Source organism: Ranitomeya imitator, chromosome 4 (assembly GCF_032444005.1).
Source record: "Ranitomeya imitator isolate aRanImi1 chromosome 4, aRanImi1.pri, whole genome shotgun sequence".
Classification (NCBI taxonomy): Eukaryota; Metazoa; Chordata; class Amphibia; order Anura; family Dendrobatidae; genus Ranitomeya; species Ranitomeya imitator.
Window position 1 is genome coordinate 35,406,187 of NC_091285.1, and position 72,089 is coordinate 35,478,275.

The 72,089-nt window shown below is 43.3% G+C and overlaps 1 protein-coding gene across 1 annotated transcript; it reads left to right on the plus strand.

Moving 5' to 3' along the window:
- The first annotated feature begins 4,104 nt into the window (after positions 1-4,104).
- On the plus strand, positions 4,105-58,318 carry LOC138674437 (LON peptidase N-terminal domain and RING finger protein 1-like). Its single transcript, XM_069762279.1, has 11 exons — positions 4,105-4,642; positions 9,229-9,347; positions 17,302-17,424; positions 18,130-18,288; positions 29,776-29,842; positions 33,449-33,551; positions 37,543-37,657; positions 37,745-37,866; positions 43,259-43,417; positions 44,625-44,937; positions 57,986-58,318. Exons 1-11 carry the CDS (start codon positions 4,339-4,341, stop codon positions 58,139-58,141), a joined length of 1,740 nt encoding a protein of 579 aa, XP_069618380.1. The 5' UTR covers positions 4,105-4,338; the 3' UTR covers positions 58,142-58,318.
- Positions 58,319-72,089: the final 13,771 nt, after the last annotated feature.

A 72,089-nucleotide genomic window follows, 5' to 3' on the forward strand; every position in this document is an offset into this window, starting at 1 on the left:
CGTTCCAAAACGGCGCTCCTTCCCTTCCGAGCTCTGCCGTGCGCCCAAACAGTGGTTTACCCCCACATATGGCACATCAGCGTACTCAGGATAAATTGGACAACAACTATTGTGGTCCAATTTCTCCTGTTACCCTTGTGAAAATAAAAACTTGGGGGCTACAATATCTTTTTTGTGGAAAAAAATATTTTTTATTTTCACGACTCTGCATTCTAAACTTCTGTGAAGCACTTGGGCATTCAAAGTTATCACCACACATCTAGATAAGTTCCTTGGGGGGTCTAGTTTCCAAAATGGGGTCACTTGTGGAGGGTTTCTACTGTTTAGGTACATCAGGGGCTCTGCAAACGCAACATAACGCCAGCAGACCATTCTATCAAAGTCTGCATTCCAAAACGGCGCTCCTTCCTTCCGAGCTCTGCCGTGCGCCCAAACAGTGGTTTACCCCATATGGGGTACCAGCATACTCAGGACAAATTGGACAACAACTTTTGGGGTCTGATTTCTCTTGTTACCCTTGTGAAAATAAAAACTTGGGGGCTAAAAAATCTTTTTTGTGGAAAAAAAAATATTTTTTATTTTCACGAGTCTGCATTCTAAACTTCTGTGAAGCACTTGGGCATTCAAAGTTCTCACCACACATCTAGATACGTTCCATGGGGGGTCTAGTTTCCAAAATGGTGTCACTTGTGGGAGGTTTCTACTGTGTAGGCACATCAGGGGCTCTCCAAACGCGACATGGCGTCCGATCTCAATTCCAGCCAATTCTACATTGAAAAGGTCAAACGGCGCTCCTTCTCTTGCAAGCTCTGCGGTGCGCCCAAACAGTGGTTTACCCCCACATATGGGGTATTGGTGTGTTCAGGAGAAATTGCATAACAAAATGTATGGTTACATTTCTGTTTTTACACATGTGAAAATAAAAAAAATGGTTCTGAATTAAAATGTTTGCAAAAAAAAGGTAAATGTTCATTTTTTTCCTTCCACATTGCTTCAGTTCCTGTGAAGCACGTAAAGGGTTAATAAACTTCTTGAATGTGGTTTTGAGCACCTTGAGGGGTGCAGTTTTTAGAATGGTGTGACACTTGATTATTTTCTATCATATAGACCCCTCAAAATGACTTAAAATGTGATGTGGTCCCTAAATAAAAATGGTGTTGTAAAAATGAGAAATTGCTGGTCAACTTTTAACCCTTATAACTCCCTAACAAAAAAAAATGTTGTTTCCAAAATTGTGCTGATGTAAAGTAGACATGTGGGAAATGTTATTTATTAACTATTTTTCGTGACATATCTCTCTGGTTTAAAGACATAAAAATACAAAGTTTGAAAATTGCAAAATTTAAAATTTTTTCGCCATATTCCCATTTTTTTCCATAAATAATCGCAAGTAATATCGAAGAAATGTTACCACTAACATGAAGTACAATATGTCACGAAAAAACATTCTCAGAATCAGCGGGATCCGTTGAAGCGTTCCAGAGTTATAACCTCATAAAGTGACAGTGGTCAGAATTGTAAAAATTGGCTTGGTCATTAAGTACCAAATTGGCTCTGTCACTAAGGGGGTTAAAAAACACAGCATTCTGTTGGTGTGCCATTTTTCCCCTCGGGATTCTCATGATAAAATAAAAAGTGAGAAAAACAGAAAAAAATGCTTGTTTAAAAAAAACAAAACAAAAAAAACCCCATGAAAATATATTTTTTAAATACCACAAAAAAGTCCCTAAAGTGGACGTCCTACAAAAAAACTTTTTGTTTTTTTGCGGGACGAGTTGTGTTTTTGAACGACACCATTGATTTTACTATATAGTGGGAAAAAAATTCCATGTGCTGTGAAATTGCAAAACAAGTGCAACTCCACAATTGTTTTTTTCTATTTTTTCTTTTTTGTCATATTCACTAAATGATAAAACCGACCAGCCACTGTGATTCTCCAGGACATTACGAGTTCTCAGATACCAAACATGTATAGGTTCTTTTTTTGTTAACCGTTAAAAAAAAAAAATTCCTAAATTTGTAAATAAAAACCCTATACGTCATAGGTTGTGAAGGGGTTAACGCCTCATTCACACATCTGGTTTTTCCATGTACAAGAAATCCGGACCAATTATTCCAATCAGAGTTTGATCAGAGTAATCCGATCATCTCCTACATGGAGCGATTAAAAAAAAGAAAAAATTCCCCCCCCCCTTCTCCATTCTGACAGTTCGTGAAAACGGACCGCGCTCTGGTGTTATCTGACTGCGGTCCGATTTTTTCCGGACCCATTGACTTTCATTGACAATTTTCATCCTACCCTCGGATCAAAATCGCACATGTCTGGTATTTTCGGCGGACCACTCACTCGAAGGAAAAAAAATATTGGACTTGTGCCCAGCCCCATAGAATATCATAGGTACGAATGCTGTACATGAGAACCACAGATACCACTCACACGCAAAAATTGGAAGTGTGAATGAGACCTAAAATTTGCTTTTATGCCGTTTAACCTTGTATTCACACTAAGTGTTTTGCTTCTTGAAATTTGGAGTGAAAACTCCACGTTTTTAAAGGGAACCTGTCACCCCCAAAATCGAAGGTGAGCTAAGCCCATCAGCATCAGGGGCTTATCTACAGCATTCTGGAATGCTGTAGATAAGCCCCCGATGTATCCTGAAAGATGAGAAAAAGAGGTTAGATTATGTCGTACCGGGACCGCCCCTGGGTGAGTATAATATAACCTCTTTGGCTACGTTCACATTTGCGTTGTTGGGCGCAGCGTCGGCGACGCGACGCAACCAACAACGCATGTGCACAACGCTGCGTTTTGCGACGCATGCGTTGTCATAAGAAAGCACAGAGCAGGAATTTTGGCGCAGGGAAAAAGCTACAAGTAGCGTCCTCTGAGCCCTGTCTGCGCGTCTATATGACGCATGCGTCATAAAACGCAGTACAACGCATACCGGCGCATGTCCATGCGCCCCCCATGTTAAAGATAGGGGCGCATGCGTCGGTATGCGTCAACGACGCTGCGCCCAACAGCGCAAATGTGAACGTAGCCTTTTTCTCATCTTTCAGGATACATCGGGGGCTTATCTACAGCCTTCCAGAATGCTGTAGATAAGCCCCTGATGCTGGTGGGCTTAGCTCACCTTCGATTTTGGGGGTGACAGGTTCCCTTTCAGGAGTATTTTTTTTGGGGGGGATTATGGACAGTTTTTGCTTCAAAAAAACTTCTCACAACACCTCAGTGTGACCATATACTAAGGCCACGTTCACGCTTTGACTATTTGGTGAGTTTTTTACCTCAGTATTTGTAAGCCAAAAACCAATAATGGGTAAAAAAATACAGAAGTGGCGACGTGCTTCTGTTATACTTTTCCTCAGATTGTTCCACTGCTAATTTTGATTTACAGATACTGGAGGTAAAAAAAAAACCTCAAGAAACACTCAACGTGTGAATGTGCAACTTTTTAGGCCTCAGACATCAGTGAAAAGTCGTCGGAGTACGGCCGGCCGCGCGACTCGTGACTCGAAACCAGCCTCGTATTATCCAGCTCATATCAGACACCGACATGGTGCTCCATACTCCGACGTCTGAATGATGCTTTACCCATGACCTGAAAAATTATGTTTTTTACTTCGTTTTTTTGCCGCCATCTTGTTACGTAGCAAAACAATTTTATTGTTCCGTGTTTTCTTTTCTTTTTTTGTGGGCTGAGTTGTTTTTTTTTATTTGTAGCAGGTCTTTTTTTTTAATGGAAAACAGCTTTTCTTTCACATTTTTATTTTTTTATTATGAAGTTTACCGTGTGGGATAACGTTATAGCACGGTACAAAGTGGTCGCTAAGGGGTTAAAAGCGACATTTTCATTGTAAGGCAGGCGTTACACTAAAAGCCCCCCTGTACAAGGCCAGTCACGGATTATAAGAGTGGGACCCCCTTGGTCACAGAGACCGTCCCCCGTGTGTTTTTCCTGTCACGTCACGCACGGAGCTCCCCGCACCCGCCTCCTCCCGGTTATGTGACACATTATGAAACACAGACTGCGGGCTGTTTCACAACAAGGGCAGGAGTCCCCGCCGCAGCCAATGGGAGCGCGCCCGGCGCGTCATGTGACCGCCCGCTTTATGTAATGCTGCTGGTGGCACTCGCTGCTTTGTGCTATGTCTTCGGTGCCCGGTGCCCGGCGGGGACATCAGGAGGGGGCATCAGGCAGGGGCCAGGGCATTTCTCACTCTCCTGCAAAGTGCAGGCTGTGACTTTTCCTGTGTGTGACGATCAGCTGCTCCTGCATGGCGTGCCAGGACTGAGCACTGGCAAGCACTCCCCCAGATGCTGAGGGATACAGGTGCATGATGGAGCTCCTGAGTTGCCCATCCTGCCAGCACACCTTATGGGAACCTGTCACTTTAGCCTGTGGACACACTTTTTGCAAAAAATGCCTTAAAGGGGTTAACAGATGCCAACTTTGCACTCTAAGGGTAAGGATCAGCGGTGCCCAGGAGCTCAGATGCAACACGCTGCTCGCCAGCCTGCTGGAGCGGTGCCTGAACATGGAGGCCAAGGTGGAGAGGATCACAAGGGACCTGGAGGGGCTGATCGCCAGGCAGCAGTATGAGGACGCGGGGGCGACGGCCTGCCGAGGAGTCGTCATGGGTAAGGGTTAAATGAAAGACCCCTCTTATAGGGGTATGATTCTGATTTTATCACATCCTCCCTACCTATCAGGCTACTTTCACACTAGCGTCGGCCCGACGTACCGACACATCCTGTGACAACGCAGCACAACGGGGGCATCGGATTCATTATTACAACGCATCCGCTGCCCCATTGTGAGTTGCGGGGAGGAGGGGGCGGAGTTCCGGCCGCGCATGCGCGGTCGGAAATGGCGGACACGACGCACAAAAAAACGTTACATGTAACGTTTTTTTTTTTGTTCCGACGGTCCGCCACAACACGACATAACCGTCGCTTGACCGTTGCGACGTGTGGCAATGCGTCGCTAATGTTAGTCTATGGGGGAAAAAAGACAACTTTGCAGGATGCGTTTTTTTTCACCAAAACGACGCATTGCGACGTTGCGTCGTACGACGCTAGTGTGAAAGTAGCCTTACTTATTTATCCGGAGCTATTTTAATTTTTTTGTCCCCTCCCTTTCCAAAAGCTTTTACACTATTTATTTATTATTATTACTATTATTATTATTATTAATAATTAATTTAAAAAAATGTTGAATTTTTGAATGTCATCATTTATTTTTTTTTGTCCAATGGAAAATGCAAAGAAAATTTCAGGTACGGTAAAAAGAAAAAAAAAAATCCTTTTTTTTGTTTTTTATCGTAAAAATGGCCTTGTAGCGTGATCCTCCAGGTAAGGGCTCATTCACACAGCCGGTTTTCACGTACGTTTGCTCTCTGTGGTTTAAATGAATAGCACTCGTACCTATGATATTCTATATGGAGTGTGCGATTTTTATTTTTTACCTCTAAGCCGAGTGGTCTGCAGAAAAAAAATCAGAAACAAGTCCGATTTTGATCCAAGGGATCAGATCAAAATCCACAATGGAACTTTGTGGGTCGGTGAAAACATTGGACTGCACTGGGATGACGTCTGAGGGCGGCCCAATTTTCACAGACTGTCAGAATGGAGAGGATAGGGAAACTGTTTTTTTTTCTTTTCTTTTTCTCCAACTCTGAGAAAAATTGATGGTGCTGTGATCAAAGTCTGATCAGAATAATCGGAGAAGTTGGTCGTGTGAACCTGAGTACAATTACTGTGATCCAAACTTGTACAGGGTTTTTTATTATCTCTTGTTATGTGAGGGGCGAGAAAAAAATCTGAAATTTGTAAACAAGAAAAAAAACATCTTGGGTTGAGCCTGAAACTTTTTCTTTCCTATATGGCATTTTGATATGTTTTTTTTTTTTTTTTTGCATTTTTTTTGAGAGGTACGAGAAGCGCATATTGAACCTCACACTATATATATATATATATATATATATATAGATATATATATATATATCTATATATATATATATATAAAGAAAGGAACATTGACACTTTTTTTTAATACTTGTGAGACAAAAGCAATATGTACTTTTCTCACGATGGCTTCCCTTTCAAGAGAACCTGTCACTTGACATAAATATGTCATTTTTATACTCGTTATAAATGCTGCTGTTCTACTGAATCCGGCGTTGTTTTTCTTTTGTTCCTGTGCCGCCCAATTCCTTAGATATGGTCCTTTCTTCCCTGTATATTCTTATCTTTTAGCCAAGTGGGCGTGTTCCTCAATTCTTGATGACCATGAACTTGAGGGCCATATCCACTTGGCTAAAAATACAGGAATTTCTATACAGTGAAGAGGAGGCCGAATCTCAGGAACGGAGAGGCGTAGCAACAAGAGATAACGAGCGCCGGATTTTGGAGAACAGCGCAATTTATGCCAGATTTAAAAGAATATATATTTATGGCAAGTGGCAGATCCTCAAAATCACTCAACCTGTCAGGACATTTTTACTTGTGTGCGTATTATGTGCAGTTTTCATCAGAGATTGTGTGAAACTGATTGCAGGACCATGTCAGTAGTCTGTGGCCACCGGACGGGAGCCCCGAGAAACGCCTCCTACCTACTAGTCATCAGTCGGCTTAGGCTACTTTCACACTGGCGTTTTTTGCCAGACGTCGCAATGCGTCGTTTATGGCAAAAAACGCATCCTGCAAAGTTGTTTGCAGGATGCGTTTTTGCCCCATAGATTAACATTAGCAACGCATAACATTAGTGACGGTTGCGCCGTGTAGTGGCGGACCGCTGGGAGCAAAAAACGTTACATGTTACATGTAACGTTTTTTGCTCCTGACGGACCGCTTTTTCCGACCGCGCATGCGTGGCCTGAACTCCGCCCCCATCTCCCCGCATCTCACAATGGGGCAGCGGATGCGCCGGAGAAATGCATCCGCTGCACCCATTGTGCAGTGCGCCAAACGCTAGCGTCGGAATCTCTGCCCGACGCATTGCGATGGGGAGATTCCGACGCTGGTGTGAAAGTAGCCTTAGCTCATCGTCACAAGTGTCACGCCTCAACGATGACATCTCCTACTTACCAGCGTCCTCCTCTTTTCATTAGCCGGCTTGGCGCATCGTCAGAAGTGTCACGCCTCAACAGTGACGTCGCGCCAGACTGACTAATCATACGACGAGCTGAGGTGGTTCTCAGGGCGCAGATTACTGCCGTGGTCTTCCGTATCATTTTGCCCTGGTCTTATCTGGTTTTGTTAGATAAAATAGCATGGGTTGACGATTTACGGTACTAAATTAGTAGGTGAAATGTGGGACACTAATGGTGGCCATACACATCCAGCAGCTATTCCTCCTTACCTCCCCGTGTACATGTACGCTCGTCTTGGCCAAGCGTACATGTATTTTCAGTGAAGAAAAGGGGGGGGGGGAAAAACTTCTAGACACAACGTGCCCAATCTATCTTCCCATATCAAGTCCCTTGCATAGATGGTTGACCGATTCGGCAGAAATAGCCGACTTAGGACAGGTATCGGCTAATGAGTATGGACAGCTTTCTTGGAAACAACAATTAGGTGTCGAAAGTTTACAGGTCTGGAGGCCTCTGTACGCCAATGGATGGCGTGTCATTGACACCTTTTTTTCTGTCGAAAATGACGGCATCCATGATAAAGGCTCTGACGTAAGCCTCGTTTGCTCATATGTTATCTCTCCAGCCTTTCACTTCAGGAGCCATGTTGTGTAAGAATCTGCGCTGTTACCAGGAACACAAGGAAGTAAACAGAATGTAGTGTTTCCTTCATAGACAGATATGAAGATCGGGTGACAGGATTTTATGTAACAGACTGTGACGTGGTATAATAAGGGATTATGTAAGTGAAGCTTAAAGGGGATGTCAGACAACAACATATATATATATATATATATAGCTCCTGCAAAAATGAAGAGACCACCACATCAAAACCCTGTCATGGACAGCCCAATCTCCAGACCTGAACCCCATTGACAACCTCTGGAATGTAATCAAGAGGATGATGGATAATCCGTCACAAGCCAGCAAACAACGAAGGACTGCTTACATTTTTGCGCCAGGAGCAGTGTGAAAGACTGGTGGAAAGCATGACAAGACGCATGAAAGCTGGGATTAAAAATCATGGTTATTCCACAAAATATGGATTTCTGAACTCTTCCTGAGTTAGGCCGGAGTCACACTACAGCGAGATACGGCCGAGTCTCGCAGGTTAAAAACAAGCTCTGGCACCGGCACTCCGGAGCGGAGCGTGCGGCTCCATGTATTGCTATATGGCTGCACGCTCCTCTCCAGAGTGCCGCTGCCAGAGCTTGGTTTTAACCTGCGAGACTCGGCCGTATCTCGCTGTGTGTGATCCCGGCCTTAAAGGGAGCCTGTCACACCCCAACCTGGAGTTTTTAACTAAAAGAGCCACCTTGTGCGGCACTAATGCTGCATTCTGTCAAGGTGGCTCTTTTAGTTGGGGTCCCTGCCAACGCTTAAATATTTATTTTTATAATTTGCCCCTCATACCTGTAGTTTGTCCGGGGGGCATGTCTTTTCCCCTCTGGCACAAACGCCTCCCAGCCATCACTCAGGCCCTCCGCTTCCTTCATTAAGGTCCCCAGAAAAAAACAGACATGTCTTCATATGTTTAGTGCTTACACACGGTCTGTGTTAAAATATGGACGTGTGCATAGCAAGTATCGAATATAGTGGATTCATGTGGCATCTGTGAAAAAACGGATACCACACATTTATTTTTCCTGCTGTGAATGCCGCTGTTCTCCTGAATCCGGCGTTGTTTTTCTTTTGGTTCTGCACCTTTCCGTTCCTGAGATCTGGCCCCGATTACTTTGTATATAAATCTTGTCTTTTTAGCCAAAGGGGTGTGGGCCTCAGTCAGCCGTTCACAAAGCAAAGTTGATGACCACGCCTACTTGTCTAACAAGACCCAACTTTTTAAACAGGGAAGAAGGGGCTATATCTCAGGATCAGAGAGGGAGAGGAACAAAAAAAACAAAAAAACAACAACACCGGATTCAGTAGAACAGGGGCATCTTGGAAAAAATATATATTTATCCCAAGTGACAGGTCCTCTTTTTAAAGGGTCAGTTGCATAGATAAGGAAGGAATTTATGGCAAAGAGTCATTGCTTATATCATTATATAAATGTCTTGACAAGCTCTATTATTTGGAAAATGTATTTTTCAGCTCCTGACGATGTTCCCTTGCGGATACTGCGCTCCCAGGTGTATTTGGGCTTAAAGCAATTTCCAGAATCTTTGCGGGAAGCGGAGGTGATCTGTGATCTGCAGCCACAAAACCCCGAGGTCTGTATACATCGGCTGTACCATATTGCGATATGCTCGGCAATTCAGGGGCGTTTCACTGATGCTGGAAGTTGGAAATGCACCGGGCGCTAAAATATGAAGGGGATGGCCGACCGGGGCACTTAAAAGTGGGTAAGGGCAGTCTCACACGTCCAGATAATTCCGGTACCGGAAAAATCGGTACTGGAATTGTCCGTGTGCCCGTGCGTTTCTGTGGCACATCAGTGTGGCACACGTGCGGCACACGTGTGCCGCCCGTGTGCCCACTGGGTACCACACTCACCGTGCTGGGTACCACACGCACCAGCATCTGGTGCTGAAGCCGCCATTCATATCTTCCCTGCAGCAGCGTTTGCTGTAGAGAAGATATGAATATTCCTTTTTTTTTAAGTTTCTCGTGTTTAAAATAAAGCTCCATGTCCCCACCCCCGTCCCACCCCCTGTGCGCCCCACCGCTGTTCTTAAAATACTCACCCGGCTCCCTCGCTGGCTGGCGCTGCTTCCTTTGCTGGCCGCACCCTCTACTGTATGCGTGGTCACGTGGGGCCGCTCATTTACAGTAATGAATATGCGGCTCCACCCCTATGGGAGCTTTATTTTAAACACGAGAAACTTAAAAAAAGGAATATTCATATCTTCTCTACAGCAAACGCTGCTGCAGGGAAGATATGAATGGGGCTTCAGCACCAGTGGGGGGACAGCGCTTACTGTAGCGCTGTCTCCTGCACGGCACACGGACTGCACACGGACAATGTCCGTGTGCGGTACGTGTTTTACACGGACCCATTGACTTTAATGGGTCCGTATAATCCGTGCGCTCCCACGAACACTGACATCTGCACAGATGCATTGATTTTAATGTGTCTACGTGTGTCAGTGTCTCCGGTACGTGAGGAAACTGTCACCTCACGTACCGGAGCCACTGACGTGTGAAACCGGCCTATGAAGAAGTTATCACCTCTCCATGGCAGAGGTAATAACTTCTAGATCAGTGGGGGTCCAATCTCTGGGACCCCCACCGATCTCTAGAAGAGGGGGCACACTTTCCCCAATCAGGATGGAGCGCAATGCGTATACTCGACCGCTGCTCCATTCATTCTCCATGGGACTGACACTATAGCGCTCCTGTGGATAGGTGATAACTTCTTCACACCTTTCTAAAGAGGCTCTTTTACTGGATTTTTTTTTTTTTAATTTTAATTTAAACTTAGTACCTCATCGAATTTCCGCTCCTGCACTGATTCTGGAACAGTTTTTCTTTTTCTTCTGTGCCCCTCCATTCCAAAGTTATGGCCCCCAGAAATAAAGATATACTACAGGCGTTTGCGTTCTCTCTTCTAATGCTGACCAATCTAAACATGGCCACGACCACACACGAGTTCTGTGGTACACCCCCAATAGGTCGCTGGCTGCCTATTGGTTGCTATGACAGCAGGGGTCTCTTAAAGATCCCCATGCTTGTCATTACGGAGCTCCTTTGAAATCCAGCCTGTGGTCGGGCTTCAAAGGAAACTGTGGCTTTTGCTATATACAGCATTGCTCAGAGAGTTTCAAGTCCCCTAAGGGGACTAATAAGAATAGTGAAAAGTAATAAAGTTCCAATCACACCACCTTTTTCCTTATTAAAGGAGTTGTCCACTACTAGGACAACCCCTTCTCGATCTTAAAGTGTGGCCCCAATTAAATAAAAAAACCAGTACTCGCCTCCCATGCCGGCGCCGTTCCAGGGGTGTCCCCGGACTCTCGTGCAATTGCGTGACACGTGGTTCCCGGCGCCCAATCAGCACTGGCGTCACTGTCCCCGCCTTCTATCAAATTGAACATGAAGAGGAAGCCAGGGCTGCAGTTGATCTGACTTCCTCTTCATGTTCAGTTTGATAGAAGGAGTTGTAGTGCGCTTGTGAGATCGCTGTACCAGCGACTTTGTAAACATGTCTGACCACAGCTCCGTACACCATCTCTCAACTCACACAGCAAACACAGGAATCTTGTCTTGACCCCTCCTGATCATAAATGTATCGCCTATTATCATCTGTCCTGTGAGGGTGCATTTATACTATGGCCACTTACAGTCATGGCTGAAAGTGTTGGCAGCCTTGAAGTTGTTGCAGAAAATGAAGTATGTCTCCCAGAAAATGATTACAATTACACACGTTTTGTTATACACTTGTGTATTTCCTTTGTGTGTATTGGAACAGCACAAAAAACAAAGACAATAAGGTAAATTGGACAAAATTTCACTCAAAACCACAAAAATGGTCCGGGCAAAATTGTTTGAGGTCATTTTCCTACTGGAAGACCTGTGACCTAGGATTTAAACACAGCTTTCTAACACTGGGCACTACATTGTGACCCACAATCCTTTGGTAATCTTCAAATTTTATAATGCATTGCACCCAGGCAGCAAAACACCCCTAAACATTTTTGAACCTCCAACATATTTGACTGTAGGTATAGTGTTCTTTTTTGTGGACCCCATTCCATTTTCGGTAAACGGTAGAATGATGTGCTTTACCAAAAAGCTCTATCTTGGTCTCATCTGCCCACTAGACGTTTTACTTGAAGGATTTTGGCTTAGGAAAGAACCTTTTAGGGACTGCGGGTCAGGATCTCTAGTCTGCAAAGGAACTGACCGTTTTTAGTTTGTTACCTTTTTTCCCGAGTGAGCTGCTCCTCTAGCATAACAACTATTTTGGTTCTCAAGTCCTCAGACCATTATCTTCACCTCTCTCTGTTCTCCTTGCTTAGTGTGGCACACGCAATGCAAAGATTGAGTCAACTTCTCCCATTTTTATTTGGATCCATGTGTGATTTTTATATTGCCCACATCTGTTACTTGCCACAGGTGAGTTTGACTGAGCATCACATGTTTGAAACAAAGTTGTGTACCCACAATTTTGGAAAGGTGTCAACAATTTTGTCCAGCCCATTTGGGGGGTTTTGTGTGAATTGTCTAATTTGCCTTTTTTTTCTCAGTTTTTTTGTGTTGTTTCAATACACACAAAGGAAATAGACATGTTAATAACAAAACATTTGTAATTTCAGTCATTTTTCTGGGAGAAATACTTCATTTTTTTGGAACAATTTCAAAAGTGCCCACACTTTCAGCCAAGACTGTATATGTGAACACACTGCCAGTCACCCAATGAACAAGAAAAACGCTTGTTTGTCAGGTGAAGTTATTTCTAAGCTTGGGTACAGCACTCAGACCAAAAATATTGTGAATGAGCGCAGAAAGAGATGCTCTTTGCAGTTTTTTTGTGCCCCACCTAAATTGACGGCTACCTAAGTGAGGACGCCTCTCAATCCTTCTAATAGGGTATACGAAAATGGGTTTTGTTTGGCCCAATGCAGACATCTGTGATTTCCAGAGCCGCTGCAGTCCCTTGATCTGAACTGAACAACCTTGGACTAAGGAGACCTGTGGCTAGTATGAATATTATGGTCCTTTCTCAGACTACGTTTCACACATGCTTGAATTAAAATAACTTACCAAGGTGTTATGAATCTTTTGTGGCAATATGATACCTCGCTCAGCCATATGCCTCTGCATGACTTGGGTGTTGTCCTCAGCTTACAGTCTGGCTACTTTCCATATATTGCTTAAAGAAGCAGTCCTCCCATCAAAATTTGTATCCTCCTAATATATTGCAGTCATCATATTATATAGCACTGTGTACTTACAATTGCTCATTTAGCCCTTCTACCCAGCTAATTCTTCTCTTTTCCATTAGGTCTATGACATCACGTGATTAAAAACTGACTAGCTGACTCCTTCTAAGTTCTGTGTAGAGGTAGGAGGTCAATTTTCTCTGCACAAGTCATGAGTCACTGCAAACGTTCATGGCGGGGGGGAGGAGCGGAGCAACTGGGTCCGAAGTTGACGTGGGGAATAAGGGCAGGAACAAGAGACTTCCTGTCTCTACATAGAGCAGAGAAAAGAGAAGAACTAGCTGGGTAGAAAGGCAAAATGAGCAATTGTAAGTACACAGTGCGACATAACATGACTGCAATCTATTAAGAGGATAAAAACTTTGACAGAAGTGCTATTTTAATACCATTACACATTAACATTTTGACCCCATTGTATCATTTGCGTTTTTTTTTAAGCTTCTTTTCTTTCTTTTTTTTTGTCTTGTAGCTTTTTTCCTTTTTTTTTTGCTCCAAATTCTTCAAAATGGTGCAGACGGTTTGTGTTTTTCGCAAAATGAAAACTGCAACTTTTGGTGCTAAAAAGACACACAAAAAAGTGTAGTCCACTAAAATGTTACTCAATTTGCGCAAAAATTTTGAGTACATTTGTGGAAAAATGTTGCGACCTTTCAAAAAGTTGCAATTGATTGATCAAAGTCCTGCCCACAATGATGAACATTTAAAAAAAAAAAAAAAAAAAAAGCAAAAAAAAAACCCCTCATCAATTCGACCTTAAAAAAAAAAGTTGTAAATTAATTAAAAGAATAGTAATGTCTTATAGATGACCTGTCAACTCTCCGATACATCCGTTTCGTAAGTGGACCCAATAAATGACTAAGTCTGAAGCATCTTATCATGTGCGGTTCCTCTTTCCATAATTCATTTCTTTGGTCCAGAAGTTTAGCATATATGTCAGGAAAATCTTCCAAGCTGCACAGTAAATGCCTACTGAGGGTCCATTAGTCAGAGGCAAAAAGGTGTCCTCCTTGCCCTGGAAGAAGCATTTAAAAAACAAAAATAAATAATGGGTAACCCATTCCTGCTGTTTTTTTCTTTTTTGTTTTTTCATCTCCTTCAGCCAAAAACCATAACTTTTTTTTTTTATTATTATTTTTCTGTGCACATACAGTGTCATGTAAAAGTTTGGGCACTGTAGGTCTATGACATCACATGATTAAAAACTGACTAGCTGACTCCTTCTAAGCTCTATGTAGAAACAGGAGGTCAATTTTCTGTGCACAAGTCATGAGTCACTGCAAAGGTCCGTAGCAGTGGGAGAAGCTGAGCAGCTGGGTCAGAATTACTGTTACTGTGAACAGTTAAGCAAGTTGAAGATGAAATGTTCTCTAAAATGCGTAAACACATTTCCTTTGCACGTTAGGCTTAAAATATAGTACAGACCAAAAGTTTGGCCACACCTCATTTAAAGATTTTTCTCTACTTTTATGACTTTGAAAATTGTACATTCACACTAAAGGCATCAAAACTATGAATTAACACTTGTGGAATTATATACTTAACAAAAAAGTTTGAAACAACTGAAAATATGTCTTATATTCTAGGTTCTTCAAAGTAGCCACCTTTTGCTTTGATGACTTCTTTGCACACTCTTTCTTTTTACATTTTAAAGATTGCAAAAAGGAAAATGGGTTCGGGCACCCTAGGAGATTTGTGTAGTCGGATAACTTTGACCAACTTTTCAGACGTTAATTAGCCTCTTAACGTTATCGATAGTTCACTATCGTCAGGAAGGTTAGGAAAGGCCAGGTGATTCAAATTTCCCTGCTTTTTAAAAACCCTGCCTCCTCTAACCTAGTGCCCAAAACAGCAGCCATGGGTTCTTCTAAGCAGCTGCATAGCAGTATGAAAATGGTGAAAGCCTACAAAGCAGGAGAAGACTATCAGAAGATAGCAAAGCGTTTTTTAAGTTGCCCTTTCCTCTGTTCAAAATTTAATAAAGAAACAGTGGAGGTCAAGATAAGGTCTGGAAGACCAAGCAAAAATTCAGTGAGAGCTGCTCGTAGGACTGCTAGAGAGGCAAATCAGAACCCCCGCTTGACAGCAAAAGACCTTCAGAAAGATTTAGCAGACTCTTGAGTTGTGGTACATTGTTCTACTGTTCAGAGACTCCTGCACAAATATGGCCTTCATGGAAGGGTCATCAGAAGAAAACCTCTCCTGCGTCCTCATCATAAAATTCAGCTTTAAAAGTATACAAAAGAATATCTAAACAATCCTGATGCATTTTGGAAGCAAGTGCGGAGAACCAATGAGTTTAAAATAGAACTATTTGGCCACAGCGATCAAAGGTATGTGTAGAGAAAAAAGGGCACAGAATTTTGGAAAAAGAACATCTCCCAACCATTGTGTATGTGTGTGAATCACTCAAGCTTTGGGGTCATTTTCCAGCCAATGGCACGGGAACATTTCTCAGGTGGGGGGAAGAATGGATTCAATTAAATTTCAACAAATTCTTGATGCAAGCATAACACCATCCAGAAAAAAACTGAAGTTGAAAAGAGGATGGCTTCTACAAATGCATAATGAGTCTAAGCACACATCAAAAGGCACAAGCTGAAGGATTTACAATGGCCCTCACAGTCCCCTTATCTGAACACCATTGAAAATCTGTGGCTAGACCTCAAAAAAGCAGTGCATGCAAGACGACCCAGGAATTTCACAGAACTGGAAGAATTTTCCGAAGAAGAATGGATGAAAATCCCTCAAACAAGAATTGAAAGACTCTTGGCTGGCTACAACAAGTGTTTACAAGCTGTGATACTTTCAAAAGGGAGTACTACTAGGTACTAATCATGTGAGGTGCTTAAACATTTGCATCGGACCATTTAACTTTCAACATGGAAAAGATGAAAATGCATATATTTTTTTTTGCCAAAGGCTTTCTAGAGAACATTTAATCTTCAACTTGCTTAACTGTTCACAATAACAGTAATTTTGACCAGTGCGGTGAAATTGTGTAAAAAAAAAAAAAAGTCTGACATTGTTTTTTTTGGGAATTTATTTTTACGGCGTACATTGTGTGGTAAAAATGATTTGCCAATATGATTCTCCTCATCAGTACTTATGTTAGTGATGAAAAAAAAAGTTACAACTTTGAAATTTTTTGTTGTTGATTATGTTGACGATTTCCGACACCAGTAAAGTTTTTTAATTTTTCTTTTAATAGAACTGTGTGAGGTCTTATTTTTTTGGGTGGGGCCAGAATGTTTTTATTGAAACCATTTTAGGATAGATGTGACTTTTTCATTTCTTCTTGCAGAGACCAAAAAAAAACGTAATTTTGAATTTTTTTCTGTTTGCTGCTTTTATTGATTGGGTTAATTATTTTTAATATTTTGATAGATCAGACTTTTCTGAACCTGACAATATCAAAATGTGTATTTTTTATCATTTTCATTTTTAATGGGGGAAAATTGGAGTGATTTTAAATTTTTCTTTTTTTTTTCATGTTTTTAAAACTTTTCTTTTTTTTGTTGTAACTTTTTACTTGGATCTATGATTGTTTGTGCTATAGCACTGCTATATTTAGCAGAAGTCATTATCTTTTAAAGCCCGGCCACAGGCAGGTTGTCAAGGGACTTCCATGTTGACAACCATGGAGGTCTTCAACAAACCCCAAGCTGTCATAGCAACCCATCGGCGACCTGCGATAGCATCACGGGCGCTCTGAAGGGCTGTTGTGAGAATACCATTATACAGATCTCGTATAATTCTTCAGATGCCTCCATTTAATGTACTGTATACCTGGAAACCTACGCCATAGGTGCAATGTGATTATAACCTCGACGAGAGCCCCCAGAATCTGTCACCTAATCTCAGATCAGCATAATGTAGAGACAGACCCAACTCCAGGGATCACTTTTTGTGGCTGCTTGCTGTAGTTTTGATCAAATCAGTTTTATTAACATGAGAGGACTAGTAAACCTGCCGCCCTATAGTCCTTCATATTCATCAGCTCTATATAACCACACCCCCCCCACCACTGATTGGCAGCTATGCACTGTGTTCACATAAAGCTACCAATCAGTGGTGTGGGCGGGGTTATACACAGCTCAGTATTCAGAGGACCGCTAGATCTTTGATTGATTTTATCAAAACTACAGCAAGCAGCCCAGTAAGTGACAAGTCGCTGGAATCGGGGTCTCTACCTCTAAATCTTGTTGCTCTCAGATGGGGAAACCGAAACTCCGTAACAGATTCCTTTTAATAAGCTCTTTTCTCGTTATGCTGTATTTCACAGGGATACTACAGAAAGGGAATGGCTTTCCTTTATATGGAAAAAAAGGAAGCTGCTCTTAAAGAATTTCAGCGATGCCTAGCCTTAAATCCACATTTTACTACAGCCCGTCATGAGATTGAGCAGGTAACGCATTCTCTTGTGTTGTGCTGATGTAGAAAAACATGACTGGTTTCCTTCAAAAATAGCACCACCCCTGTCCATAGCTTTGGTGTGGTATTGCAGCCCAGTCTCATACCTTTTCAATGGAGGAAAGGGTAATCTGCCATATAAGACACACGCCATGGATCGGGATGGCGCTGACTTTTTATATAACTCCATTAAGACTGAAACTATGTAGAAAACTCTAGTAATGTAAAACTCATCCAACCTTGGGAAGGCATTGTTCAATGTAGCGCAGGTCAGGAACGGAGAGATCAGGGTAAACAAGTAGGCAAACCGGGTCGATAACAGGAGAGAAAATTCAGGACTAGGCCAATACAGAAAACTAGCTACTAGGAACCCAAGTTCAGGCAAGGAGTGGAGTCACCAGATATGTCACCTGCGATAGGCCGGGAAAGCAAATCTCTGCAGGACAGCGTGGATACAAATTCTTGCCAAGTTTGGCTGCACCTCCCTATAACCGGGAGGAGACTTACAGCACCAGGCAGAAACAGCAGCGCTGGATGTGATGTACAAGGCAGCTCAGAGTGATGGTCTGCTACTGGGCGGAGCAGAGCAGAACACACAGGTAGTGGGGCTGCGCCTAGAAGGCATGCAAATCGCCGGCGTAACATTCAGACCTTCTCTATAGACCTGTACAGGGCCTTACTGTATCATTATTTCTTTTAGATATTGGATGACACAGGTAGTTCTGCGCCTTCATCTCTGGAAGATTTTATGGTTGAGGGGTCTCAAATCTCTAAATGGACCATGACGGAAACCTCCAGCCTTATAGCTCCTCTTCAAGCTGCGACCATTGGATCAGAACGCTGCGGTAACGGCAATGAGGTAGCACAGCACAATGGAAAAAATATATGTACTGTGCAGTTTTAAAAATATGATGGCAACACATAACCTTAGATTTGAGGAAGCCTCATGATGATGAAGCCCTATGGGGCTATAGCTCATATATAAGTGTGTACGTATATGTATGGATTTCAGCACAGGAAAAGGTCTTGGTGCTTATATAACGTAATTTTTATTGCGTTTCTCTGCCCTTCCGCTGAAATTGCTTTCTTAGGATGCTGCATAAACCTTCTTTATACTGCAAAACAAAGTAACTGTAATGGTGTCACCAGTCTCGGTGTTGCATGCAGGAGGAGCTCAAGCAGCCTTTATACAAAATGCACCGATGTTCTCCTTCTGAGCGGTGTCAGCTGCTTTTCATTAGGCCAGTCAGTAAGGCCCGAGCTGGAGAATGGGAGCGACATTTCCCACCCAGGTTCTCTGGTCACTTCTAAATCCTGGACCCAGAATCTACTCAAACAAATCACTCAATGACCTAGTGTTGCTGGGGATTTACATCACAAAGACCAGCCACCTCGGTGATACATACACACTGCCAACCATTTTACCTGACTCCTTCTTACAATACATATATCTTTTGTTACTGTGCAGAAGATATAGGCATGTGGGGAGAAATTGTTGCTAGGTAAGAAGGTTTTCAAAAAAATGTAATTGTTTACAGCAGTGTTCCCCAACTCCAGTCCTCAAGAGCCACCAATAGGTCATGTTTTGAGGATTTCCTTAGTATTGCACAGGTTATTGAATGCTTGCCTGTCCATGTGATGCAATTATCACCTGTGCAATACTAAGGAAATTCTGAAAACATGAGCTGTTGGTGGCTCTTGAGGACCGGAGTTGGGGAACACTGGTTTACAGTTTATTTTTATCTTTTGGGGTCGTTGTTCTTCTGCAGAATAAATTTCGGAGCCAATCAGATGCCTCCGTTATGGTATTGCATGATGAATGCTAACATAGTTCTTAATGATATGGGTTGTTTGTAGGTACCCATCATGTAGTACCATCAGAGAGGAGCGTGATTGGCTCCAAATTTATTTTCCATCAGGACAACGACACCAAACATACAACCAAAGTCAGTAAGAACTACCTTCAGTATAAACCAGGAGCGAAGAACCTGTTTTTGCCAAGCGCCATTTGGATATTTTTACTGTCCTTTAGGGGACGTACAGAATGATCAACTTCAAATTTACTCTGCTATATTTGGTCAAAGATTTAATGACCTCCCCTGTAATGTGATGGCTGGAGCTGCTTCTCTTCAGTCCGGCTGTGATGTTGGGTGGAACGGATGATGTTGCTACTCGTAACTGACTTTCCAGGTTTGCGTCGGTTTCGAGTGCAGGAGACTCTTTGCAGTGATAAGTTTTGTAAGAAACTCCCAGAAATGAGTTGTACCGAACACAAATGTTTATTACACTCCATGTCTCCTCACAGTGGGAAATCCATCACTGCTCACGTTACTTTTATAGAACTCAAACAGTGGGAAATTTGCAGTATAAACTGACGAGCAAAAGGGTAACGATGTTTTGAAATTTTGACTTTCAGGCTCCGTATCTCACCATCCACTTCTGTTTTGAGTGTGAGACTACCATCATTTTATAGACAATCCTCTTTGTTATCTCGTACATAAATTTGACTTGCAACTATTCAGCATTTGATTAGTTATGCAGATTCTTGTCATGTCACTGCAGTGTTACTGCTTTGCTCCTAAAAATCTAAATTTCATTTTTTATTATTTTGTAAATCCACATTTTGGCTTTCAGCACTGCCTGAATCCTTCTGGACATGCTCTTGGTCGGAATCAAGCATGTCTTGTCCAAAATCTGATCCCAGGTCTCTTCTATACGTTCCCAAAGTTGGTGCATACTGGTCGCCTCACTTGGGTATGTATACAGGTTGGACATGTCTGAATATGCTATAATCTAAACCATCCATTGTAGCTCTGGCAGTATGTTTGGGGTCATTGTCCTATGCCTCAGTCTCTAGTTTATCTTGCCCTGGCTTCATCCATCTTGCCATCAACTCTGACCATCCTTTCTGTCCCTGCTGAAGAAGAGCCTCCCCACAGCAGGCTGCCACCATGTTTGACGGTGGGAATGGTATTTTCATGGTGATGTGCATGGTTAGTCTTACACCACACATAGTATGTTGCACTTAGCCCAAAAAGTTCTAGTTTACTCTCTTCTGACCACAGCTCCTTCTTCCACATGCCAATTTTGTCCCCTACATGACTTTTAACAAGCTGCAAACCGGACTTCTTATGGCTTGCTTTCAAAAATAACTTTCTTCTTGCCACTCTTCCATAAAGGCCAGATTTTGTGCAGTATAAAACTAATAGTTATCTTGTGAACAGAATCTCCCACCTGAGATGTGGACTTCTGCAGCTCCTCCAGAGTGATCATGGGCCTCTTGGCTGTTTCTCTAATTAGTGCTCTGTTTGCCTCGGATGTCTGTTTTGGTTGTCTGTCATGTCTTAGTAGGTTTCCAGTTGTGTCATACTCCTTTCATTTTTGAATGATGGATTGCTCCGTGACATATTCAGAGCTTGGCCTATTTATATATAACCTAACCCTGTTTTACTCTTCTACTCAACATTATCCCTGACCTGTCTTGTGTGTTCCTTGGTTTTCATGATGCAGCTTGATCTCTAATGCTCTCAAACAAACCTCTGAGGCCTTGACAGAACAGCTGTAGTTATACTGGAAAGAAATTACACACAGATGGACTCAACTTACTAATTATGTGACTTCTTGGGGCAATTCGTCACTCAGGATTGTATTTATGGGGTATAAGACTACAGGGGCTGAATGCAAATGCACGTCACAATTTTCATATTTAGATTGTTAAAACAATTTTTTTTAAATGAATTTCTTTTACAGTTCACAAATACTTGCTACTTTTTGTGTTGGTCTATCACATAAAAGCCCCATGAAATAAATTTAAGTTTATGGGTGTAACATGAAAAATGTTGAAGGTTCACATGATATGAATACATTTTTCAAGGCAGAGTAAGTAAATTATAACTAAAGAGGACCCTGCTACAGATTTTGTATTATTACCAGGTGACTTAAGGGGTTCCTCTGTATTTGTTTCTAGGGAAAAGCTTGACTGGATAAAGAAAAAAATAAGAAAATAGACTCATCCCTGGAATTCTCCGCCTTCTGCTCCAACATTCTCCCCTAGACTGGAAAATTACATCCAAATCGCCAGTCACCGAACCCTGCAGCCAGTCTTTGGCCTAAGGCTGGGTTCCCATTGCGTTATGGGACCGCGTTAAACGGACAGCGTTGCACGGCGAAATTAACGCCGTGCAACGCGTCCGTTAGCGCGCCCATTCACGCTAATGGGAACGCGCTTCACTAGCGCGTGCCATGTTCGGCACGCGCTAGCGACGCGCCGGTGATTCCTGGCGCGCCGCGGACGCTGCTTGCAGCGTCCGAGGCGCGCCCGCGGTCCGTTCCCCGCTCTCGCAGATCGGGGATCTGCGAGAGCGGGGACGTTACCGCGACCCCGACCGCAGCCTCCTAGAAAACATTGCGTTAGCGCAATCCGCTAGCGCTAAACGGATTGCACTAACGCAATGTGAACCTAGCCTTAGCGGTCAGCTCACCGGCACTCAAGACATCATTGTCTCTAATCCGGTGAAGACTGCTGGAGCGGCAGTGAAGGAGCAGAGGGCGGATTGCAGGGGTGAGTAGGGCTTCTTCATTTAATCTCCAGCCTGGCTTCTACCTGTCAAGTTTAAAAGTGTATCTGAGAATTTCTTTAAAGAGCTATTATTATTATTTATTTATATATACAGATATATCCTTGTCTTGTAGAACAATCCAAATACTCAGTTTGATCTCTTGATGATACTACTATTCTAGATTATTGTTATTATTTATTTATATAGCACCATTGATTCCATGGTGCTGTACATGAGATGGGGTTACATACAAAAAACAGATATCACATACAGTAAGCAAACTAACAATTACAGACTGATACAGAGGGGCGAGTACCCTGCCCTTGTGGGCTTACATTTTACAGAATGGTGGGGATGAAGACAGTAGGTTGAGGGTTGCAGCAGCCCCGGTATTGGTGAGGCGGTAGCTTCGGTAGTGGTGAGGAGGCAGCAGGGTCAGTGCAGGCGGTAGGCTTTCCTGAAGAGGTGGGCTTTCAGGTTCCATCTGAAGGATCCGAAAATGGTTGATAGTCAGATGTGTTGGGGCAAAGAATTCCAGAGGATTGGGGATATTCTGGAGAAGTCTTGGAGGCGGTTGGGTGAAGAGCGGATAAGTGTGGAGGAGAGAAGGAGGTCTTGGGAGGACCGGAGATTATATGAGGGAAGATATCGGGAGATTAGTTCAGGGCTATATGGAGGAGACAGGTTGTGGATGGCTTTGTAGGTCAGTATTAGTAATTTGAACTGGATATGCTGAGGGAATGGTAGCCAGTGAAGAGATTTGCAGAGGGGAGATGCGGAGAAGTAGCGAGGCGAGAGATGAATTAGTCGGGCAGCACAGTTAAGGATGGAATGGAGAGGTGCAAGGGTGTTAGTAGGGAGGCCACAGAAAAGGATGTTGCAGTAGTCAAGGCGGGAGACGATGAGTGCATGCACAAGCATTTTAGTAGATTGACGGTTGAGGAAAGGACAGATTCTGGAGATATTTTTGAGCTGGAGGCTACAAGAGGTGGAAAGAGCTTGGATGTACGGTTTGAAGGACAGGGCAGAGTCAAGGGTTACTCCGAGGCAGCAGACTTCCGGTATGGGGGAAAGCGTGATGTTGTCAATTGCGATAGATAGGTCAGGTATGGAAGATCTATGAGATGGAGGAAAGATGATGAGTTCAGATTTGTCCACATTGAGTTTGAGGAAGCGAGAGGAGAAGAAGGAGGATATGGCTGATAGACACTCCGGGATTCTGGACAGCAGAGAGGTGACGTCTGGGCCAGAAAGGTAGATCTGAGTGTCATCAGCATAAAGGTGGTACTGGAATCCTTGGGACTTTATGAGTTGTCCCAGGCCAAGTGTATAGATTGCGAAGAATAGGGGTCCCAGAACAGAGCCGTGGGGGACTCCAACAGAGAGAGGGTGGGATGAGGAGGTAGCGTGGGAGTGGGAGACGCTGAATGTGCGGTTGGAAAGGTATGAGGAGATCCAGGATAAGGGGAGGTCTTTGATGCCAAAGGAGGAGAGGATCTGTAGTAGGAGGCAGTGGTCAATTGTGTCAAAAGCAGAGGACAGGTCTAGAAGGAGGAGTACAGAGTATTGTTTATCTTTGGCTGTAAGTAGGTCTTTAGTGATTTTGGTCAGGGCTGTCTCAGTTGAGTGATGGGGGCGGAAACCAGATTGTAGATTGTCAAAGAGCAAGTTAGATGAGAGGTGGGAGGAAAATTCAGCATGGACGTGCTGCTCCAGGATTTTGGAAGTGAATGGAAGCAGCGATATTGGGCGATAGCTGGACATAGCTGTTGGGTCGAGGGTTGACTTTTTAAGGATAGGCGTGATTGTGGCATGTTTGAAAGCAGAAAGGAAGGTGCCAGAAGTTAGTGATAGGTTGAAGAGGTGGGTTAGGGATGGGATAAGTGTGGTGGTGAGGTTGGGGAGAAGGTGGGATGGGGTCAAGCGCACAGGTGGTGAGGTGCGATTTGGAGAGGAGACAATTAAGCCCCCCTTCAGTGATCTTGGAGAGGGAGGTTATGGGGTTTGGGCATTGGTCTGGTATACAAAGGGGTTGTGGTGGATGAACAATAAAGACTTGCCTTGTTTGGTCGATCTTATTTTTAAAGTGTGTGGCAAAGTCTTCAGCAGAGATGAGGGGGGTTGGAGGGGACGGTGGGGGGTGGAGGAGAGAGTTAAAGGTTTTGAATAACTGTTTGGGGTTGTAGGATAGGGAAGATACAAGTGTTGTGAAGTAGGCCTGTTTAGCAGAGATGAGAGCAGATTTAAAAGCGAGTGTTGCCTGCTTAAATGCAGTGAAGTCGTCTTGCGAATGTGTTTTCTTCCAATGCCGCTTTGCAACCCTGGACAGTTGCCGGAGCTTTTTAGTGGTTTATTGTGCCAGGGTTGTCTATTGATACATCACACTCTGCCATGAACGAGAGGGGCGACCTTGTCAATAGCTTTTGCAATAGTGGCATTGTAGAAAGCAGTGGCAGTGTCTGTGTCGTGGAGTGAGGATATGGATGCCAGTGGTAGGACAGAGTTAGAGAGCGTGTGGGAGTCTAGGTGTGCGAGGTTTCTGCGGAGGTGCACATGTTGCTAGACATGGGTGACTGGTGAGGAGGACAGGGTATGAGAAAGTGAGCAGATGGTGGTCGGATATAGAGAGAGGGGAGGTGGTCAAGTTAGATAGAGAGCAGAGACGGGTGAAGACCAGGTCTAATGTGTGTCCGTCTTTGTGGGTGGCTGCAGAGGACCACTGAGTAAGTCCAAAAGATGAAGTAAGGGACAGAAGTTTGGAGGCTGTTGACTGAGGGGTATCAGTGGGGATGTTGAAGTCACCCATGATGATGGTGGGAATGTCAGCAGAGAGAAAGTGAAGAAGCCAGATGGAGAATTGGTCAATAAAGGCAGTGGCCGGGCCCGGAGGTCTGTATATGACAGCCACTTGGAGGTTGGAGGGAGAGTAGATGCAGACAGAGCGAACTTGAAAAGAGGGGAGGATAAGGGAGAGTAGGGGTGGTATTGGGTTAAAGGTGCAGTTAGAAGAAAGGAGACGACCCACTCCTCCACCATGTCTGTTGCCGGGATGAGGGGTGTGGGTGAAGTGGAGGCCGCGCAGCAGGGGAGGCGGTGTCAGAGGGTGTTAGGCATGTTTCTGTGAGGCCAAGGAAGGCAAGCTTGTGAGAGAGAAAAAGGTCATGAATCACATGAAGCTTATTGCAGATTGAGCGGGAATTCCAGAGTGCTCCAGAGAGAGGGAGCAGAGGGTGGGCGTCAGGGGCACGAGTTTTATGTCGGAAAGATTCCCGTAGTTCATATTAGATCGGGAGCGGTAGGAGGGGGTAATCATGGGAGGTATGAGCTGTGGGGGTCCAGGGTTGGGAGATATTTTGCCAGCAGTGAGGAGAAGCAGAGAAAGGGAGAGCATATGAGAGAAGGACAATGGCCAGCTTGTTTTATGTTTTATTGAGACAGATTTGAGGTTGAGGAGCAGGTCAGCAGAGGAGGACAGGTGGGGAGGTAAGAGTGCAGTGGAGATGATTATTTGGTTACAGGGTGCTGGGGTTTGTGGATAGCGAAGGAGAGAGAGAATTAGTGGAGAAAACACTGTAAGGGCATATGTAAACATGATGAGGGAGTAAGATGGGTTAATAGAAAAGCTAAGTCCAAGTAATAAGAAGTGCTTACTTTGCAGACATACCCAAAAGAGACAGACACACAGAGTGGGGTCCTGACTCCTGCCGTTGAAATAACTGTGGCGTCTCTATGCTTAGCTGCGTGATGCTTTGCTGCAGGGATTTATTAGAATTTTGTCCAGCATGGAAATTTCTGAAACTTTATAAATCACTTTATTAGGGAATTTGTATTAATTTCTGTAAGAAATATGCATTTACATGGCTTCCAAACTCCTGATTTTCCCCAGTCATTTTGCCTTCTTTTTGCTGCATTGATGTCAGAACGTATTTATTTGGAGTACTGATAATGGCAGTGATAGGTCAGCCTAGCACCTCTGTCCTCACATCAGATGGATTTCCTTTCGCAGCATATATACAGCGTTAGTGCTGATCTGACCCATCACTGCCATCATCTGTACTCCAAATTATTACATTCTGATAGCAATGCAGGTGCAGGCAGGTGAATAGACGACTTGGGAAAAGCAGGGGATAAAAACCACTCAATTGCAATTTTTTTTTTGTTTTACAGTAATGAAGACCAATCTCTTAATAAAGTGATTTGCAAAGTTTCATAACTTTCCATGCTGGACAAAATTGTTTAAGGCTATGTGCACATGTTCAGGATTTCTTGCAGAAATTTCCTGAGCAAAACAGGACATTTTGTGCAAGAAATCCGCATGCGTTTTTGCGCGTTTTTACTGCGTTTTGGTGCGTTTTTTTTGCGGATTTTTCCGGAGGTTCCCAATGCAGTAATACAGTGGGAAATCCGCAAAAATCCGCAAAATTAATGAACATGCTGCGTTTTTTACCACGATGCGGTTTTTTTAGCGGAAAAAAGCGCATCATGTGCACAAAAATTGCGGAATGCATTCTAAATGATGGGATTCATAATGTATGTGTTTTTTCACATTTTTATATCGTTTTTATAGCGGAAAAAAACACGAAAAATCTGCAACGTGTGCACACAGCCTTAAAGAAATAAGTTTAGTTACTCTTTAATGTCACTCCTCTGCAACTAAGGTTGTGTTCAAATCTCATCTGTTCCTCGAAGGTATAGGTTGTGTATATTTCCTGGTGTATACCATTGTTGTGTCCGTAGACCTCCTTTTATGCACTGTATGCTATAAGATGGTCTCTTAGGCTCCACGGGGTCGATATGTGGTGGGTTTAGAGATGAACTATTCGATTCATATTGCACAGGACCAACATCTCGCACCGTCATCCTCAGGCCGTCATGCTTAGCCCCTCATCCTCAGGCCGTCATCCTCAGGCCGGCATGCTTAGCCCGTCATCCTCAGGCCGGCATGCTTAACCTGTCACCCTCAGGCCGGCATGCTTAGCCCGTCATCCTCAGGCCGGCATGCTTAGCCTGTCACCCTCAGGCCGGCATGCTTAGCCCGTCATCCTCAGGCCGGCATGCTTAGCCCGCCATCCTCAGGCCATCATCCTCAGGCCGGCATGCTTAGCCCGTCATCCTCAGGCCGGCATTCTTAGCCCGTCATCCTCAGGCCGGCATGCTTAGCCCGTCATCCTCAGGCCGGCATTCTTAGCCCGTCATCCTCAGGCCGGCATGCTTAGCCCGTCATCCTCAGCTAGTCATCCTCAGGCCATCTTCCTCAGCCCGGCATGCTCAGCCTGACATCCTCAGCCCGGCATGCTCAGCCCGGCATCCTCAGGCCATCATCCTCAGGCCGGCATGCTTAGCCCGTCATCCTCAGGCCATCATCCTCAGGCCGGCATGCTTAGTCCGTTATCCTCAGGCCGGCATGCTTAGCCCGTCATCCTCAGGCCGGCATGCTTAGCCCGTCATCCTCAGGCCATCATCCTCAGGCCGGCATGCTTAGCTCGTCATCCTCAGCCAGTCATCCTCAGGCCATCTTCCTCAGCCCGGCATGCTCAGCCTGACATCCTCAGCCCGGCATGCTCAACCCGGCATCCTCAGGCCATCATCCTCAGGCCGGCATGCTTAGCCCGTCATCCTCAGGCCGGCATGCTTAGCCCGTCATCCTCAGGCCATCATCCTCAGGCCGGCATGCTTAGCTCGTCATCCTCAGCCAGTCATCCTCAGGCCATCTTCCTCAGCCCGGCATGCTCAGCCTGACATCCTCAGCCCGGCATGCTCAACCCGGCATCCTCAGGCCATCATCCTCAGGCCGTCATGCTTAGCCCGTCATCCTCAGGCCATCATCCTCAGGCCGGCATGCTTAGCCCGTCATCCTCAGGCCGGCATGCTTAGCCCGTCATCCTCAGGCCGTCATCCTCGGGCCAGCATGCTCAGCCTGACATCCTCAGCCCGGCATGCTCAGCCCGGCATCCTCAGAACGTCATCCTCAGCCTGTCATCCTGTGCACCTCTGGCCCTTATTAAGCATGGCAATTTCAATGGCTGGGCGTAGAAATGAATATCGGCAGCCATAAAGAACCGGACTAGGCATCATACCAGTATAGTATAAAACTCTTGCTCATCTCTAGCACGAATACATTTGCTCAGTTTGTTATTTCTGCATTTTATATTTTTCCACATTTTTTTTATAGTTACAATAAAGAATCTGTTATATGTTTCCTTATACCGTATATATAATAGAAAAAAATAGTATATATTTTTTTATAGAAGTTTGTCATCCTACTGCAGAATGAGGATTCTCGAAATTGATTTCTTTGACTAACCAATGCTGGGGGGCCCCATAGTGTATAAGTGATGCTACTCCCGTGTATACTTGCTGCTATTCCAGTTTTAACACAGAGGTTTCTGTGATTTTACAGAGTAAATGCAGAATTAGTTTAGAGAAAAATTCATGTATTGGATTGATATTAAACAAGAAATCATGAAGCATACACGTAGTATATGGCCGAGAGCAATACGATATAGCTCTCCCAATCACAATGTCCAGAAAAACTGGTTCACCAGGACAACTCCAAAAGTCATGTACTACAGCAAGAAAACGGAGTAAAAAAATCCCAAAAAACATAGTAGAAAAAATAATTTTTATTAACACAAAAATACAACAAAAGCGTATGACCAATTAAAATTATGCACCACAACAGGTGGTAAATAGAGAGAAAACTCTAGGTATACTGGTGTACATGGGGAGCATTACATGTATCCGGGGGTAAGTATGCTGCTAGCAATGCGGCTGTTACATAGTCATATCATAGTGAGATGATTCCTGCATAATAATTCTGCACACAGTGTATTGAAGATTGTGTTATGTAAATGGAGACTGTTCACCGACTGAACCCACAAAAAAGAAGTGGAACGATCACTATTCAACCATATCATTCACTGTTCTCGTCCTGTATAAAACCTTGTTTGACATCGTTTGCTAGTCGTGACTTACGATCGCCTAGTTTAAAGGGAATCTTTCAGCAGATTTTTACTATGTAATCTGAGAGCAGCATGATGTAGGTGCGGAGTCCCTGATTCCAATGATATATCACTTTCACAAGGCTGTGTTTTGCTGTTTAAATAAAATCAGGAGATTATCACTAGAGGACTAGGCGTCTCGTGCCTCCTGGTCCAACCACTCCCCCACCACTACACAGAAAGCAACCAATCAGTGGTGTGGGCGGGGTTATGCACAGCTCAGCGTTCCCAGCTCTGCTAGATATGCAGCAGAGAAAACTGTGATTCTATCAGGACTGCTGCAGGTAGTAAGCTAAATGATATATCACTGGAATCAGGGTCTCAGCCCCTACATTATGCTGATGTCAGATTATATAGCGAAAACCTGCTGACTGTTTCCCTTTAAGCACATTTGCCAAGCTTTATAGGGATTAGAAAGTGTGGCGGCCAAAATATTTCTTATTTTTAAAGCCACGATCTCCAACTTTTCTCACAAGATCCCCGATACCGTGCCTGGTAGCGTTTCTATGTACAGGGGGGCTAGAGCGATCTCGTATGTAGGTCACCTTTGTGCTGATTTTGGGGCTTTTCCCTTTATCCTTGCTAACCTGTAAGTGACTTTCTGGGGCTATATGATTACATGTAGTGCATGTAGCTATGGTTGTTCCATGTGTGCATCAGTTTCTACGTATCACGGAGCTGTATTGTGATGTATTTGCCCCTCAGGGTGATGGAGACGAGCAGATTCGCCCATTCATCCTGCCTTGTGATCAGTCAGCGACTGCCTTAAACCAAGTGCAAAGGTAGAGGAAGGAGATGGACGGGTCATCCCCATCAGACAGAGAGAGAAAAAGTAAGCATGTGAAACTTCCAGGTCAGTACTGCATGGAAATGGAAAGCAATAGTGGGTTATTTATCACAGCCGATAACTGGGAAAAGAAGGATCGGACATGTTGGGTTTTAATACGCCCGATACATTTTTACATGCAGAATAGTTGTCAGCCAAATAAAATATTTGTCCCACATCTCTCTTAAATGAGTCTGTCAGCCCAAAGTGACACTGTATGCTAGAGACACAGCCTTGTGGGGATTGTAGTCTCTGCAGAAACTGGCATTTGATCAAACATGCTAATTAGTTTGCTCAGTGTACCCTGGGTGTGGCCAAGCATCTCTGTGCTCCGACCACTGATTTTGCCTGTCCCTGCCTACATTACTGGTGATTGGCAGCGCTGTCTTATACAGAGAAAGCTCAGGCGAGCTTGTGCTGTCAATCAGAAGTAAGGGAGGCAGGGACAGCCAAAATCTCTGGGCGGAGCAGAGCACCGAGCCTCTTGGCCACACCCAGGGTGCACCGAGCACCCTAATTGGTATGTTTGATCGACATTCAATATCTACAGAATGGAGGTAGCCATTAGAGCACTACAGGTGTAAGGTCTGCATCCCGTAAAAGGCTATGTGCTTAGTTTATAGAGTCCGTTTAGGATGAAAGACTTCCCTTTAAAGTGTATGGTAGAATTTAAGGGGTTGACGAGTGAAAAGAAGTATCGCACATCCATTGGACAGGTGATAACATTTTGGGGGTTGGGGTCTGACGAATGGGTCACAGAACAGAGCACTTGTGTCCCCATTTGAAAGGAGCGGCAGGGCTCATATGTGGCTACCACTTACTATACTCACGATTGTGCTGCGGACCACTGCGCTGCTCAGCCTGCCCCGGGCAAGTTATCCATGGATATGGATACAGAACTGGTGGGAAACTTCTCTCTCCAATTATCAGGAGAGGAACACACAATGTATAGTAATGCTATGTGTTCCCCTCCTAAAAAAAAAAGTCAGGGGACCACCATTCTCCTCTAAAGTATGATTTGAATATTTCCACTTGAAAAATTATCGTTACTGACAACCTCAAAAAGAAATGTTTAGCCTTTGATTGCTGTCGGGAGAATGCTTGCTCTGCTGATGTTTGCCACCATTTCCCGCCATCTTACAAGTGTTTTCGATGGGGGGAGGGGAGTAGGTCCCTGCCAAACACCTCTTATGGCTTTTATTTTGGGAAAGTCCAGAGTTGCCCAATCTTTTTTTTTTTCTTTCTCTCCCAGCTAGGTCTGTTAGGGAACATCGTGGAGACCCCCATACATTGTACACAGTATATGGGCCCTCTGACGAGGTACCAGCCCACGAGTGTATAGCGAGCAGGGCACAGTAATGGACATGCACAACATTCTGCCATCTTCATCTTGAAATCCTAATAGCGCTTTGCCTCTTATTTCCGTCTCCCATCGTCTCATTCATTTCATGTCAGTAAATGCTTAGAGAGATGAGTCATGGCGTTTCTGCGTCTGCTGCTATTGTCTCCAGGCCATGAAATGGATAAAAAGATCTACATGATACACTGCTGCGTACAAGTCGTCCTCCTGCTCCTCATATTTCACATCCTCCTCCCCTTTGGGAAGTGATTATGTGGCGGTTCTTTACTGCGCCATTATTTCTATATAAGAAATGAAAATTGGATCGGATCCGAAATGACTGGTGGTCAAATTTCTGCCAGCAGAACATTGCTCTCCTATCCCAGATATATGCTGCTCCTGTCTTTGAAGAAATTAATCCTTTTTAACTCTCCTCCAATGATATTGAGATAATAACAATCAGTTTTACTGTAGGCTGTAAAGCAACATGTGTTTATGCCCTGTTATACCGACATCTAGTGGTCAATGCAGAAACTGCAATATTGTATGACTTATTTTTACATGGATGGATATCTTTATTGTAGCGGTGTCATTTTAGACCATGGGTGACTTATAGGCCATGCAGTGCTACATGGGAAATAAAATATGCAAACTACTTCTTCACAGAAAAAGAGAACAGGCTCTATAGTGCCGCCAATTGGATATAGCAATCCTTTAATTCAATATGGACCGTTTAACAAACCTTATCGCATAACTTATGATATAAAGCTAAGCCAGAATCACTATTTGCAGATAGCTGTTTCGGTGATCTTGCACCTCATCAGTGCACAGTAGGAGATGAGTTAGTTGGGTGAGAGGCCCTTTTGATGAGGGGTCTGAGGAGTATAGTTACTTCTAATGAAGACCACTGAGCTGGTGTAGGAAGAAATATAAACTGTACCGCTTAGACCTTTGTCAAAGGCCTCTGGTAACCATGGTTTCACTTTGACCTGATGAGGGGCAAGATCCCTTAAACAGGAGATTCTAGTTTGGCTTTATATCCTAGGTTGTGTGGTAAGAAAGGCTCTGGGGTTCATATCGAGCTACAGGATTTCTATCTCCAATAAGCGAGACTGACCCTGTTCTCTTTCTCTTTGTAGATGCTATATAAATAAGTTTAAACCTTTTTGGATGCCCCTCCCCCAAAAAATAGTCAATAGTATTTTCCAAGAGGAAGAGGACAGGCTTAGCACCACCTATTGGAGTTAGTAAACCTATAGGTTGATATGAACCCCAGAGCCTTACCGCATGATCTAGGGTATAATGCCAAACTAGAATTTCCATTTGCAGACAACTGTTTCGGGGATCTTGCCCCTCATCAGTGCAAAGTATGACACTAGTAGGCTGGGTGAAAGGCTTTTGACTGAGGTCTGAGGCTTATGCCAAGCTGTTCTACGGAGCATCACTTTCCCTATATGTCTCCCTACGGTAGCTTGGTGATTTTTTTTTTTAGGAGAAACTTTACTTCTAAGACCCCTCATCATAGTCCTTTCAGATCCAGCTAACCAGTGTCCTGCTTTGCACCAATGAGGGGCAAGATCCCCAAAACAGCTGTCTGTAAATGGAGATTCTGGTTTGGCTTTATATCCTAGGTCATGTAGTAAGGCTCTGGGGTTGATATTGACTTTTAAGATGAGGCCCAATAGTGAGGGGAGACATCACTTTTTTCCTTTTCATTCCTTGGGCCATGTCACCATTCCTGGTTGGGCCATACATAATATTTGGCCCATAAATAGTGGGGTCACAACTCTCTGTGCCTGCTTGACGTTCTTCTGACTATCCCCTCATCAAACGCCTTCCATCTCTGTTTTGCACTGAGAAACTTTACTCCCTTGATCATAGTCCTTTCATCAAGCTAACCAGTGTTCCGCTTTGCACCGATGAGGGGCAAGATCCCTCAAACAGCTGTCTGCAAATGGAGATTCTGGTTTGGCTTGATATCCTAGGTCATTTGGTAAGGCTCTTGGGTTGATATCGACATATAGGATTGCTACCTCCAATAGGTAGTGCCGGCCTTGTTCTCTTCCTCTTTTAAAATGCTATTTAAATATGATTTTTGAGGGGACATCCGTAAAGATATAAAGCTATCTTAGGTCATCAACATCAGATCAGTGGGGGTGCTGAGCGTCGGACCGCCTACTGATGATATAGGAAGCTTTCCCGCTAATGCAAATTGGCATCGCAGTTAGAACTCAGCAAATTACAGACTGCCGATAAACGGAGAAAATGTCATGTCCCCGAAATATGTTTTGCAGACGCTCAGGAGGATGATGAGACTGACACAGATTGCCTCCCACCCGATCCAGCGCTGAAAGACGTCTTGAGCCTCTCGGATGTAGAGTGTTCACTGTGTATTCGGTGAGTTATCAAGAGATTAAGTAAGGAAATAAAGCAAAATTTCAGTACTTTTGTACAAAGTAGAAAGAATTCTCAGATGTATCCCTGTAGACGAGAGAATATCGACCAATGACAATGAGCAAAAATCTTTGCTGGGTATCGATTTCCTAAGTGTCCGCAAACCCTACAGCTTTTGCTGCTGACTTTCTTCAAGACTTCAGCATCACTTAAAAAAAATAAATAAAGGATATTCACTTCTTATGTCACTTTTGTACATTCCTTGGAGCATTTCCATGCCAGCCTCGTTACATCCCGGGCGCCCTGGGATGATTTTTTGTCTGATGTGTCGCGGAGAGGCCTCCCACAATTTTTGGCCGACCATTCCGACACGTGAATTGCTCTATTCGCTATCATTGAAACGAGGTTTTCACTCGTCCGCAAGAAACAACATATGAATGAGGTCTAATAGTGAGTCGCTTTTTTTCCTTTTCGTTCCCTGCGCCATGTCACCATTCCTGGTTGGGCCATACATAATATTTGTCCCCTAAACATTGGAGTCACATCTTTCTGTGCTTGTGTGACTTTCTTCCAATGACTTCAGTTTGATAATAAGGTTGTTTTTTTTGTTGTTGTTTTTTTAAGGCAGGGTGTGTTTTCTTTTTTCACCTACTCATTGTTTCATGCCCTTTTTATTCTGTCTAAATATGCCTATTAAATAAGTACAGTACAAATCAAAAGTTCTTACACACCTGTTCATGCAATACTTTACCTTGTTCTTAATGGAATGTGCACATTATTGATTCCGACTGAAGGCAGCAAAATCACGAAGGAACACATTTGGGTCCACATGTAAAAGAAACCAGTACAGGGGGGTAATTATGAGGATTCTAAGGTTTAAAACACATTCTGGTTTATTTTACATGTATATTTTTTATTACTTGTTTCCTTATGGTTTTGCTGCCTTCAGCCTGAATTTACAATGTGCAGGTTCAAATAAGAACAAGGTAAATCATTGTATGAACAGGTTTGGCCAGACGTTTGACTAGTTCTGTATGAAAATAAAAGCATCATACCGAACATGTCTGCATTTTACAAGCAATGGTGTGATTTGCAGCATTTCTAGGGTTAATAGAATGAAGTCCTTTTACATTCCGGTCCCATTATATTTACACGATGTTCTCTGCCGCGTCTATAGAGCAGCAGGACAGTCCTCCAGTCTATTTACGGGCACATTTAGTAGGATTTGGCATGTTTCCCTGGAAACTGAACAGAAAATAAACAGCCGGAGCAGTAATTTCTCTTATACATAACCTTGCTGCCCGAGTGCCTCTGTTAATGCACTGGAGAGCTGTCAGCCTCCCCTGGCAGAAGCCCTGAGTACATCAGTAAAGTCAGAGGTTTAGTAACCCATTCCCGACATAGACCATAATAGTGTAGGTGAATGGTGCAGGTTCAGGAGTTGAACCTGCTCCATAAATGATGGCTCCCAGCTGTGTTATACACTCACTGAAAGAAGTTATGTCGCTTATCCATGTTATGTAAATAAAAGCTTATAACCTGACGTTAAATTCATCCATTGGTTATTTAAATTATTAGTTTGAAATCTGAAACCCTCTGAAATGTGGTTTAGGTTAAGAAAATAAATTGGCATCAATGCAGAAATATTAATCAGTTAATGGACACAGAATGGTCAGATTTTGGCAAGACAAAAGTTTTGTCGCCCACAGAAAGTAATGTGATATTCAAGCAATTAACTTAAAATACAAATGTGTGTTGCATAACATTGGTGAATGAAGTTGTGGTTCTATTAGAGTCATATTTAATATTTTGTGTGACTTCCATGAGCTTGAAGGACTGCATCCATGCGGTTCAACAATGATTCATGCAATTTATTAATGAAGACATCAGGAATAGCAAAGAATGCAGTCTTACGTGCCTCCCAGAGTACATCTAGATTCTTTGGTTTTGTCTTCCAAGCTTCCTCTTTCATCCTACCCCAAACATGCTCAATGATGTTCAGGTCTGGTGACCGGGCTGGCCAGTCCTTGAGCACCTTGATATTTTTTGACTGGAGGAACTTTGTTGTAGAGATGGAGCACCATCCTGCTGCAGAATTTGACCCCTTTTATGATTTGGAATATAAGAGGTAGCTAATACTTCAGATATTTTAGGCTATTGATATTGCCTTCCACCTTGCAAATGTTTCGCACACCCCCATACTGAATATAACCCAAGACCATGATATTTCCACCACCAAATGTAACTGTTTTCTGTGTGTATTTTGGATCCACAAGGGCTCCAGTTGGTCTCCTGCAGTATTTGCGGCGGCTGTGGTGTAATTCTACTGAAGATTCATCAGAGAAATCCACCTTCTGCCACTTTTCCAGCATCCATCTGTTTAGCAGGCTGTGGGACTTTGCAAATGCAACACTGTTTTTTATTTGCCTTTTGTTTAGTGCTGGCTTCTGGGCACTGATTCCACCATGGGGGCCATTTTGAGACAGAATAGTACAAACTGTTCTAGTTGACACAGGGACTTGAGGTGACCAGGCCTGTTGGAGCTCTGCTGCAGTCGAAGAGGGGCTTGCTTTGGATTTTCTAACTAGCAAACATTCCTCCTGAGCATTGTCTTGCGGGGTCTGCCGGACCAGGGCTTGTCAAACACATCTCCAGTCTCTTCAAATCTTTTTTTAATTCTTTGTACTTGACGCTGAGACACATTAAAGGTTCCAGCCACCTCTGCAGTGGATCTGGTCTTCAGCCTCTTGATAATCCAGGCTTTGGTCGCAGGGTGGATTTTTGGCATGTTGTCAGAGCTCAAGTTGCAGTTCAAGTGAAGGTCTGGGGTGCTGGGTTTCTTTTTATACACACACACTAATTAACCGATCATTTACTGAGCACAGGTGAGGATGTAAACTAGGATTGGGTGCATTATATGACTAGGCGACAAAACTTTTGTCTTGCCAAAATCTGACCATTCTGTGTCCATTAACTGATCAGTATATTTCTGCATTGATGCCAATTTATTTCCTTAACCTGAGGGTTTCAGCTTTCAAAAGAATAATTTATACAACCAATGGATGAATTTAACGTCAGGTTATGAGCTTTTATTTACATAACATGGATAAGCGACATAACTTCTGTCAGGGAGTGTACAGCCAGCACCTGCCTCTAACAGCAGTAATCAGAGCTAGCTCCGATCACTGAGGGTTAAAACCTTATATGACACTGTGAAACATTAGCAGTTGCTTTTAACTGGAGATGACCGAGTGAATTGTCCATTCAGGTACTCATCGCCTTCGAGACGCAATCGTAGTATCAGGATGATTTGGGTGGGCTTCTTAAATGGGTGTTCCAGTTTCAGAAACACCCTGTCCACCACCTACAGTTTTGTTTTAAGAAAATCAAAGTGCGCCTTACTCATCCTCCCCTGGTCCAGCATTGAGTCTTCGTCATCTGTTATTGTCTGCAGCCAATCAATGAGCTCAGTGGCTCTAAACGCCTTATCCTGTCAACTTGACAGAGCCCTTGAACTCACCGATTGCCTGCTGAGAAAAAGACACCTGGAGCAGCAGTGTAGACTCAATGCTGGACCAGGGGAGGGTGGGTAAAAGATATATATATATATATATCTATATATATATATATATATATATATTGCAATACTATAGTACAAGCGATCAAATGGCTACAGGTTCAAGTTCCCTATAATGATTGAAAAGAAAGTTCAAAAAGAATTTAACAAGTTTTTAAAAATAAATGAAAAAATACAAGTACAAAAAGTGCGATTCGTCCCCTTTCTCCCCCCAAAAAATAAAAATTCCAATCTATCAATGTGTAAAACTATTTGTAAAAACCCAAAAAGTAAAAATAAAGAAAAAATATGGAGGTTCCTGAATTGCTGTTTTTCAGTGTTCAGATTTTGCCAAAAATATGCAATGAAAAACTATCAAAATGTTGCATGTACCTTTTTTTGTTTTGGTCTTATTTGTGTTTTTTTGCCCCTTCGCAGGATGTTTTTGGAGCCGGTGACCACCCCTTGTGGACACACCTTCTGTAGGGAATGCCTGGAGCGGTGCATGGACCACCAGCCATACTGCCCATTATGCAAGCAGTGCTTGCGGGAGGTATCATGGACATTTGTCTTCGGTGTTCATCTCATCCTACCTGCTCTGTACCCTCTGTTAATAATTGTGTAATGGTCTCCTTCGCAGTATCTGAGTGCGGGGTCTTATCCCATCACTGCTGTCCTGCAGGATCTCATGACCACCATATTCCCTTCGGAAATGGCTGACCGGAAGCAGGTTCACCTTACCGAAATTGCTGAAATGTCCAAGTAAGTCTTTCGCTATGGTCAATAAAGAAATAGCACACCGTCCAAAGCCTCGAGACTAGTAGTTCTTAAAAGAGTTAGACAATTTTTTTTTTACATATTTTATTTTACAAAAGTAAAAAATATCCACTTTGTATTATATTTTTTTCTGGATCGGTCGAGGATCTTCCTACCCAAACTCGACAGCTTAAATGCTTATCACGTTGCTTAAAGGGAATCTGTCAGTAGGTTTTTGCTACCTCATAAAAGAGAGCAATATAATGTAGGCAAAGCCAAACTGAATTCAGTGATGTATCACTTAGTTTACTGGGTGCAGCCGTTCTCACACAATCAGAATTTTTAGATTTAGCATGCAGCAGAGCTGAGAAAGCTAACCCCACCCCTCCCTGCTCTATATGTACAATGTCTATTGACAGTGAGCTGCTTATCACAGGAGGGGGTGGAGTCAAACTAACATGCAGACTAGCATGCTGCTGTAATCCAGACAGTGATAATCACCAGGTGATAAAACCTTAGGTTTATGTAAACATGTGATACAGATAGTTGAAATCTGTGTTTTAAACCCTACGTCATGCAGATTACATGTCAAAATCCTGCTGACAGATTCCCTTAAATTCTTGTGTGGAGGCCAGCGTCTGGTCCGAAAATTACGCTCTGTAGAAGGATCTGGATGTGATTAAAGGATCTTGTGGTTGTTTTTAGAGAACTGATCGGTCAATGTGAAGTGTGGGAATCAACATCGCTTCACTATAGTATAGTGAACCCCTTTAACCACCTTTCGGGATAATTTTGTTTTTCATTTAAATGCATTTGGGGCTAAAAAAAAAGATTTTGCCATACGTCTGTATTGCACTGTCCATTGTTGGCTGCAGAATGAGTTAACGGATAATCAATCAGTGAGCTTGTCCTGCCAGTCTGTTGGGAGAGCTTGTAACTCTTTTATCTGTCTTTTTTTCTTGTCTCCTCTGCTGATTTATGACCACAGACCACATGAAAGTTGAACGTGCAAACAAAGAGCCCGTGAAAGCCAAACGGTGCCACATTTTTAATAAAACCCTATTAAAAAAATATTTTTAACTCCAAATACATACATTTTAAGTGAGAAAAAAAGTGCCCCAAAAGTAGATAACTGCTTTAGGACTGCCCATAGACTTTCAACGTCCTGCTCCAACTACATTGACGTTCTAAGTCATCAATGAATAATAGCGAAGCTGCATCTGGTCGAGTAACTGCGGGAGTGGGGATGCGGCTGACGGAGACAGACAAAATATGCATAGAGAAGGCAGAGACGGTTTATTACCATCTCTGCCGTCTCGATCACTATACACAGCGCTTCAAGGGACTCTGTCACCTGAATTTGGCGGGACTGGTTTTGGGTCATATGGGCGGAGTTTTCGGGTGTTTAATTCACCCTTTCCTTACCCGCTGGCTGAATGCGCAAAGCAATCTTGCCTTGTGCAGGCGTATACTATGGAGGACAGAGAATGAACGTCAATCCAATATTGCAGCCAGCATGCAGCCAGCGGGTAAGGAAAGGGTGAATCAAACACCCAAAAACTCCGCCCATATGACCCAAAACCAGTCCCGCCAAATTCAGGTGACAGGTTCCCTTTCAGTCATGGGCTTGTCATATTGTTTTTTTTTATCAGATAGATTTTTATTATCCGCAAAGAATAAACAATCAGAATATTTCTCATGGCAATGTTTCATTAAACATTTACAGATAACTTTTTCCCCCCCGACCCAGAGCCCCCCCACCCTGCCCAACCCGAGACCTCAGCCAGAGCCACCCCACTTCCCATCATCATACAACCATTTGAATAAACATCCGTTATATTTCCATTGAATACTAGGTTCCCTATATGGGCTTGTCATATTGTTGACGCCCACGCACTCTGGTGTTTCGGGGTGCGCCGACATCGTGAATCTGCTCTAAAATCCCATGCTTGCGCAGTGTCGAGTGGCTCCTCGCGCATGCGCACTGAATCTAGGTGTACGTACCCAGCTTCATTGACTGTGTGCGCATGCTCCGGGGTTGCATAGGGGTGGCGCTTGATTTTTGCTCAGTCACGTGTTTGTCATATTGTTGATGCCCACTCACTCTAGTGTTTCGGGGTCCTCCAACGCCGTGAATCTGCTCTAAAATCCCATACTTGTGCAGTGTCGAGTGGCTCCTCGCGCATGCACACTGAATCTAGGTGTTCGTACCCAGCTTCATTGACTGTGTGCGCATGCTCCGGAGTTGCATAGGGGTGGCGCTTCATTTTCGCTCAGTCATGTGTTTGTCATATTGTTGACGCCCACGCACTCTGATTGGTGTTTCGGGGTGCGCCGACGTCGTGAAACTGCTCTGAAATCCCGCTCTTGCACAGTGTCTAGCGGCTCCCCGTGCATGCGCACTGAATAGGTGTACGTACCCAGCTTCATTGACTGCTGCTAATCACAGGCCCTGTGAGCATGCTTGTCAGTGCGCATGCCGCGGGGAACCGCTCGACACTGTGCAAGCGCGGGATTTTAGAACAGATTCCCGTGATTTCAGCGCATCTTGGAACATCAGTCGGAGTGCGTAGGCGTTGACAATATGACAATCCCGTGACTGAAATAAAATGAAGTCCCACCCCTATGACTGAATGAGAAGGTACAATATAAAGTGATTTTTGGAGATTATTACGGCGCCGTTTGGGTTGAACACAATGTGTTAGTGATACTCACCACATCACTAAGGACACAATGGGGACAGTTTGTTGCTAATAATGACGTGACAGGTTCCCTTTAAGCCGGTTTTACACGACTGATGATCATTGTCCAAGTATGGACTGCTAGGTCCTGACTCTTCACCTTCTCTACAGGTTTATATAAGGCCGGTGAGTTCGGGATAGGAACCCTACGGCCGCTTCTGATATCACAGTCCATATGCAAAATATGGAAATTTGCAGAAATGAAAACCCGCAGCCGCCACATATCAAGCCATTGTGTCTCGAGCTGCGCCTTCCGTCTCGAAAATGAATGAGACATTCAGGTTGAAGAAAAGATAATTACTATAGCGAGAGCAGCTTCGCGGGATAACAGAGATCACGAATTGTGGGCCCCTCCGTAATTACTCTGATATAGAGCCTCGGCAGGTGGAATTAGAAATTTGCCCTTAGATATTCTGCCGTAATTAATGTGCTCGTCCTGACCTTCGAGGCCAGAAAATGAGGATTCCTCCACCTGTATGTAATTTGTTTCCCTCTGAAGTCTGCAGATTGGGCTCGTCACCGGCTCAGCGGAGATCAAAGGTCTTTTCGGCACAGGGTGCTATAGCTACAGGCGGTACAGATGTCTTCTCCCCATTAGGAGACGCTGCAGACAATCAGGAATTTGCTTCTATTTTTCCAGTACAAGTTTTTAATGTAAAGTGGATTGTGATTGGTAGCTGCATTTCGTATCTAAATTATATTAATATATTTGATATCACCGGGTAGTAGCTGACAGGGTCATTTATCAAGCCCGATGGAGTCACATGTGCCAAATTCATCAAAAGGCACCCCTCATGCTACGTTTGGCACATCTTTTGGGCAGTCCGTGCTCCTGAGTCAGAAACTTTACCCTTCTGTAATTTTCTCCTTTTTATAGCGAATCTGTCAGTCATCTCTAAGCTGCACCCCTCTTGCCAAGCTCCACCCATTATTTTTTTTTATTATGTGAAATGTGCCCATTATTTATTTTTTATTTTAATTTATTTTATTTGTGTTAAATGTGCCCATTATTTATTTATTTTATTTTTATTTATTTTATTTATGTTAAATGTGCCCATTATTTATTTTATTTTTATTTGTGTTAAATGTGCCCATTATTTATTTTATTTTTATTTTTTTATTTGTGTTAAATGTGCCCATTATTTATTTATTTTATTTTTATTTATTTTATTTATGTTAAATGTGGCCATTATTTTTTTTTATTATTTTTTTATTTGTGTTAAATGTGCCCATTATTTATTTTATTTTTATTTGTGTTAAATGTGCCTATTTATTTATTTTATTTTTATTTTTTTATTTATTTTACATGTGCCCATTAATTTTTTTTTAATTTTATTTATTTGTGTTAAATGTGCCCATTTATTTATTTAATTTTTATTTATTTTCTTTGTATTAAATGTGCTTATTTAGCAACTTTTCTGCCCCAGTTTTCTGGTGTAAAATGTGTGATGAATTCCCTTTCTGAATCTATTACTTCTAATGTCAGATGTACCATTTGGGCAAACTGGTCTTCTGCCTAGGGCCACCTCTGCAGGAAAACGCACTTTTTTTTGTAAACCCTGATAGAATGATTGAGTTTGTTTTGTCACATAATGCAGAATATTGGTATCAGGTGGAAGGGTTTGTCACACCCACAACATTTTTACATGAGATGAATAAATGTATGATCGCTGGAAGAACGGGGCCGGTGTGCCCGGTTTAAATGGAAGAGTACTATGCATTCATCAAAGCCGCTCATTTCGCAAAGGGACGTTGAGATCCCCCATTCTAAGATTCTAATTTTTCACAGCTATCATGTTCAGGGCTGTAAAGTCGGAGTCGTGAAGTCGGAGTCAGAGCCCATTTTGGTGGAGTCGGAGTCAGTGTCGGTGTCATGGAAATTGAGGAGTCGGAGTCAGAGGTTTAGTTTACCGACTTCTCAGCCCTGATCATGTTGGTACTGTTCTCCTGAATCCGGCGTCATCTTTCTTTTGTTCCTGCGCCTCTCTGTTCCTGAGCTATGGCCTCCTTTTCTTTGTATGTAAATATAGTCTTGTAAGCCAAGGGGGCAGGATCTTCATGTTGACGCCCACAAAGAGGTGATCACCACACCCATTTGACCAACAAGATTAGATTTTATACAAAGGGAAGATTGGGCCATATCTCCGGAACAGAGAGACACAGGAACAGAAGAAAAACGACATCGGAATCGGGAGAAGAGCGACATTCACATCATGGAAAAAAAAAATTCATCTTTAAGTCACGGGTCCTCTTTAAAGGGGTTGTCCACTAGTGAATACCGCTAGTGTACGAGATAAAATAAAACAAAGCATACTTGCTTACTTCATTGGATCAGCTTTGAGCTCTGTATCTTCTTGTACTCGGAGGATAGGAGCAGTGCTGTATTATTCTTTTAGGATATGTTGTGGGCAAAATGAGTTTTCCATTAGTGGACAATCCCTTTAAAACCATACAAGTAATAGGGATTAGAGCTGTAAAACTATAAATAAAATTCATTCCAGATATAGATTTTCGAGTTACTATCTTCCATAAAATATACTTCCGGTCATAAGTGACTGGATGATGTGGTGTTTCATGAAGGAAGCTCTCGCCACAGTCCACAATGTCTAACTCCACATAAAAGTTACTGACCTATTGTTCTTTACGGTTGGTTTCAGTCTGGTTAGTAACGTGCCAATCTTCGTGTGCACCGTGGCCTTCCCCGGAGTCGCCTGTCCTCTCCATGTGTTCGAACCACGTTATCGCCTTATGATGCGCCGCTGCCTCGAAGCTGGGACTAAGAGCTTTGGGATGTGTTTATATGAAAGCGGAAAAAGGTACTGATCGGCAATCCTACATGTCCTAGGTGTATTCTTCCAAAGCTTCACATCATTCTGTACCGCTGTACATTAACCCAAACAATACCAATATCTATAAAATTGTTTGTACTTAAGAGGCAAGTGGAGTATATGAACATCCAAGTAGTCATCACGTTTGAGGAGCACCTTGGCCAGTAGCCCTCACATTGATGAAAAGGTTTCCTTGCGAGTTCCTGGATACTGCATTGTGTGATGTCACCATATAGCTATGGACAGTAGCACAGACCCAAAAACATCCAACGTGTTTCAGGAAAGCAGGGTTTTTTTCCTTGAGTGTAGTATAGACCCCTCTTCAATTCGGTTCCAGAAATAGAGAGAGATGTTTTATGTAGTCAGAACTATATCTGGAGGATCTGTCCTTTTTTATAAAATTACATAGACAATGTATAGAATGGAATGAGTGCTGGGTAATAATGTATGTTCCCTGTGTTGGCGCAGTCGAAAAATTAAATGCTCACTCCCATATTTTCCACAGATAATAGCTGGTCGCTGGGTGGACTGCATCAGGAGACTGTGATCAGTTTGTCACAAAGTAGGCATTATGCAAAGCGTAGAACCGCTTTAAAGAGAACCTGTCACTTGCCATACATATGTCATTTTTTTTATCTGGCATAAAAGCCGCTGTTCTCCTGAATCCGGCGTTGTTTTTCTTTTGCTCCTGCGCCTCTCCGTTCCTGAGATATGGCCCCTTTTTCCCTGTATGTAAATTTAGTGGTTGCAACTCTTTTTAAGGACCACGCCCACTTAGTTGAAAAGACTAGATTTACATACGGGGAAGAATGGGCCATATCTCAGGAACGGAGAGGCACAGGACCAAAAGAAAAACAAAGTCGGCTTCAGGAGAACAGCGGCTTTTGTTCCAGATAAAAAAATGACATATGCATGGCAAGTGACTAGTCCTCTTTAAAGGTGTTCTACGCTTTGGATAATGCCTACTTTGTGACAAACTGATCACAAAATCTCCTGATGCAGTCCACCCAGCGACCAGCTATTATCTGTGGAAAACAAATTTGGGAGCATTCAAATTTTCTACCTCACCAACACAGGGAACATAAAGTATTTACACTAGGTAAAACAAATCATATATTTCCGCCAAGTGACAGGTCCTTTTTAATTTTTCACTGTCTGCTATTGATCCTTCATCCATGATTTTTGGTTTGTGCAGCTTTGCAGACTACGGGTGTATGCTGGAGATCCAGCACTTGGACTATTTACCCGACGGTCGGTCATTGGTGGAGACAGAAGGGAGAAGACGTTTCCGGGTACTTGAAAGGGGCCTGTTAGATGGATATCACAAAGCGGAGATAGAGTACCTTGCGGACAAGAAGCTGGAGGGCGAGGAATTGCAGGAAGTACAAGGATTACACGACATGGTGTATCAGCAGATGGAGGAATGCTTCTCCCAGCACATCGGAAGCCTTCCACGTCGCATCTTCATGCATCATGCCAGTCCACCTCCCAAAGAGGATGACATACAGGTCAGTGCTCACAGCAAGGACAGCCCACCTCCCAAAGAGGATGACATACAGGTCAGTGCTCACAGCAAGGACAGCCCACCTCCCAAAAAGGGTGACATATAGGTCAGTGCTCACAGCAAGGACAGCCCACCTCCCAAAGAGGATGACATACAGGTCAGTGCTCACAGCAAGGACAGCCCACCTCCCAAAAAGGGTGACATATAGGTCAGTGCTCACAGCAAGGACAGCCCACCTCCCAAAGAGGATGACATACAGGTCAGTACTTACGGTAAGGACAGCCCCCCTCCCAAAGAGGATGACATACAGGTCAGTGCTCACGGCAAGGACAGCCCACCTCCCAAAGAGGATGACATACAGGTCAGAGCTCATGGCAAGGACAGCCCCCCTCCCAAAGAGGATGACATACAGGTCAGTGCTCACAGCAAGGACAGCCCCCCTCCCAAAGAGGATGACATACAGGTCAGTACTTACGGTAAGGACAGCCCACCTCCCAAAGAGTATGACATATAGGTTAGTGCTCACGGCAAGGACAGCCCACCTCCCAAAGAGGATGACATACAGGTTAGTGCTCATGGTAAGGACAGCCCACCTCTCAAAGAATATGACATACAGGTCAGCGCTCAGGGCAAGGACAGCCCACCTCTCAAACAGGATGACATACAGGTCAGTGCTCATGGCAAGGACAGCCCACCTCTCAAACAGGATGACATACAGGTCAGTGCTCATGGCAAGGACAGCCCACCTCTCAAAGAGGATGACATACAGGTCAGTGCTCATGGCAAAGACAGCCCACCTCTCAAACAGGATGACATACAGGTTAGTGCTCACGGCAAGGACAGCCCACCTCCCAAAGAGGATGACATACAGGTTAGTGCTCACGGCAAGGACAGCCCACCTCCCAAAGAGTATGACATACAGGTCAGTGCTCAGGGCAAGGACAGCCCACCTCTCAAAGAGGATGACATACAGGTTAGTGCTCACGGCAAGGACAGCCCTCCTCTCAATGAGTATGACATACAGGTCAGTGCTCAGGGCAAGGACAGCCCACCTCTCAAAGAGTATGACGTACAAGTCAGTGCTCATGGAAAGGACAGCCTACCTCTCAAAGAGGATGACATACAGGTCAGTGCTCATGGCAAGGACAGCCCCCCTCAAAGAGGATGACATACAGGTCAGTACTCACGGTAAGGACAGCCCACCTCTCAAAGAGGATGACGTACAGGTCAGTGCTCACGACAAGGACTGCAGGATAAATGGTACAGTGTTATGGTGATCATGCTCAAAAGAAGTCAGTTGTGCTGATCACATACAGAGTCCACTTGATGGAGTCCTGCGCCATGAAAAGGGAGCCTGTTGGGACAGTTTTACTACTGCACTTAGTAGTATGGCGGTATTAATAAAATTATGCCAGTGCTAGGAAAGCAAGCTTCAAACCAGCTTAGCAATGAAGTGCATTTGGGGTGTGTCAATGCATTCTCAGTACATCTTTGACATCTTTGTACTCCCATGGGAGATCTTCATCCATACCGGCTGTATACTACAATACTGGAACATTGCAAGGTATCGTACAAGCGATGGTCACAGGTTAAAGTCTCCTCGGTGGATTAAAAAATAAGTAAAAGTTAAGTAGTAAAAAAAAGTAAAACGCATTTGTTATCGCTGCACACTTACAAGTCTGCTTTGTTGAAAAATGGCGATTCTCGGTCATTTCATATTCTGGAAAAAAAATAGGGAAAAAAACACATTGTACCAATAAAACAATGCAAAACCTCAAGCTCCATCAATGGAAAAATAACAGTCCTCCCAAAAATGGTGACATAAACCCAATTTATATTTTTCAAGCTAACAGGGATATTCCCATCTCCAAGATCCTAACCCAATAATATTAGCAAATATCTCAAATTAGAAATGTAGTATAGTTCTTCTGATTCGCTATGTCTCTTTCCTCATGTGCAGGCATTTCAGGACCAGGGGTATCCATGTCTATGACCACTGATGTAGTGACCAATAGCTAGTGGTCGTAACCATAGATACCTAAGGTCCTGCAATGCCTGCACATGAGAACAGAGACATAGCGAATCAGAAGAACTATACTACATTTCTTATTGGAGGTATTTGCTAATATTATTATGATTACACATACTACATATTGGGATAGGATATTGGAGACGGAAATACCCCTTTAAGAGTTTTTTTTACCGCTTAACATAAAAAAAACTATAAATTGTTCTGACTTGGGGAATTATGATCTCAGGTAATTTGGAAGCCGTGAAAAATTAAACCCAAAAACTGCAATGGACTTTGCCTTCCACCTTCTTTTTTTGTTCGTACCACTTTTATGTATGTCCTGCTGTAACCCGAGCTCGGGGGCTGGCGGAGATGTGGGTGAGACGTGCTCAGAATCCGATCTGCCTTGCTTCAATTCTTCGCTCGCACATTTGTGCTCCTGCATCCAAGTTTATTCTCAGCCTCTGATAATCACACACTGATCTCGCTCCACGTTTTATTACCGTCCCACATGTTCTCCGCAGGTACAGCAGCGATCGTTAAGCCGCACACAGCGTCCGCCGCGCTGCGCGCTAATCTCATCCTGCTATACACAGTCGTAAAAAAAAAGTAGATGGCGGAATGTTTCCTGTCCTGTCACTCTCCCCCCAAAAAATACAAGTCTGATTTATTCCTAAAACGAGATCCTCACACACAGGAAACGCACATTTGCTTCCAGTAATGTCAATATTGCTACAGACTGATAATTTTTTTTTTTTATTGAATTATGCGCTAATGAGCAGACGCCATAATGCTATTGGAGCTGCAGTATTGACACTCATGTCGCCCGTAATTGTACTATAAAGTTACTCTACAGATCTCCTTTCACACTTTTCGTGAGGCTGAAACTAATTTGACATCGCCCATAAGATCCCATTGTAAAAAAAAAATAAATGAAGGCGTGAACATGGTCTTAATTAAGATATTAACATGGTTTTAATTAAGGTGTGAACGTGATCTTAATTAAGGTGCGAGCATGGTCATAATTAAGGTGTGAGCATGGTCTTAAGATATGAACATGGCGTTAATTGTGTGAGCATGATCATAATTAAGGTGTGAGCATGGTCATAATTAAGGTGTGAGCATAATCTTAATTAAGGTGTGAGCATGATCATAATTAAGGTGTGAGCATGGTCATAATTAAGGTGTGAGCATAATCTTAATTAAGGTGTGAGCATAATCTTAATTAAGGTGTGAGCATGGTCATAATTAAGGTGTGAGCATAATCTTAATTAAGGTGTGAGCATAATCTTAATTAAGGTGTGAGCATAATCTTAATTAAGGTGTGAGCATGGTCATAATTAAGGTGTGAGCATAATCTTAATTAAGGTGTGAGCATAATCTTAATTAAGGTGTGAGCATAATCTTAATTAAGGTGTGAGCATGGTCATAATTAAGGTGTGAGCATAATCTTAATTAAGGTGTGAGCATAATCTTAATTAAGGTGTGAGCATAATCTTAATTAAGGTGTGAGCATAATCTTAATTAAGGTGTGAGCATGGTCATAATTAAGGTGTGAGCATAATCTTAATTAAGGTGTGAGCATAATCTTAATTAAGGTGTGAGCATAATCTTAATTAAGGTGTGAGCATGATCTTAATTAAGGTGTGAGCATAATCTTAAGGTGCGAGCATGGTCATAATTAAGGTGTGAACATGGTCTTAAGATATGAACATGACGTTAATTGTGTGAACATGGTCATCATTAAGGTTTGAGCATGGTCTTAATTAAGGTGTGAGCATGATCTTAATTAGGGTGTGAGTATGGTCATAATTAAGGTGTGAACATGGTCTTAATTAAAGGGACACTGTCACCTGAATTTGGAGGGAACAATCTTCAGCCATGGAGGCGGGGTTTTCGGGTGTTTGATTCACCCTTTCCTTACCCGCTGGCTGCAATATTGGATTGAAGTTCATTCTCTGTCCTCCGTAGTGCACACCTGCGCAAGGTGCAATCTTGCCTTGTGCAGGTGTGTACTACGGAGGACAGAGAATGAACTTCAATCCAATATTGCAGCCAGCGGGTAAGGAAAGGGTGAATCAAACACCCAAAAACCCCGCCTCCATGGCTGAAGATTGTTCCCTCCAAATTCAGGTGACAGTGTCCCTTTAAGGTGTGAACATGGTCTTAATTAAGGTGTGACCATAGTCTTAAGGTGTGAACATGGTCCTAATAAAGGGTGTGCATGGTCTTAATTAAGGTGTGGATATGGTCTGTCTTCTCCACTCTAAAATTGCCCACGATTTTATGATGGAGTCTACTAACAATGTGTTGTGTGGTTGCCGACACGCCCTGCTAACCATTCCTCCTTTATCAAGGGGTTGTCCAAAGTTTAGGTTACTGATTTTTATCCCTAGAGTAGTACATAGTGGATGCTTTCCTGAAACAGAAAGTACTTGCAAGCAGCATAATACAAAGAATAGCAGGTTTACCCAGAATCCTTTGCAGTAGGCGGAGCTATGCAAATCATCTCTTTCCACCCCTGTCTAATCCACATAGACATGTGATTATGATAGATTATGATAGACTTTCAGCCATACATGGACATTTATGTAGTGCTAATAAGCCTGGTTCTATCATTTGTTATACTTTGCTGCCATCTACTGGCCGTTTGCTATATCACTGTAATATTTGTTATGGAATTTTCCCACAACACCTTTCTGTCTTTAGCTCCTCCTATCTTTTTCCTTCTCTTCCTGTTTTTGTACTCCGTGCCATCTTGGAATACACAAGTGCTGCAGAGCTGGAGAAGGATTCTCTTGTTACCTCTAACCTGAAGCTTCTATTATCTCTGTCTGGTGATTCTGTAACAGCTCTAACCTACAGTCCTCATCTCACCAAGGTACTGTAAATAAACCTGTTGAATGTATCACTGCATCATCCTTCCGGATCACCACGCGCGGCTGATAGAGACTGGTGGCACAGGTTGGCGAGTAACGCTACCTGCCATTGTTTATATAGCGATTTGTGATCACATCCCTCAGACACATCTCATCCACGTATATCGGTGGCAGAATAGTATCATAGCATAGCTCCGCCTACTGCAAAGGATTCTGGGTAAACCTGCTATTCTTTGTATTATGCTGCTTGCAAGTACTTTCCGTTTCAGGAAAGCATCCACTATGTATTTCCTTTAAGTAGAGGGCTTTTCGGTCTCTTTCGTCCCGCTACATTTAGCCCAACTTGGGTCTCTCCCTAAGGTGGCTAGCATATATGTATCCCTAGAATAGGTCATTCATGTCAAATCTGTGGCGCACTTTCACCGATCAGCTGTTTGGCGTCCCTGGGGTGAATGTTGGTATCTTGTATGTTACGGTGGATGCCTCGGGATGGGTGACGCCTGTGCCGTTTGACGCCGGAGTCAGAATACTGCACTATGGCGCCATTTTATTGAAGACACTGTGTTTGCGAATTCACACAGTGTCTTCAACAAAATCGCGCTGGGTTACGCGGGATACACACGCGTTGACTCCAGCGCCATTTTATTAAGAAATTGTACTACAATGACGCTGTATAAACAGCATCACTGCATATAGCAGAAAATATTGGTCACTTTCTAAGCCCCGCCACAGACAAGTTTCAAAGGAGTTGTGTAATGACAGGTATGGGGGTCATCAGCTGACCGCCGGCTATCATGACAACCCATGAGCGAGCCGCGATCACGTTACGGTCGCGCCGATGAGCGGAGCGAACGACGCTCACACATGCCGGCGCATGTTACATGCCGCTGTCAGGGATCGACCCCGGCATTTAGCAGGTTAACAGTCTTGCGCACCCTCAATTTTTAGCGTCAGGTCCTGGCTGTAATACACGGTCATCACCTGCCAGGTATGGGGCGGGACTGCTGGATGAGCCCGCTACATATATCTGCTTCCGACTTGCGCCTTACGTGTTCGGCAGATGTCGTGAAGGGGTTAAAACCTTAAAAGAGATGTCCAGTCATAAGCTTCAAGTCTGCAGTCAGATAAAGCGGGCACTGTAAGGATTTTCCGGTGCTGGGAGCAGCGGGCGCGACACCGCATTTAGGAGATTTGCATACATGCGGTCACATTCCGACTAGACGTGCGCAGATACAGTCTAGTCGGAATGTGGCCGGAAGTATGGATGTTATATACTTGTGGTGACATGACCGCCCGCGCCGGCACTGTAGAATCTTCGCAGTGCATATGATGTGAGGATTTACAAGTCTGCAGTCACATAGTCACCGCAGACTTGTAGCTTAAGGCCGGACATTCACTTTAAAGGAGTTTATATAGAAGATCTAGAACTCCTCTACTTTGTCCAGCTCGAGGCAGTGTCAATAATACTCCCAATTATGATATCCCAGTACAGATATGTGTAACATTTACCTAGGGGATACGGGAACCTAAATCGGTGTAATTCCCAGCACCTGTTATGGGACTAGGTACACAATGACAGTATTCAATTATTCATAACCATCACATTATCCCCCAGATCCCAGCGGGGGGGATCTAATTGCTGTGTTGTAAACCCTACCTTTGTTTGCCAGGCTTAAAGCTAAGCTGAAATCCCCCGGTAAGAGAGTACAAGTTTCTAGGTGATAATATTATTCTGTCAAGATAATTATGCGTTACATTTGCTTTACTTAAAGGGATCTCGTATTCATTGTTCGTGCTTGTTGTTCTGTCTGTGCTCATGAAAACTGCTACTCTTAACATATGATAAAGAGTTAATTTCATAGATGGATATTGTTAGATAGAGCTGGTGCAAACAAACACTTTTGCAATTTACCGCTTTTTAAAAATGGCAGCCATTCTTGAGATATTAACACTTTTCTTTAGTTTTAAAACTTGTTGCTTAGGAGACCGACCACCGCTGCTGGACAGCAAAAGGTGCAGCGCTTACAACCTTTTCTGTTGGGCGTTTAAACTGTCTTGAAGCTGCTGTTTAGATTGTAAGCACTGCGCTGAAACTGGGCAGCTTCAAAACAGTTTACACGCTCAATAGAAAAGGACTTATTAAGCTCTCCACATCTTTTGAGGTCTGGCAGCGGTGGTCGGTCTCCAAGGCACCGAGCTATAAACATAAGAAAAATGTTAATATCTCAGTAACGGCTGAAAATTTTAATGTGCAGTAAATTGCTAAATTGCTTGTATTTACAAGCTCCATCCAACAATGTGAAGATGGGAATAGCACTTTAAGACTTATGGACACCCCCCTCCAAAAAAAAAAAAGGCTTCCCAACCTATTGGTTTTGAACACATAAAGGGCCACAGAAAATTCAAATCTGCGATCGTCGTAGTGGCCTGAAAATAGTGAGAGCCATTGGAAGTGCTGCCTTTTCTCTAAAAGTCTCCATACACATGGTCAACCAGTTCCGATTTCAGCAGGACTAGCTGGCCATTTGGTGTGTATGGGGCCCCCCAACTTTTCCCATTATTCACACTAGCATCGGAATCTCCCTGTCGCAATGCGTCGGGCCGAGATTCCGACGCTAGCGTTTGATGCGCCGCACAACGGGTGCAGCGGATGCATTTCTCCGGCGCATCCGCTGCCCCATTGTGAGGTGCGGGGAGGTGGGGGCGGAGTTCCGGCCGCGCATACGCGGTCGGAAAAAGCGGTCCGTCGGCAGCAAAAAACGTTACATGTAACGTTTTTTGCTCCCGGCGGTTCGCCACAACACGGCGCAACCGTCGCACGACGGTTGCGACGTGTGGCAATGCGTCGCAATGCGTCGCTAATGTTAATCTATGGGGCAAAAACGCATCCTGCAAACAACTTTGCAGGATGCGTTTTTTGCCATAAACGATGCATTGCGATGTATTGCAAAAAACGCTAGTGTGAAAGTAGCCTAAGATGATGTCAAAAGAGGAAAGAATTGGGCATGTTGAATTACAATGCCCAATCCCTTTTGTCTTTGGGGAGATTCCTGACAATGGCTTACTCCACTCTCCCCTTTTGAAGACACATGCACACTCTGCCATTTCGAGCATACATGGAATTCGGAGGAGATACTTGTCATCCAAATAATCATTTGGCAGACTCACCTAAGGTGTATGGGCACCTTTACCTGGGACTGCCTGATGTCATTGGTGCTTAAATAATGGCCGTAATGACCCTGTTACCTGCTCATTAATTTGTGTATACCTTTTAATGCACGCCCAAACACTGTGTGCGTGCAAATATTTAAGCCAAAAACGGTACCAATGGGGCATAGTGGCAGAGTAAGCATGTATAAATATTACAGCATAAAGTGTGCACATAAAAAAGAACTTTCACGCTCCAAAAACATGTAATTTATTTTACCTGGTGTAAATGCCGCTGTTGTCCTGAATCCGGAGATGTTTTTCTTTTGTTCCTGCGCCTCTCTGTTCCTGAGATTTGACCTCTTCCATTTATATATACAGTGGCTTGTAAAAGTTTGGGCACCCCTGGTCACAATTACTGTTATTGTGAACAGTTAAGCAAGTTGAAGATGAAATGATCTCTAAAAACCCTAAAGTTACAGATGACACATTTCTTTGCATTTTATGCAAAATTATATTTCTATATTTTAATCTTTTACATTTTAAAAATTACAAAAAGGAAAATTGGCCAATGTAAAAGTTTGAGCACCCTGCATGTTTAGCACCTAGAAACGCCCCCCTTTTGAAAGTATCACAGATTGTAAACACTTTTTGTAACCAGACAAGAGTCTTTAAATTCTTGTTTGAGGGATTTTCATCCATTCTTCCTTGGAAAAATTTTCCAGTTCTTTGAGATTCCTGGGTTGTCTTGCATGCACTGCTCTTTTGAGGTCTAGCCACAGATTTTCAATGGTATTCAGATGAGGGGACTGTGAGGGCCAATGTAAAATTTTCCGCTGGTGCCTTTTGAGGTCGTCTATTGTGGATTTTGACATTTGTATAGGATCATTATCCATTTGTAGAAGCCATCCTCTTTCCAACTTCATCTTTTTTACATATGGTGTTATGTTTGCATCAAGAATTTGATGACATTTAATTGAGTCCATTCTTCCCTCTACCCGTGAAATGTTCCCCGTACCATTAGCTGCAGCACAACCGCAAAGCATGATTGATCCACCCCCATGCTTATTAGTTGGCGAGATGATCTTTTCCTGAAATTCTGTGCCCTTTTTTCTCCAAACATGTCTTTTTTTTTTTTTATTCAAATAAATTTTTATTAAGAATAACAAGATAAATTACATGTTACATTCTCATTTTCAATACAAAGCTTTTTCCCCCCCTTCAAACATTCCCCTTCAATCCCACCACCCCCCAACCCCACCCAACAAAGCAGCTCACCTTGCTTAGCACTTCCATCATTAGACCAATATACTATCTAATCCCTCGGCCAATAATATAAGCCACATTTAACATTTCCAAACATGTCTTTGATTACTGTGGCCAAAGAGTTATATTTTGATCTCTTCGATCCACAGGACTTGTTTCCAAAATGCATCAGGCTTGTTTAGATGTTCTTTTACATACTTCTGACTCTGAATTTTATGGTGAGGACGCAGGAGAGGTTTTCTTCTGATGACTCTTCCACGAAGGCCATATTTGTGCTGGTGTCTTTGATCAATGGAATAATGTACCACAACTCCAGAGTCTGCTAAATTTTTCTGAAGGTCTTTTCCAGTCAAACAGGGGTTCTGATTTGCTATTCTAGGCAATCCTACGAGTAGTTCTCACTGAAGTGTTGCTCGGTCTTCCAGACCTTATCTTGACCTCCACTGTCCATGTTAACTGCTATCTTCTTATAGCCTTCTCCTGCTTTGTCGGCCTCAACCATTTTCATTTTCTGAGTGCTAGGCAGCTTCTTAGAGGAACCCATGGCTGCAGTTTTTTGGGCACAAAGTTAGAGGAGGCTGAGTTTGTATAAAGCTGGGAAACGTGCATCATGCGACCCTTGCTAATGATCTAAGTGAACAAGCCATAACCCTAAGAGGCTAATTAAGGTCTGAAACCTTGGTCAAAGTTATGTGAGCTCACAAATCTCCAAGGGTGCCCAAACTTTGGCATCAACCCATTTCCTTTTTATGATTTTGAAAATGAAAACGATGACAATATATAGAAATGTATCATTTTTAACTTTAGACCTTTTAGAGATCATTTCATCTTCAACTTGCTTAACTGTACACACTAAGGATATGTGCACACGTAAGAATTTCTTGCAGAAAATTCCTGAAGAAAACCGGACATTTTCTGCAGGAAATCCACATGCGTTTTTTCCGCATTTTTACCGCATTTTTTTTCGCTTTTTTTCCGGAGCTTTCCCACTGCATTATATAGCGGGAAAAACGGGAAAAAAATGCAAAATTAATGAACATGCTGCGTTTTTTACCGCGATGCAGGTTTTTTTTTTCCGGAAAACGCATCATGTGCAAAAAAATTGCAGAATGCATTCTAAATGACAGGATGCATATGTATTTTTTTATGCATTTTTCTTGCGTTTTTATAGCCTTACAGTAATTTTGACCAGGGGTGCCCAAACCTATATATGCCACTGTGTCTAGCCTTTTTAGTCAACTAGGCATGATCATCAAGAAGATGCCATGGAAATGTTGAGGACCACACCCACTTGGCTAAAAGGACCAGATTTCTATACCGTGAAGAGGAGGCCATATCTCGGGGGGAACGGAGAGGCGCAGGAACAAAAGAAAAACAACGCCGGATTCAGGAGAACAGCGGTGTTTACATCCGGTTTAAAAAAAAAAAATACCGATTTTTGGCAAGTAGCAGATCTTGCTTAAGAATAAATTAATCTGAAATCTAAATCAAAATAGCAAAGGGCTTTGCGAATTTGATTTTTTTTTTAGGTGGAGCTACCGTCGAAAAAGTCAAATATTGTGATTGTAACAGTAATATTCTGCAGATATGAACAGTCTGTTTCATCGCATGGAGGTGGTTAAAAACTGATGTTAGCAAACTCAGTGCACCGTGTAGAGCTGTTCCCCCTGCTCGCTCCCCGCAGTCCTTCTCCTTGCCCACACTGCCGACTTCTGAAAGCGAGATTGATGCGGCTGTCCATTAAAAAGCCGCCAGGTGCTTGCAAGCAAATGACTGGAAAATGTTCTCAAAACCAAAATAGCATACTTAAAGACTCCGAGGGGACGCTTTCACCCAAACAGGGCATTATAAATGACTGTTTTACTGTCCTTTTTTATTTTTTTTCGCTTCCTTAATATTCTGGAATCGGAGAATAGTCTGTGATGTTCACCTGCCATATCTGCGGTCTGCTCCATATATCTTTGGTGTTAAGACAGTATTTTCTGGTGCTCTCTGCCTTTAATTGTTTTACTAAATTATTTAATTATTCGTATTTATTTTTTTTAGGAAAATCTGATTAATAAAACCAGATGAGTTTGGGGATGATCTTGTTTTATTGATGTCGTGCTACCAGGGCTGTGTAGTCGGCAAGCCAAACCTCCGACTCCTCAGTTTCCATGACTTCGACTCCACCAAAATGGGCTCCGACACTACGACTCCGACTCCACAGCCCTGACAGGGCTGAGGAGTCAGTAAACCAAACCTCAGACTGACTCCTCAATTTCCATGACACCGACTCCAGCTCCGACTCCACCAAAATGGGCTCCGACTCCACAGCCCTGATTGTGCTGAGGAGTCAGTAAACCAAACCTCAGACTGACTCCTCAATTTCCATGACACCGACTCCAACTCCGACTCCACCAAAATGGGCTCCGACTCCAGAGCCCTGATAGCGCTGAGGAGTCAGTAAGCCAAACCTCAGACTGACTCCTCAATTTCCATGACTCCAACTCTGACTCCACCAAAATGGGCTCCGACTCCACAGCCCTGATAGCGCTGAGGAGTCAGTAAGCCAAACCTCCGACTGACTCCTCAATTTCCATGACACCGACTCCAACTCCGACTCCACCAAAATGGGCTCCAACTCTGACTCCACAGCCCTGCGTGCTTCTCTGATCACAGCATGGAAAAGGGAAGGATACATTTTTTTAGATGACAGTTTTCTGAACCTGTCGATAATGGTGGGACCAGACCACCATCTGATGTGTACGGGTGGGCTCTTGACTGTGCCACGACAGATCATGTCGGGAGAGAAGGATCGGGCCTTTGCAATTTCAAAGGCTGGTTCTTTTGTCTTCCGGTAGATAAACCACTCCTTGAACAGTCTGGCAGCAAGCATGAGCACTTGACTGAGTCAAGGAGGTGAAGGCTTGGGAAGTGCTTTGACACGCCCATAGCACTTAAATCTCTTTTGCATATAAATTAAATGAGCATTTTTTTTTTTTATAGTCAGGGAGGAACTTGACCAAATAAATATTTTATTTTTTTTAGTGGTGGTGGGGGATTGTTCTGACAGATTCTCTTTAGAGGACCACTAGAGATAGAGACTTAGTTTTTTTTAATTCATTTCCTACTATTCCTCTTTTTTTATCTGCTTGTTTTCTTTGATCCTATTTTGTCACAAATTAAAACTGAATCAATATACAGCAAGAAGTCTCCTCTGTGCTCTCTGGAGCTCAGCTGTGCCCCCCACCATCCACCCAGTAATCTTTCGACCATGGGCTGCAGCAGGAGCCTCTCCCCTCTGCAATAGGACTAAAGCTGGCTATACACGTGAGATTACGACCGTTCATTCGGCATACTAGTGACCTTCCTGACTCCCTCATATGCGTGAACACTCGGCTTGAATGAGTGGACATGTATTTTCCATGTAAAAAAGAGGAGAAAGGTTTCGCCAGGCTCCTCCAGCAGTGGGTAATCTTCAGATCAGCCAATAAAAGTCCAACAGACCCGATCCTATCCCTGTTTAAGGGGATAGTCACACATCAGATTGTCCCGCTCTTCTTAAAGATTGCTAAGCCTTCACACTTCCCGGTAAGACGGTAGGGTCTTATCTGGCCACCAGCTTGAGATGAAACTGGTCAGCAGGACATTATTCGCCGTGTTCTTGCTGGATTTATAGGTTTATTGTTTCATGAACTTCCATTGTGACCGAACATGTTCATTTTTTAGCTCTTTTTGCATCTCGTTTTCTTTTGTCTCTTTTGCAGGGATCTCCAGACGGTCCGAACTGGTGTTGGTGGCTCTTGTCTGTGTTACCATTGGATCCGACATACCAGATGCTGATTCTCTCCATGACCTCACTGAAAGAAAGACTGTTCCACTTGAAGCACATTCTGTCCGTGTTCCTACAGAACAGATCTTAGGAATCGCCAATCCCATCCTCCGTCCATTATAAAAAAAAAATAAGAGACTATGGTGCTTTCTGGGCTGCCATCACTTGCCATTAACGGAAACCTTGACATTGGATTCAAGTGTGAAATAAATAAAACACCATGTAACGGGATTGGGCTATAAGTAAAGGGCTTATTGTTTAAATCTGGTTTTTGTGTTAAATGTTTTTTTTTGGCAATTATTTTTTTTTCCTGTATCCCGTACTGCATTTCCTCAAACTTTATTGTTTGAGGAAATCCACATATATTAACAGCAATGATCCTATCTTTTCTATTGAAGCATCTAATGAGCGTGTGCATAGGTCATTGTGACAGGGGAAGCTGTGCTACAGCCTATTGTGATCCTGTGTTGTCTCCAGTATATAGAGGTGTTATTGTAGAACTGCCTCTGATGATAATGAGCCTGCTGACAACTCATACTGAAAGGACGGGGAGTATGAATCTAAATTAATTCAAAAACTGCAAGATCATTTTTTAATAAAGACCATGATATAAAGACAAAAATTAATTGCCAAGATTTAAAAAAAAAAAAATAGGCAAAGAAACCTGATTTTAAACAACAGTTAATTTTCTGACAGCACGTTCCTTTTAAAGAGAATGTGCCAGCCGATTTTTTTTCTATGTAATCTGATGGCAACACGAGGTGGAACACAGAGTTCAGTGATATGTCACTTATTAGACCGTGTGCTGTTGTTTCAATGCAATTAGTATTTTATCAGCAGGAGATTATCACTGCCCAGCCTACAGCTCACATCCCTGCTAGTCCAACCACTCCCCCAGCACTGATTAGCAGCTTACTGTCTGAATACAATGTACACACAAAGCTGTGGTGTATGGGCGGGATCAGCTTTCTGAGCTCTGCTGCATGCTCAGCACTGTGATTGTGTCACAACTGCTGCACCCAGTAAGCTAAGTGATACATCGTTGGAATCAGGATCTCTTTCCCTACATTCTGCTGTTATCAGACGACGTAGCAAAAACCTTGTAACAAATTCCCTTTAAGACGTATGGAAATCCAATTATGTCACTTCACTCTCTCCATTGACATGATCAGTGAAATTTTTTCTAAAAAAAAAATGTCTTTAGTATGTCTACAAGCTGGTATTGGCCATTTTTTTCTATTTTGCAGTTTACTATTAATGCCAACAAACCAGTGGCCAAACTGTTGCCGTGTGATTTTACTATACTTTTACTGCCTTCTGCTTGATTTAAGTACTTTAATATTTAGTTGTTTCTCTATTTATTCTGATTTTATCTATAAGGCTTATTTGTAGGCAAGCTAAGCCGAACATAAACTTGGCACGACTATGAAAGTCTGAGCTGGTTTCCATTTCCCTGCAGTAGTATCCCGCAGGCACTCTTGCACTTTATCAATTGATTTAGCCGACTGCCATCATATTTCTGTTCATAAAAAAACTTATGAAAATTCTTTTTTTTTTTTCTTTTAATTTTGTAAGTACATTATGTAGCATTGTTCAGAATGGACAATATTTGCAAAACTTGAATTTTGTTGTACGTGCTCATTTAGATTTTCCGGGAATATGATATTGATGACCTATCCCTGGAATAAATAATCAATATTCAGATCAGTAGGGCTCTGACACTTGCCAGTATCACCGATCAAGTTGCCTAAACAGAGCTAAAAAGCAGCTCATCACTGTCTGTGTAGCACTCTCTGCCAGGTGCTGCAGATCAGCTCCTACTGTACTGCTGATCTGCAGTACTCGGCAGTTACTACTACACATTGATCAGAGCTCTGCTGTTCAGAAGGCGATCAGTGGAGTCTTTGGGTGTCGGACCCCAGAAAATAGGTCATCAATATCATAGAGACTTGGAAAACAAAAGAATAATGTCCGTCCCTACACAGTGTAGGATACATGATAAGAGCTCGGGTACTCGGCAGATTCAGCTCTAACAATCAGTACTATTTATTGTACTTTCATAACAATGACTACAAGATGGCATGTAACTTATTATTATATGCCTTTTGTGTTGCTCTTTAAACTTAAATGGGACAATTCACCACTTTTCTTAGCAACTTTTTTCCTCCAGCTCCAACAAATTTCTGAAAAGTGAGTTTAGGGAAAATGCCCAGAGAGATTCGCTAAAATTTATGCCAAAAGGGTGGCATAAAATATAGCAGAAATGTACTTTAGTCCAGGCCTGGAGTAAATTTTCTGATGCTGGCACATGGACGCAAGCACATTTGCTGACGCTTTCATAAGCTTTTTTTATGAATTTGGTAAATCTTGCTCCAGCAGATTCTCGGTGTACAAAATCAAAATGTATTTTGATAAATGATCCCCTCCCCCTTTAGCCTTTGAGAGTAAGGTTAATGTCCCGCTATGAGTCTTTTATGTTGCATATTTTGCTAAAAAAAAAACGTAGCATCTTACAGTGACAGAAAATTGAATGGGATTTACAGAAATCTCACGCTCACCGTGCCCCTTTGGGATTTGTAGAAATCTCACGCTCACCGTGCCCCTTTGGGATTTGTAGAAATCTCACGCTCACTGTGCCCCTTTGGGTTTTTGCAGAAATCTGACCCTCACTGTGCCCCTTTGGGTTTTTGTAGAAATCTCACACTCACTGTGCCCCTTTGGGATTTGTAGAAATCTCATTCTCACTGTGCCCTTTTTGGGTTTTTGTAGAAATCTCACCCTCACTGTGCCCCTTTGGGATTTGTAGAAATATGTTCACTGTGCTCCTTTGGGATTTGTAGAAATCGCATGCTCACTGTGCTCCTTTTGGGATTTATAGAAATCTCATCCTCACTGTGCCCCTTTGGGATGTGTAGAAATATAACGTTCACTGTGCCCCTTTCGGATTTGTAGAAATCTCACGCTCACTGTGCCCCTTTGTAATTTGTAGAAATATCACGTTCACTGTGCCCCTTTCGGATTTGTAGAAATCTCATCCTCACTGTGCCCCTTTGGGCTTTTTAGAAATATCATGTTCACTGTGCCCCTTTCGGATTTGTAGAAATCTCACGCTCACTGTGCCCCTTTGGGATTTACTAAAGAAAAAAAAGAAGAGAACAGGCAGCCATATGGTCCCATAAAAAATAACACTTTATTGAAAAACATTAAAATAACACCATACACAGAACAGGGGTACAGTAGGGGATACAGAGGCAACCAAATGGCAAATGCAAGAAAACAGACCAAAACCAAGTCCAAGGACCGTGCTGCTATGTTATTATAGCATTACATACCATCTCCCCGCATGAAAATGTAAACAGTACATAGTCCAGCAGATCTAGGGCAAGTGCCCTCATAAGGGGGATACTCAGTAGGAGTTACGCATCTATCAGCATATACATAGCGGATGACATACCTCCAATAAACAGCACAGGTACAAGGAGCGGCAGGCCTGACCCCGACGCGCGTTTCGGAGCGCGCAGCTCCTTCATCAGGGGGTAGCCATACACAGTATGGCCCACATATATATGTGCCGCCGACAGGAAGTCAATATAGCGTGCAGAAACGCCCCCATAAGCACAGCCAGGCACCGGGCGGCGCGCGCCACCTCCAACATGGCCGCCGGCACCGGAAACACGTGGGGCCCCACGTGACCGGCGCCGGACGGCAGAAGCAGGCGCGCGCACCAACCCAGACCCCGGCGCGTGCGCATACGAAACCGAGCATCACGCCGCCATCTAGAAATAGGTATAGAAGGGCGGAAGTGCAGAGTACAATACATATATGATACTGCACAAATTCCCACAGATAAATGCCATAGAGGGAAATAGATACAGGATCAGTGTACTAATAAACAAGCCATAAAGAACATAAGGAAACAAAAATATGCAAAAAATAAATAATAACTAAATAAGTACACATAACTACAAAACGGACATAAGGCTAGTATTAACAGCCCAAACAACAATCCCTCTTATTAGCGTATAGAACACAACCATATGGGCAGTATACAGTTACAAAACGTGCATATAAATACTAAACATACAAATAAACATAAAGGGGCAGAAGCAACAAGCATAATCATATAAATATATGTATATATACACACAAACAGGCGTGTTAAATATAATACAACAACTATACAAGATAACATTGTAGATGATAACAGGCTCCAAATTTTGACACGCAGACGAACACTGTCAGCAGCATCATATATATATGATTGCAAACCATCACCACTACATAAACAAAAGATAAAAACGAGAATTAAAATCAGATATAAAAGAAAAAACATTCGCCATGGATGACAAAATGATGTAAAATGCACAAGCAAATGTGGATCACAGAAATGGGGCAAAAGAAATATTTTCATTTAACCCGTCAGGGTAAATCGTACGCAGTGTCCAGATCCACCTTGACTCAAGTTGAGCAAGGCGTTTGGACAACCCACCGCCACGAATATTAATGTTGAGTAAATCTATGCCACGCACCCTCAACGACGCTGCATCGCAGGAGTGGAAGTCTCTAAAATGTCTTGGTAGTGTTTTGAGAGTGGTAACATCAAGACATGTGGTTGCCGCCTGAATACCGAGCACATGTTCTCTAACTCTGACCTTTAACTGCCTCGTGGTCAAACCAACATATATAAGACCACAAGGGCAGGTGGCATAATATATAACGTATCTAGATGTACAAGTAATACGTTTTTTAATGATGTAATTCTTACTACCGTCAGAGCTAGAGAACGATGAACAACGCTCAACATTAGGGCAGGCAACACACTTACCACATGGAGAACAACCACTCCGCGCAGCAGCGCCGTCGAGGAACGTTGGCACAGTCTGGCCAACATAGTGGCTATGGGTGAGCTGATCCCTCAAGTTTCTAGCACGCCGAAACGTCATAAGAGGATATTTAGGGAGAAACTTCTTGATTATAGGGTCAGCCTGCAAGATTGGCCAAGCTCTCTTCATTGCCAGTCGCATATCAGCATGCCTAGAATGGTAAGATGTAATAAACCTAATTTGATTACCGCCACTCCGATTGCCAGAATTATCTCCGTAAAGGAGACCATCCCGATCCGAGTGTTTAGCCCGATGATAGGCTTTCTTGAGAACACGCCTGCTATATCCCCTCGCCAGGAAACGAGACGTGAGTTCGCCTGCCCGACTAATGAAATCTTGTTCACTAGAGCAGATGCGCCTCAAACGCAAGAACTGACCCACAGGGATTGCCTTGATCATATGTGGAGGATGACACGATGAGGCATGCAGGAGGGTATTAGTGGCAGTTGGTTTACGGAAAATATCCGTTTGTAGCCTACCCTCCGCATCCTTTATAATCGTGACATCCAAGAAATCGATCCTCTCATTATCCCACACCGGGGTGAGACGAATGTTGAGGTCATTGTTGTTCAACTCCGTGACAAACCGCGCAAGGTCGACGGAGGTGCCCTGCCAGATAAAGAAGATATCGTCGATGTAACGTGTCCATAAAAGGACACGCTCAACCGACCCCTGTTTATCTGACAGGAAGAGGTCCCTCTCCCACATACCCAGGAAAAGAGGCATAGGAGGGCGCAAAGGCCGCTCCCATGGCCGTCCCCTGGATCTGTAGGTAGAAGGACCCCTTAAAGACAAAAAAATTATGTGTGAGAGTGAACTCTAGTAGCTCCAGGATGAGATCCCTCAATGATGGAGCAAGAGTCGAGGTATTCAGAAAATAGCGGACAGCACGAATGCCATCCTGATGCCGGATGTTGGTGTAGAGGGATTCAACATCAACTGAAGCCAGCAGAGTATCACTCTCTAAACACAATCCGTCGACCCTGCGCAACAAGTCACCAGTATCCTTGAGGAACGAGGGCAAGGAGGACACAAATGGCTGAAGGTAGAAATCGATCCATCCGTTCACGCGCTCAAGGAAATTCCCCCTCCCTGACACAATTGGTCGACCAGGTGGCACCAATGCGTCCTTATGTATCTTTGGTAGGAGATAAAGGGTAGAGATAGTAGGCTCCTTAACAACAAGCGCCGAAGCCAGCTCACGGGTGACAACACCGCCGTCCAAAGCCCTCTTAATGATGGAATCCAATTTGGAGGCAAATGCTGAGAGGGGATTATACGTTAGCTTCCTATAACAAGTAGTGTTATTCAATTGTTTGAAAGCCTCCCTCTCATACATTTGCTTAGGCCAGACGACGACGTTGCCACCCTTGTCAGGCGGCTTCAGCACTATATCGGGCAATTCCTGTATATACCTCAAACGTACCCTTTCTTCCTTGGTAAGATTGTCCCTCCCACCAAATCTAGGAATATTCTGGAATTCATTAGATACCACCCGGACGAAAAGGTCAATACTAGGACAAGAAGAGAAGGGGGGGAACCTAGTGGAACGCGGACGGATGGATGGAGGAATCTTACCTCCTTCGTTATTATGCTCATCAGCCAGTTCTTCAAGTGTCCTTATCGCCTCTTGTTCCTCCTCTGTTGGAAACAATTTATGAAATTCATCATTATAATAATATCTTTTGAACAACAATGACCTTCTAAAAACATGAAGATCTTTAATAGCGGTAAAAGTATCAAACCCCGGTGTGGGTGAGAAGGACAGACCCCTACCCAATAACGCAAGGTCAGTCTCGGTGAGGATATGAGTACTCAAATTGATCACCTTATTGTCTCGTCCCCTGGCGACGGGATCAGCAGGAGGCCCTCTCTTATATGGATGATAGGCATGGTCCCTCAGCCTATGGGAATCTCCATACGAGGCAAACGAGGTAGAAGACATATCAGACTGTCCACTAGCTGAAGTAATAGAGCTGCTAGATGGAATTCTCTGGAGATCTACGTTGCTTCTTCTCCACAGATATACACGGCCATTCTGATAGTCCTTAGTATCACGACTGAATTTGGATATATGGTTATCCTGTATTTTCTTGACCAATTGGTCCATAGATTTATCAAGGTCAGACTCAAATTGAGCCAGCCTTTATTATCCATTCGGCATATTTTACATATGGTACTTTCACTTTACTCTATCATTATCTGAGTTTATAATATGCTGGCTTCTATGTTATTTTGTTCCCTTTGGGATTTGTAGAAATCTCATTCTCACTTGTGCCCCTTTTTGGTTTTTGTAGAAATCTCACGCTCACTGTGCCCCTTTGGGATTTGTAGAAATCTCACGCTCACTGTGCCCCTTTGGGATTTGTAGAAATCTCACGCTCACTGTGCCCCTTTGGGATTTGTAGAAATCTCATGCTCACTGTGCCCCTTTGGGATTTGTAGAAATCTCATGCTCACTGTGCCCCTTTTGGGTTTTTGTAGAAATCTCACCCTCACTGTGCCCCTTTGGGATTTGTAGAAATCTCACGTTCACTGTACCCCTTTCCGATTTGTAGAAATCTCACCCTCACTGTGCCTCTTTGGGATTTGTAGAAATCTCACGCTCACTGTGCCCCTTTGAGATTTGTAGAAATATCACGTTCATCGTGCCCCTTTGGGATTTGTAGAAATCTCACGCTCACTGTGCCCCTTTGGGATTTGTAGAAATCTCACGTTCACTGTACCCCTTTCCGATTTGTAGAAATCTCACCCTCACTGTGCCTCTTTGGGATTTGTAGAAATCTCACGCTCACTGTGCCCCTTTGAGATTTGTAGAAATATCACGTTCATCGTGCCCCTTTGGGATTTGTAGAAATCTCACGCTCACTGTGCCCCTTTGGGATTTGTAGAAATCTCATTCTCACTTGTGCCCCTTTTTGGTTTTTGTAGAAATCTCACCCTCACTGTGCCCCTTTGGGATTTGTAGAAATCTCACGTTCACTGTGCCCCTTTCCGATTTGTAGAAATCTCACCCTCACTGTGCCTCTTTGGGATTTGTAGAAATCTCACGCTCACTGTGCCCCTTTGTGATTTGTAGAAATCGCACGCTCACTGTGCCCCTTTGGGATTTGTAGAAATCTCACGCTCACTGTGCCCCTTTTGGATTTGTAGAAATCTCACGCTCACTGTGCCCCTTTGGGATTTGTAGAAATCTCGCGCTCACTGTGCCCCTTTGGGTTTTGTAGAAATTTCACACTCACTGTGCCCCTTTGGGATTTGTAGAAATCTCATGCTCACTGTGCCCCTTTGGGATTTGTAGAAATCTCATTCTCACTGTGCCCCTTTTGGGTTTTTGTAGAAATCTCACACTCACTGTGCCCCTTTGGGATTTGTAGAAATATGTTCACTGTGCTCCTTAGGGATTTGTAGAAATATCACGTTCAGTGTGCCCCTTTGGGATTTGTAGAAATATCAAGTTCACTGTGCCCCTTTCGGATTTGTAGAAATCTCATTCTCACTGTGCCCCTTTCGGATTTGTAGAAATCTCATTCTCACTGTGCCCCTTTGGGATTTGTAGAAATCTCATTCTCACTGTGCCCCTTTTGGGTTTTTGTAGAAATCTCACACTCACTGTGCCCCTTTGGGATTTGTAGAAATCTCACGCTCACTGTGCCCCTTTGGGATTTGTAGAAATCTCATTCTCACTGTGCCCCTTTTGGGTTTTTGTAGAAATCTCACACTCACTGTGCCCCTTTGAGATTTGTAGAAATATCACGTTCATCGTGCCCCTTTGGGATTTGTAGAAATCTCATGCTCACTGTGCCCCTTTGGGATTTGTAGAAATCTCATTCTCACTGTGCCCCTTTTGGGTTTTTGTAGAAATCTCACCCTCACTGTGCCCCTTTGGGATTTGTAGAAATCTCACGTTCACTGTGCCCCTTTCCGATTTGTAGAAATCTCACCCTCACTGTGCCTCTTTGGGATTTGTAGAAATCTCACGCTCACTGTGCCCCTTTGTGATTTGTAGAAATCGCACGCTCACTGTGCCCCTTTGGGATTTGTAGAAATCTCACGCTCACTGTGCCCCTTTGTGATTTGTAGAAATCTCACGCTCACTGTGCCCCTTTGGGATTTGTAGAAATCTCGCGCTCACTGTGCCCCTTTGGGTTTTGTAGAAATCTCACCCTCACTGTGCCCCTTTGGGATTTGTAGAAATATGTTCACTGTGCTCCTTTGGGATTTGTAGAAATATCACGTTCAGTGTGCCCCTTTCGGATTTGTAGAAATATCATGCTCACTGTGCCCCTTTTGGGTTTTTGTAGAAATCTGAGCCTCACTGCGCCCCTTTGGGATTTGTAGAAATCTCACGCTTACTGTGCCCCTTTGGGATTTATAGAAATCGCACGCTCACTGTGCCCCTTTGGGATTTGTAGAAATCTCACGCTCACTGTGCCCCTTTGGGATTTGTAGAAATCTCATGCTCACTGTGCCCCTTTGGGATTTGTAGAAATCTCATGCTCACTGTGCCCCTTTTGGGTTTTTGTAGAAATCTGAGCCTCACTGTGCCCCTTTGGGATTTGTAGAAATCTCACGCTCACTGTGCCCCTTTGGGATTTGTAGAAATCTCATGCTCACTGTGCCCCTTTTGGGTTTTTGTAGAAATCTGAGCCTCACTGTGCCCCTTTGGGCTTTGTAGAAATCTCACACTTAATGTGCCCCTTTGGGTTTTGTAGAAATCTCACACTTAGTGTGCCCCTTTGGGTTTTGTAGAAATCTCACGCTCACTGTGCCCCTTTAGGATTTGTAGAAATCTCACACTCACTGTGCCCCTTTGGGTTTTGTAGAAATCTCACGCTCACTGTGCCCCTTTAGGATTTGTAGAAATCTCACACTCACTGTGCCCTTTTGAGTTTTGTAGAAATCTCACGCTAACTGTGCCCCTTTGGGATTTGATTTTTTTTTTTTTTACTCAGTGTAAATTGATCTTCGGAAAGCGTCAGACATCCGCAACATGAATTTGTCTTGCTGGTACACTTAGTTTTATGTGCAGAATTTCCCCTTAGAATTTCATTACATGCGGAAAATCTGCAGGTAAAAAACATGCATTTGTGTTTAGCGTGTTTCCACTATGGGAAACATTTAAAACACGACAGACCAAAAAGAGGCAAAAACCACAGCATCAAAAAAAGGAAAACCTAAACCAAAGCATAGAGAAAAGGAAGGAAAAGCCAGACAAGGATCAGTATACTATTAATTAATTTTAATTTTATTATCAGATAATAGGCAATATACAAAAGTTAAAAGGTATTAAAAATGTGCACATCAGAATGTATAATAATAATTGCCCCCCTCCTTAGATAAATGTCTTTGACAAAGTCCTGCTATATAGATGAAAAGATATAAAAAGGTATACAATTTCTATGGCAATTAGGTATATACTTCCCATGCAACATAAACCATAAAGTATTAAAAGAAACCAGACCTAATTATAGAGTGTGCAAAGGTGAAACAGTATTAGATCACTAGTAAAAAATTGTTATAAAACAGGTACTGTAGTACCCTTAATATAAAGTGCAGTGATATACAAATAATGCCAAGGAGTAATAAGGTGCTCAAAAAAAGTTACAATAGGTATATGAACCTTACCACAATGCGCAGGATACAGAGGGGGGATTTAGTTCTGTGTGCGCATGTGCGCCCCGACGCGCGTTTCGGTTAGACTTCCTTCATCAGGCATCAAAAGCAGCAATAAAAATACAGTTAAAATGCGCACTCAAAAATGCAATAAAAAACACGCAGTAAAAAAACGCAAGTAACCTAAATTACATAATAGGTGCATAAAATGTGCAACATCAAAAACTCATCGTGGGATCTTAAAGGGGTTGTCCAATAGTTGGAAAAATATCTTCTCAATCCCTATGTTTCCCCCTTGAAAAATAATAGCATCTATACTCCCGTTGGCACTGGATTTGCCAGGAGTGATGTGTCCAAAGGCAGGGAGAGTGAACCCAGCGCCTATTGGCCGCAGTGATCGAGTGATGTTACGCGATCCCCAGGAGAGATAGTGCCGACACCGCGCCGACACCGTTGGAATGGCGCCGACACCGGAGGCGATTGTAGGTGTTATTTTACAAGGGAGAAACATAGGGGTTGCCCTTGCAGTTGCAACCACTTTTAAAAACGGTTTCCTTTTTTTTTTTGGGGGGTGGGGGGATGTAATTATTGTTGAAGACTAGTGAATGATGAGATTTAGGGATTGATGGTTACATAGATCCTGCCCAAAACATCTGGTAAATCGACCCAAAAGGAATACAATTTTAACATTTTCTGAATTAAATTTTAACATATTCCAAGTATCTGAAAATAAGTTTCTACTCCAAGTCTAGGGGTTAAAAAAAAAAAATGTAATAGTGAAGGCTGAGCTAGGGATTGGATGTATTGAGTCTCTCAGGTTGAGGCCTACATCAGCTAAACACTATGGGCAGCACTGGTTGCTATGGGCAGTCCGGCCTAGTGTCCCTAGTAACCAGTCTGTCTTGGGGATTCGTACGACGCCTTAGTAATTCCCAACAAGCCTGACAAATCCCAGTAGCCAAGTCATGTAGGATATACACAGCCAATCTGAAGTGTATTTTTGTAGATCACATAGGGGTTTCAATGGCCGATTTATATTACCTGTTTCTAATTTATTTGACTACCTCCTGCTTTTTTTTGGATTATTTTCCTAATATTTTTTAAACCAGTTTTAATTTTAAGTTGCCGAGTAATATGATCTAAGGCCCACATGACGTCACTCAGGTTGTAATAATTGATAAAATTGGATTTTAATATACATTTTAGCACATTATAGCAGTATATGAGGATTTTGATATGCGCCTTTTCTGTCACTTCTGAAGTAAATGATTTCATTACGCTTTTTTGCTCATGCCGCTTTACTTCTTTTTTTTTTTTCTGTTTCCATTGTTTATAATAAATAAATGACCTTGTTGATAGGTGGAAACTGTCAGCATGCATGCATACACCTTTTTATAGTTTGTATTTCTTTGTGCTGTACGCTTGAGATGTTTTTCAGGCAGATTCTGCTCCAAAAACCACCTGGAAAAGCGCTAAAGAAACGCTCGAAAGAACGAACATACGCATTTGTATGTAAAAACGATCCGCTGTTCATATGTTCAGTCTTTTGGGTGTCTTTTAACCGTTTGAGGTTTCCAAAGACGCCAAGCGGTTAAAAGAAGCCTTCTTCAGACATTGAGGGCTCTGAAGACTCTTGGTATTTTATCATAGGAGTCAATGGGTGTCTGTTTCTAGCGCTGTTTTGACTGTTGAATGGAGTTAATAAAACATCCGGAAAGTGGCAGTAAAAAAAAAAAGCTGACACAAAAACGCTGAAAAATGTGTAAAAAAAACCCCAACTGCGATCAAAAACGTTGGAAAAGCACTCGGGACATGACCAAAAAAGCTAATAAAAGAAACCACAATGAATAACTCAGCAGGTTCACCCTCCTGAAATAAACGTTGTGTACCCTAATATTTCAGAGAGTTCATGTCGATGGTACCTAGGACCCAGATTTAACAAGAGCAATAATAATTTCATAGGCCAGACTACATTGTGTAACCATTTTTTAATGGGCTTACTTTGTTATTAGTGTACCTATCACTGTATTTTAGGTGCAGATTCCTAACTAAAATCTGCAGCTTTTCTGTTCCTAAAATCCATGCATAATTTCCACATTTCTTTGAGTTTTTTGTTGGTTTTTTGTTGCGGAAACACACACCCCAAAAAAAGATGATAGACAGTGGTTTAACCTGTGGATTTAGGGTAAGGTTATGTTCACACGTTGCAGGAAATTTAACAAATCCACTACAGACAGACTACATGTGTTACTTGTGGATTTCGTTGCAGATTTCACCCTAGTGCAGTGGTAGAGAACCTATGGCATGTGTGCCAGAGGAGGCACGCAGCGCCCTCTCTGTGGGTACGCATGCTGGGTACGCATGCCAGGCCCGCCACCGTGCACACACGCCGCTCCCTTCTCTTTCTCAAATGTATTTGCGCCTAAAAGACACAAGGACAGTTGAACAGTGCTGTGGCGGGACTGGGGCAGTAGAGCGCCTGTCATCCCTAGGTTCGATGTGCAGTAGTGTGATAACATCACTAGAGTTGAGCGACCTTGACCTTTTTAGAGTCGAGCCGGGTTTCGCGAAACCCGACTATCTCAAAAGTCGGGTCGAGTGAAATCGGCCGATTATGACGTAAAGTCGGGATCGACCGAAACACGAAACCCAATGCAAGTCAATGGGGCAGCATAGTCGGCAGTGAGTGGGGGCCAGGAAAACACCTAGAGTGCCCATTTTAATGTCAAAACCATCCATTCTTCTTAATGAAGCTTGTCAAGCGTAATTTACCTTATAATAATTGGAAGGCATTTGAAATTGGGGGTCATTTGGCTAAAGTTGTGTGGGGTAGGGCTGGTTCAAGTAATTAGTGGGCCCAGGAAATCTGGACCACGTCACGGCAGTGGAGCAGGGAGAGGTAAGTATTTCAACTTTGCAAGTGCTGTGATCCTGAGCAAGCAGGGGGGGCCCACTTGTTAGCATTGGCACTGGCACAGGGCCCCTCAAAGTACAGCGGTGTGTTTGCACGGCGGGGGCGCCTCCCACCGGCAGCAACACTTTTGCGTACTATGAGAGGCCCTGTGCCAGTGACGTCGCCAACTAGTATTCCCCCACCTGATGAAGGAACCTGCACTTTCATCTGCACCTTCCTCTTTGTCCCCGTGTAAGGTGGTATGGTATGCGGGAAGAGCAACCTGACTTTCAGCAGGGTCACAATGTTGTTGTGTAGCATGCACGGGGAATGTTGCGTTATGGGTCAATGTACCAGCAGACTCATCTATCACTGGCTGGGCAATGGGCACGATGAAGTGGAAACACAGATATAGGCCCAAAGAATAAAGTGGGCTAAATGCAGTTCAAAATTGGTAACACAGGAATAACCAGGGGGCATTGCAGTGGAGGACAACTGGAATGAGAGGCTGACACAGAGAGTAGGGCCAAATCAGTAAGTAGTCGAAATGCAGTTCAAAATTGGCAACCGTAGTAAACAGGCGGCACAGCTTTGTTCAGTGGAGGAGAACAGCAAGGAGTGGCAGACACCGATAGTAGGCCCCAACC

What these genes read in the sequence shown, in the direction of transcription:
- LOC138674437 (XM_069762279.1), top strand. Translation starts at nt 4,339, where the DNA reads ATGATGGAGCTCCTGAGTTGCCCATCCTGCCAGCACACCTTATGGGAA. An exon ending in TGCAGCCACAAAACCCCGAG is followed by an intron (nt 9,348 to 17,301) that starts GTCTGTATACAT and finishes TGTATTTCACAG; the next exon opens with GGATACTACAGAAAGGGAAT. An exon ending in GCAAGCAGTGCTTGCGGGAG is followed by an intron (nt 37,658 to 37,744) that starts GTATCATGGACA and finishes TCTCCTTCGCAG; the next exon opens with TATCTGAGTGCGGGGTCTTA.